The sequence below is a fragment of the Glycine max genome, chromosome 6, assembly GCF_000004515.6.
Source record: "Glycine max cultivar Williams 82 chromosome 6, Glycine_max_v4.0, whole genome shotgun sequence".
Taxonomy (NCBI): Eukaryota; Viridiplantae; Streptophyta; class Magnoliopsida; order Fabales; family Fabaceae; genus Glycine; species Glycine max.
In genome coordinates, this window is record NC_038242.2 from 15999939 (window position 1) to 16060886 (window position 60948).

At 30.2% G+C, this 60948-nt stretch overlaps 5 protein-coding genes across 7 annotated transcripts; 2 read left to right on the forward strand and 3 right to left on the reverse strand.

Moving 5' to 3' along the window:
- The first annotated feature begins 5276 nt into the window (after positions 1-5276).
- On the forward strand, positions 5277-7070 carry LOC100813476 (uncharacterized). Its single transcript, XM_003526982.5, has 3 exons — positions 5277-5713; positions 6025-6149; positions 6666-7070. The coding sequence occupies exons 1-3, from the start codon at positions 5413-5415 to the stop codon at positions 6783-6785; spliced, it is 546 nt and encodes a 181-aa protein (XP_003527030.1). The 5' UTR covers positions 5277-5412; the 3' UTR covers positions 6786-7070.
- Positions 7071-24988: 17918 nt separating this feature from the next.
- Positions 24989-28538, reverse strand: LOC100500501 (LIM domain-containing protein). Its single transcript, NM_001248342.2, has 5 exons — positions 28222-28538; positions 26845-26941; positions 26726-26766; positions 26497-26586; positions 24989-25497 (listed from the first exon to the last, which is right to left on the reverse strand). The coding sequence occupies exons 1-5, from the start codon at positions 28360-28362 to the stop codon at positions 25288-25290; spliced, it is 579 nt and encodes a 192-aa protein (NP_001235271.2). The 5' UTR covers positions 28363-28538; the 3' UTR covers positions 24989-25287.
- A 2957-nt stretch (positions 28539-31495) lies between these two features.
- LOC100527401 (putative succinate dehydrogenase subunit) lies at positions 31496-34392 on the reverse strand. 3 transcript variants are annotated; one of them, NR_155865.1, is made up of 5 exons: positions 34212-34387; positions 34054-34122; positions 33449-33551; positions 32409-32631; positions 31496-31899 (listed from the first exon to the last, which is right to left on the reverse strand). NR_155865.1 is itself a non-coding variant. In NM_001362609.1 (4 exons), the coding sequence occupies exons 1-4, from the start codon at positions 34266-34268 to the stop codon at positions 31841-31843; spliced, it is 288 nt and encodes a 95-aa protein (NP_001349538.1). In that variant the 5' UTR covers positions 34269-34387; the 3' UTR covers positions 31496-31840. The 3 variants fall into 3 exon arrangements, 2 of the variants coding, with proteins under 2 accessions (NP_001349538.1, XP_040871913.1); NM_001362609.1 differs by lacking the exon at positions 32409-32631; XM_041015979.1 differs by having other exon boundaries at positions 31855-32631; positions 34212-34392.
- A 6956-nt stretch (positions 34393-41348) lies between these two features.
- LOC100814016 (uncharacterized) lies at positions 41349-44983 on the forward strand. Its single transcript, NM_001255728.2, is given in 7 exon segments — positions 41349-41691; positions 41800-41907; positions 42486-42542; positions 43020-43085; positions 43231-43291; positions 44079-44122; positions 44608-44983. Coding segments are annotated over 7 exon segments (684 nt in total). The 5' UTR covers positions 41349-41382; the 3' UTR covers positions 44647-44983.
- Positions 44984-51247: 6264 nt separating this feature from the next.
- On the reverse strand, positions 51248-52583 carry GASA10 (gibberellin-regulated protein 10). The gene is made up of 4 exons (XM_041016586.1): positions 52407-52583; positions 52200-52274; positions 51916-51958; positions 51248-51695 (listed from the first exon to the last, which is right to left on the reverse strand). The coding sequence occupies exons 1-4, from the start codon at positions 52461-52463 to the stop codon at positions 51511-51513; spliced, it is 360 nt and encodes a 119-aa protein (XP_040872520.1). The 5' UTR covers positions 52464-52583; the 3' UTR covers positions 51248-51510.
- Between the last annotated feature and the right edge of the window lie 8365 nt (positions 52584-60948).

A 60948-nucleotide genomic window follows, 5' to 3' on the forward strand; every position in this document is an offset into this window, starting at 1 on the left:
CCATCGCGTTCCCTACTACTTCCTCATCCCTTTCCTTATTCTTGTCAAATCCATCAACTGCTCTCCCCAAGTTTCCCTTTATTGTGTGACAAAGCCCATGTAATCTCTCTTATGCCATTTTGTCCCCTCTGCACCTTCCTTGTAATTATTCGCGAAATTCCTTTTAGTCCCATTTTCATTAAATGATGACAACTTTCCATCCTACTCCCCTTCCCCCAAAACCAACATCGAATTTGACACCTTTGACTCTTCGTTGACCGTCGCTGGAATAGTCTCAATGATGTGGCTGTGTCTACCCTCCTCCCCCACTTTTCTTCTTCCGAGTATCCAAAACGCTGGACTATTAATCTTTTAAGTCCTCTACCATTCTTATGTTTCTTTCAGACCCTAATTTCGTTCGGAGACTATCATTCATTGATGTTTTGATTCTCGCTAGCTGAGCTGCGTTGTTCGACACCAGTTACCGCACAAGACGAAAGATCGTTCAATATTTTGACCAAGAATGTGAAAGATACCAAAAAGGAGGGGCAAAAGGGTATTTTCATTGAGTTTCCTGGACCTTAGCTCGTGCAGGCTAGCCTCTGGCTCGCCTGGGCAAGCTAGTTACTTCAGGAGTAAGCCTCAGCTCGCCTGGGCGAGCTGCCATTGTCCCAAGTGCCTTTTTTTTTCTTTTATAAATAGGCATGAAGGGAAGGCTGAGAAGAGGTTCCAGCATTGAGGAGTGAAAGAAATAAAAGAGAAGAAGAAGAAAGAAAAGAAAAACGAATCTGAGGTGCTGCCAAATCGCAACTGTGATCAATCTCTACATCGTTCTTTGCTCGGTGTTCTTCGTGCGATCGTCGGTTAATTTTATTTTTTAAGATTTGAATGTGATCTATGCACCCTTAGGGGTCCCCCTTGTTGTTTTGTCCATATTCATCTTCTCCTTCTATCATCGGTAATCTCATCTTTTTTTTGTAAAGTTTAACCTTAACCGACCACTAGCGCCGTAAAGTTGTCTTTTAAAGACATTCAAAGTTAATAAAACCAACACATAACTGATTTTTCTCTTCATTAAAGTCACTTGAGATCGTTCAAGGTCCAACGCCTTAATGACCCTCCTTTGTTCTTATTAATTAAAAGTGAACCTTCCAAAAGCATAAAAACAATTTGACACACAAACTTTCTCACTTTAAAGAACTACGTAGGTCTGAATTTCTTATCGCACCTAAGGATATGTAGGAGCAAGGGTAGTCCCCTTGTCGATCCCAAAAAGCAAAAATATATAAAAAGAGAAAATAAATAATTTTGAAGTCACGTTGTGCACACTCGATTAAAGGCTGTTGTCCCTTGTGACAAGCGTGTGGGGTGCTAATACCTTCCCTATGCGTAAACAACTCCCGAACACTTATTTTGAAAATCCGCAGACCTCTTTTTGGTTTTTCTAACGTTTTTCCTCGAATAAACGTTGGTGGCGACTTTGCTCATTTTCTCCCTTGGAGACGAACGCTTTTGACTTATTTATTTTGCCTTCGTCGTCTCGTCGTGAGGTAGGTTGCGACAGTTTCATATCCTTTTGTTGATCTTGAATTTTATGCTCAAGCATATGAACTCCATACTGGGGTTCGGACCTGAATCCTTGCAAACTCAATCTAGTAGCAGGAAGTAGTCTCTTCACCAACAACCACAAGGTTACCAAAGGAAAGTAATAGCTACTCAAAACATTCCTTCCTCCACACATCGAGTGGCACCCCGTAGATCCTTAGCCATGTGATTCTGTGACCCGAAGACACCTTCAAATCCCATTTTACCACAAACTCAAAAAGCTTTGGCCCCCATTCTTAGTTTTTGCTCATACTTTGTATGTCAACCTCTCTGTCAGCAGTTGGCAGTACAAGATTATCCCCATATATATCTCATTTTCATCGATTGGTCACTTTCTACCTTGAATAGCTCTTGGACGTCTCTTATTCATGCTACAAAGCTCTTATTGAGCCATTCCATGTTACATATTTCAACATTCATAGATGCCCTAGACCACCCTCCGGGGTTTTTCTTCCCGCTTTGATATGGTTTCCGTTGCCACTTCCCTCCATCTCTTATCCTCTTGTCCCTCAACTTTGGCTATATAAGGGCTTTTATTTGACCATTTCCCACTTGTGGCTGCTATGCTTAATCACTCCTTCATTGTTCGCCACTGCCTTTCCCTTATGTGCATAAGGGATATGGTGACTATGTTCATCCTTTGTTGATTGTCTCCATAGGTAATTGTACATTCATCTTTCAAGGAATTGAGTTGATTGTTTACACTTATGGAATAAGAAGTGAACAATTTTAAAAATTACATTCGATACTTTTTTTCGTGAAATCTCTTGTTCTCTTTGCAATAATAGTTGTTTAGTGTTAGTTTTCACTTAAAATACCCGGTGATTAAATCCTAAAAGGGTTTTCATAAAGAGTAATGCTGTTTGGAACGAAAATATCTTTACGAAAGTGAGTACGAAGCGGTAGAAATTCATAACCATACATCGTGGGTCCCTATGGAAATTGATTTTTATGTAGCTACATATCCAGTTTAACATTTTGAGACAATCATATTATTTCGTTAAACTTCCATGAATTTGGATACGTACAATACAACATTTTCCATATGATAAACTAATATAATTTTGTTTGGTGTAATCTCTTCTTTTTTTTTTCTCATTTTTTATTTTTTGTGTCAATTAATTTAAGAAAGAATATTATTTGAAAAACAAAGATTTTCTAAAAAGGTTCTTTGCTTAATCAGATCTCGAAAAGATGATATATCATATCTTCCTAACCTTTAAAAACCTCCCTCTTTCTTCTCTTGTCTTTCAATACTTTACCAGAGTTTTTGATTTGTTTGAAAAGTTTTCAACTATATATAACTCCACTTTTGTTCTTAAATTTTTGCGCTTGTCTTTTAAAAAAGATTTCATGCACATTATATGATTGATTTGTCTTTGAATCATGAACCATGAATCTTAATATTTGAAATGAAATTAGTTTCATATATAGTAAGATTTGAATACAAAATCAAATTCAAATTTTTGGTTTGAGACCACATGCATGTATCTTTTATTTAAGAGACAATCTTAACGAACTAGGTAGGTAAGATAACTATAAGTCGTACAATTTTCTTTCTAAATAAAAATTCATATAATTTTTTTTATCTAACTTAGTTTTATATTACGCCATGTAACATTTTCTTTATATTATTTCAAGTGCTGAATATGTTATGGATTCAGATTTAAGCATGATCATGAAAGAACATGACAATAGTCTCTAAAGTCTAAACAGGAGTGATGAAATTCTCATGCAATCCAAGATTTGGCGATAATCATTGGCATTGGTGGTTGTGGTTGTCAAACATGGGATGCAACTCACTGTTGATTATAGCTATTTGACCACTAATGCACCATTCTTGTTCCCGACTAAACGAGACCAAAAGCACTAAGCAATTGATAATGTCCCATATTTTATGTATCTTGTTGGAATCCGTCGAAAGACTAAAATATGTATAAAAAAATAAACTTGTCTTTCAAAAAACCGACTCAAATCAAAGCCACCCCTCATGTGTATTCCCTCACCCATCTTTCAAATTACGTGCAACAACAACCGGTGTTTGATGTGCCAATTAAAGGAATTATTATGTATTATGAAAGTACTATATTAGATCTAGCAAACATTATAACATGCTGACAACATAATTATGTAGAATATTATATAAAATGAATTAATATATTGTTAATCGAAGCAGTATTGATCTTAGTTTCGTGAAATAAAATTTTGAATTTAAATCTTTTAAAAATATTTCATAAAAAATGATATGTCAAATTTTTTGAACCGAGATTAATTATGAAGAAAATAAGTATCAATAACATAATAATAAAATGAGGTTATTATTACTCCAATTAAAGAGGTTATGTTAAAAGGGTGCAGTGGCATGCACTGAGGGAAAACATGATAATCTGGTAAAGGCAATGTAACCGACAAGAGACAGGGCTTAGGTAATTGGGTGGTCACATGCATGGCAATTACTTTGTGAATAGAAACATGTCATTTACCCAAACACGGTAGACCCAAGGGAATGTAACGTTTGAGAGGTGCACATCACATCAACCTCAGCTTCCTGGGTCCCACAGTGTTTCCTCACGACCTCATGCATCCAATCAATGCTTGCCACGTGTGTTAGGGTTGGATGCCCTTGTCAATTTTTCGTCTGTCTTTGGTCCAAATTGGCACGCTCTGTTTTTAGTTACATTCCATTTGTTTGAACAATCACGTCTTTCAACGAGTGCCATCATATACGTATGAATAAGTTTTTTTAAATTAAAGATTAAGGGTGTCTTTTATGACTAATTCTATACACATATAAATATACTAAGACCTTATATTACATGAATATGTGTTGTATAAATAGGTTATTTAATGGGACTTGCGATTATTATTTAAAAATTTGATAACCTGTAAATTTTATACCTGAAAAAGTTATATAAAAAAATACTAGCAACACACCAGTTTATTTTAAAACGCATTAGGCCATCTATTCATTTGGACCATTTTAATTAGCTACGTCTCTCGATAATTCTCAAAACCAATTGGGTCACATTAAGTCACACTGGTTGTATAATACTATTTTTTTTATTTAACAATTAATTCAAACCGATTATATCCCTAATTTTCGGTCAAACCAATTCAACGAGTCCATCCAAGTTGATTTGTATGACAATGCTTTCCACTTTCCAGAATTTCATTGTATAAAATAATTTTGGTTGGTGTTTTATTCTTCTGAATAGCCAAATTCGATTTCTATGAAACATACTTTTCAGAGAAATAACAAATATCACGTGATTTATTTCAAAAAAACAAATATCATGCGATGAAAAATTTGTGATGAAATTCTAAATTAAAGATTAGTTTCATAATTTATCTAGAAGATTATAACTTTTATAAGAATCTTTTAAAATCTAACTGAAAAGTCAAAAACTTAATTATGATGATTAAAAACTCTTAAATAATTACTTATCAATATACATTTGATGAAAAAATATTAAAGACTATTTAAATGATATTGTTTAAAAATAAATAGTAACTGTTAATTTTTTTATTAAAAATATAATATTTAACTTTAATAATAATTTTTGCTATATATTTTTTTTTATTTTTTGACAGAATAATACATTTTTTTAATAACTTTTTAAACCGGCTCTTACACTGAATAGAACGATCCACATATTCAAGTATATTTAACCGTCCATTCTCCATAGCATAGAGATTAAGTTGTGGGACTGAGTGGCTGCTATTATATATTTATAAAGACTTGTGTAAGTCTCCAACATTCCCATACCCACCTTGCTCTCATTTTTTGGTGTTCCATTAATTTTCCTTTGGAAGAAGAAGCTATAGGCGATGGGAAATTGCCAAGCCATCGATGCAGCAACATTAGTGATTCAGCACCCGAATGGGAAAGTAGACAAGTTCTATGCACCTTTGAGTGCCACACATGTCATGAAAACCAACCCTGGTCACTATGTTGCTCTTCTCATCTCCACCACATTGTGTCCAACCAAGGACATTCAAAATTGCCCCAACAAGAGTGACATCAAAAACAAAAACGCCAACAACCCAGTTCGCATAACTCGAATCAAGCTTCTCAAGCCCACTGACACGCTTGTTCTTGGCCAAGTTTATAGACTCATCAAAACTCAAGGTTACTTAGTTCCAACTTGCAACTACACTCTCTTTTTGTTTTTTTGACACCAACGCTCTATTTGTTGTTAAAAAAGTTTTATGTTTTTATTTGCTTATTTCAAATTAGAGTCTTCAGAGGACGAGTCCTGATACAACAGTAAAGTTGTACCTTGATTGCTAGTTTGGTCATGGTTTGAATCTAAAATGCAGTCTCTTTGCATATATAAGAATAAGGTTACATACATACAACGAGGAGCCTTTGTACACTAGGATGCCCGTGTTATTACAAATTTGAGCCTTTAATTTAAAGAGCTTCTTTTTTGGGTTCAGAGGTCATGAAGGGTCTGAAGGAAAAGCAAAAGGCAAAGATGAGGCAAAACGTGCCAGAGTCAGCTCACAAGCCAGATTTGGAGAAGGAGAAAGTAGCAAGGAGGTCTGAAATGGAGGACAATAAGGTAAATTTCAACCAAAAACATTATTCTTTTTTCATTTTTAATTTTACTATTTCCATTTCCAACTAGTACATCATTTCAGCTATAGATTTGTTAAATCTTATAGAACGGGAGCTGATAATTGAGTGGAGCTTGATATGTAGTGTCTCTGCTTATGCCAATCAATTTTTCATCACCAAACATCATTTTTTATAAACAGTAAATTTCATTTCTGGAGTATCTTATAGGAGTTTGTAAATCTATTCACATTTATTTTTGCTAATCAAGGTTTGAATAGTTGACTTTACCCATTTCCCCATTCATAAAATTTAAATGAACAAAACTAGTATTGGATTTCAAAATGCTAGGAATTAGCCACCATAATCGGTCTAGTAGTCAAGATTTAGATAATTTACCTAAGATTTTCGGTTCAAACTTCATCATATTATAAGTATTGGATTTTGATAGAGATCCATTGTATGCTAATTCATAATTGCTGATGCCAACCCATATAATCGTTACTCGAATTTGATTTTTCAGGTAATTACCAAACCCGAAAGAGCTCGACCAAGGATTACAGCACCAACTAATAATGGTGCCACAGCTAAGACAAGATTTTGGCAACCCTCTTTACAAAGTATCTCAGAGGCTGCCAGCTGATCTTTGTTTTCAATGTTACCCACATGTGGTGTGAGGGACAGAGAAGCAACTGAGGAAAAAAAAATAAACAGCAAAAACAAAAAGAAAAAAAAACCATGATTGCTTGGTCATGTGAAAATTAAATATAGTACACTGAGGTTCAGGGGAGGCCAGAAACAACAGAGATGATAAAATTCTCCTCTGAGTTGAGGCATAATTGTGTATAGTAAAGTTGACATGTCCTATTTCTTTTAGTGTAATTAGATATTACTCTCTAATGAAATCAATCTTCATCATCATGACAAATTTCATGTTATTCTTACTGTGATTTTCCCCCATTTTTAATGTCTTCGAATGTTGACTCACATTGAATAAAAAGATTACCAAATATTTAAAGTTATATAAACTTACATAATGTTTTATCCATTCAAATATATTGGCAAAAAGTATATGCATTTATAATATTATTTACATGACATTATATATTGGCATAAAATTAGTCACACCGAAAAATATCGAGTGGGGTCTCTTTATTTTTTCCCTAAAGACTAGTTTTAAATAAAGGGCATTTTTTAAGTGTGGAGATCTTGTGCAGTTGTGCAAAATATATATGTCGACGATGATCGCCTAATTTTTATGATCATTGTATCATTTTTCATTTTTCTTCTTTTATAAAATGCGTCCAGAAGAATCATATCCCCAAAAATATTTAAATATTTAATTTAATTACCAACATAATATTCTTTATATATATATATATATATATATATATATATATATATATATATATACGAGTTAATTTTAAAATTTAATTATGAAACTCTTAGCAAGCTATTGATGTTTACAAACTACACATAAATTTATAGATGAATAAAAGTGTTTAACAGTTCAATAACGAAGGTGATGCTATCAATTTTTTCCATCTATTCAAACTAAGAACATGTTTGACCGCCAAAGTTTATAAAAGATGTAATTATAAATATGTATTTTGTGCATCATATATGTGTATTTTTTATATTAGGTGAAATGTAAAATATATATTGACGAAAAACCATATTAAAAGAAAAATATTTTAAAAAGTTACAATTATAAAATATTAGTTGAATATTTAATTGAATAATTTAAAAATATTAATTTGATAGACATGTTTGGTAAAATATAGAAATTAGGTGACAGGCTATATAAGACGAAAAATATATTAAAAAAATGTGTTATTTTTATAATATAAAAATATATTTAATGAAATATTTCTCACTTTTTGTTGCATCGTGATAAAAAATAATAATTAAAAAGATATGAAAGAATATTCTGACGTAACAAGGTCTACTTTTTTAAAACACTCGCAATCACAGTGGCTTGTGTACTACCAACATGTTATGAAATGATAGGTAGATAATCATGTTTTTTTTTTAAAGTATGTGAATAGAGATTTAACTTCTAAATTTGTATGAATAGAAAAATATTTATTAAAATAAGTGGATTCTTCAAATAAATTTTAATATTTTGAAAGATTATTCTACGATTGAGATGTTTAGGTTCGCCCAAAAAGTGGCTTGTGTCAATTTTTTATTTATCAAGATAATCGTTAGACAATGTATTTAATTAGGATTTCAATTACTTAAAAAAATTAAAATTTTAAAGGATTTTAAGAAAACAAATTTTAAAAGAAGTTTTTTAGGTATTCAATCAAAATTTTTAAATAATAAAAATAAGTATTATGATATTCAATAAGATTATTAAGATTTTTTAAGGAGTTGAATAAAATTTGTTGGTATTCAATTAAGATTTTATATAACTTAAAAAAAAAAAGCTTCTAATATTTAAAAATATACAAGTTTTAATGAATTCTTTTTTAGGATGAATTTTAATGGATTTTGTAGACTTTTTAGTAAAAAATACACATTAAATAATTTCACTCAAATTATTGGGATTTCATAAGACTTTTTTTTCTTTTCCTACTGATATTTTTTTCTTTTCTCATTACACATAATTCTTTGTCTTTTTATTGAAAGTGATAGACATTTATAAATTTTTTACACTTTCAACCAACGGACAAACATGTCTTGGAATGTGTGATATGAGAAATATTTCTAATTTTTTGAATTTGAAACATCTTGATTATATACTTATATATATAAATGAACATGAATATATATGAACATGAGAAATATACAGTTTTAATGAAGGTAAGAAATTAACTTGTATACAAATGGATAAATATATAAATTGGGTTTGAAACAATTGTTGGACATATTTTTTATTTGTTGGGATCATTTTTGTAAGAATGACCATAAGTATTCATGCTACTAGACACTGTGGTATGTAATTTTATACAATTAACACGATTGATGATTGAAGGAGAGTGAACCTATTGTACTTGTAAATATGCTAGGAAAAATTGATTTGTTATATAACATGTTTAGGGTTCTTTTTATTAGACAAATTTTAAGTGTTAGGTGAAAAAACTTCATGATTTTTTATCAATAATTTTGAATGTTTTTTTAAAAAATTTAGAGTCATTGAAAATCTTAAAAATCCATATTGTTCTTTCAAATTTTATGAATTCATATTTTATAAACCCATTAAAATCTAAACTATAAAATCCTAATCATAAAAGTCTTTAAAAAAATATTAAAAATCATTACATTCTTATCAAGTCTTTTAAAATGTACAAATATTTTTTATACTAAAATAATCTTTTAAAATTATGATTCATCAATATATATTACGTAACTTTTAATAACAAGGTTTTATATATATACAGTCAAAGATTGAACATCGATTAACATATTTAAAGAACCAAACTTTGTTTGATAAAATATGTCTATATCTTGTGTGGAGTATTTATCACTTTAAACATTTATACACGCAAGGGATATCTTTTAATTTGTTGCACTAGAAGTGGATCAAGATTTCTATATGTGCCCAAAAATAAAAAGTTAAAAGACTTCTTCTCTCTGTCCATTGCATAATTTCTTCCTCGACTATTTTTCTTTTTTTCTTCCTGTCTATAGCTAGTAAAGCAAAGAATCCCCTTTATTCTGCCTTTTCTGCTTTTTATTTCTGACTTGATGATAGATATTGTTCCAAGTCGTATAAACAAAGTTGTTTCTGTTTAAAAAAGTAAACATTCACGGAAGGGAAGACGAGGGCAACTTCACTACATGCCACAAGCTGAAAGAGGGATCCTTATGTATTACTTATCTATTATAATTATTGACCATTAAAATCAAAATTAATCCTTTCAAGCCAGAAAGCAAATAAACCTTTTTTAATCACATAAATAGAAGAATGTAAATTACAGTTTATTTTTCTAAATAATCTTTTTAATTTTTGCTTCACTTAAACTTTTTAAGCTTAAATTGACTCAAATTTATCATTTAAGCTAATTACATTGGTTAAAAAAACATAATCAAACTTATACATGACTCGTTTAGTTCATTCATACTTTGAAATTTCTTATTAAAGTTTCATTGAATAAACTTTTGTTTATTAATTTTATTCAACAATTAAACTTTTGTTTAGATTAAATAATGAAGTAAAATATTAATAAAATATAATTTTATATTCATAAAACTGACCTAGGTTGCTGATTAAATTTTTAATGATCAAAATAGTGGATGTTCATAAAAAAATATTATTTATAGCTATTTAAAATACGACTCTTAAAAAATTAAAATTACATAAATGATAGTATATACAGTGAATAAAATTATAATTCTTACATAAATATAATAAATACAATTTTACTGACTATATTAAATTTTAAATTACTTTTTTTAACCATGATATCGGTATAAAATAATTTTCATCAAAATCGATAATACAATGTCATCCATACTTCCCTGCTTCCAATAGATTTATTTCATATCAAGCAATATTAAATCCACAACAACTCATTTTAATAATTGTATTTAATTTTAAACTTAGCATATTTATTTGACCAAATAAACAAGTACGTTTCTGGATAAGTCGTGAATGATAATATATGCAGCTAATTTACACCCTAGTTATAGGATAAGACAATTGCAACCAACTCACTCCACTCGTGCACTTGCTACGCATGAAAGTTTGTTTCACTGCACGAGGAGACCCCAGATTGTATCAAACTATGCATAAAATTCCCTTCATATTTGCCCCACCAAACCTTTCGCTTTTTAACTTTTATTTCTTTCTCCCTCAGTGCTTTGTCCTTGTTTAAAAATTCAGCAACATCACGCAATTCGTCTTTTTCTTCCATCTCTTTTGTTTGTCCATATCCTTTCTTTTTCCTTAAATATGATGAGCAATCATGCAAGATGCGAATAGTTAATTCACCCAAACTTACTTTTTCTCTTTTCATATCATGCATATGGAGAATTAATGCAAGCTAGCACTGTCTCCATTTAACATTAGAGATTTCTTTTTCCTTTCTGAATAAATAAATAAATAAATACATTTTTAACATGATTAATCTAATAAAAACAACTTTTTCTTTATTTGGATCAATGCAAGTTATAATAAACCGTACATGCCTTATATATATTTTCTCATAACTATTTTAATGAATCATATAACAAGTGAGGTTCGAATATTCCAGCATATACTTGGGTTATATGTTTTTTATTGCATACTTTATCTTTAGTGTATATTGTAAGAATGAGAGTGTAATAAATGAAAAAGAGTCTCTCTTTTTGCCTTTCTCCTTGGTTCCAAAGAGGTTTCGTTGAACGCAAATTCAGCAAACCATAGACTGAAAAAAGTATGGAAGCGCGCGGTGAATGAGACCAATCATTACAAGATAGCACATTTCATATTTCACAAAAATGTCGAACCCAATTGCCTCAAAAGTTGACGGAGAATCTTTAATTTCTTTTGCCAAGTATCACCAGGCAAAGTATTTGGTAACAAAGTCAAGTTGCATGCCATACATTATGAAATTCTTTCTCCTGGTTGCATCAACTAATCAAGTAAATTTAAAAGGTACCTATAACCCTATGTCTTATAGGCTTGATATCCACAAGCAAGTGAAAAGAGATATTGTGGACTAATTATCTCAAAAACTGCATGTACAGCATGCTTGGAAATTCGTTGAAATGTAAGGAGTTATGTTTGGGATATAGAAACTATAATTATTTGCTTCCTAAAATCACATATGAGATATGGAATTAAACATGCATTTAAAATTCAGTGGGTGTTTGAATTGTTGAAAAATCTAGTGAACGCGCGTTGATGACATGCAACCATACATGCACCCACAACAAGAATTAAATCAATTTAGTGTGTGTTTAAAAACAATTGCAAATGATGCCGAAATGTGTCACAAGAGAAGCAGCTACAGATAGTAATTTCTATGTTATTTCCTTTGTTTGGAGTTATTTTATCGTTCAATGTACGTAATATACGTATCCAAACAAATAATTACTGGTGAGTCTATCTATCTTTTCTTTAGCTTAAGGCCATCTCAAATGACGTTGTTGCTTCAAGTTGAGGAATATTGCTTCACAAAATTTATCATTGGAGCACCATTATTGCATGCATAAGTACGTTGGTCTCAAGAAGGAGATGTTGTTATTATTGTTGCGATCGTTTCTAAAGTTAATATTGTGACCAATATGAACAAATGAGTGGTAGACTCTGGTTCTAAGAGGCATATTTGTGTAAACAAAGATGTTTTTACCTCTTACACTTTTGTGGGACTTTTGTCGGGATGAAGAAGAACTTATGTATCTTGGATATTCTCAAACTGCTTCAGTTTTGGGACTATGAAAGGTTTTTCTAAAGCTCGCATCTAGAAATACCTTGGCATTGAATAATGTACTACATGTTTCCAACATTAGGGCCAATTTGATTTCACGATCTATATTGAAAAAAGTTGAGATTAAAGTGTCATTCGAATCTAACATCATTACAATGACAAAAAAATAATGATTGTGAGAAAAAACAATTGTAATTAATGACTTTTTGTTCTAAATATTTTTTAGACTATATATTGATAGTCTTAGAAATATTACTACCAAAAAAGTACTAGATCACAATTGTCCTTTCCCACAAAAATATTATTTTGTTGTCATTACAATCATATTCAAATGACATTTTAACCCCAACTCTTCTAAATAAAGATACAAAAATCAAATTGGCCCTAAGGTTGGGCACATAATCTACATTATTCAATGTTGAGGTCTTCCCAAATGTGAGCTATAATTAGAAGAACTCTCCTTTTTCCAAAACTGAAGCAGGTCAAGAATCTCCAAGATACACAATTTCTTCTTCATCTCCACAAAAGTATAGGAGATAAAAACATCTTTGTTTGCACAAATATGTCTGGTAGCATCAAGAGTCTACCACCCATTTGTTCACATTGATCACAATATTAACTTTAAAAACGAATGCAGCAATAACACCATGTCCTTTTGCAAAATTTGTCTTTGGCTTAGGACTATTGTTGTTTTTCACTCTATGTCTACATTGAGTTGCATGATGACCTAAATTTCGACAAACAAAACAACTTTCTTTTTTTCCTTTCCTTTTAAATTTTGTGACTTATTTTGAACCATATTTGCTCGAGAAGCCATAACCTTTGCTTTTGAATTTTGTGCCTCCTATCGGTTGATGTCTTCAATAATGATTTGAGTGTGATCATATCTGCAAGTGAAAGTTGTTAGTGCTTGTGCTTGAGTTGTTATTTGTAATCTTTCCATGACTCAAAGAGCTTCTCTATGAGCAAACCATCTCCCACCTATAATAATTAATATGAATAACCCATTTTATCCGGATATTTTTTTTTTATAAATAATGAGAATTTTAAACTAAAATAAAAAGAAAATAAAACAAAAGATAAAAAAGGATAAGTCAGTCGCCAACAAGAGATAAGCAACGGCCACTTTTAGTTGTAAAGTAGCGGTGCATGAAAATAGGAGATAATGGGTTGATTCAATCAAAGGAGTGGGTTAGCAAGTAAAAGATATTGGTGAATTTCTTTGTGCACCCGAACAATTGCAGGTACACCCAGAAAAATAGTGAAATTCCATTTTTGCCCTTTCATAAAGTTGATATGGATTGGTGAATCCGTATGAGACCCAAACGATGTCAATTCGTATGAGGCTTATGGATTGGACAATTCATATTAGACTTATGGATTGGACAATTCGTATGAGGCCTATATGATTTTTTTTAAATTTTTTTTTCAAATGTATGGTTTATGAATTAATTTAAAATTAATGACCCATGCATGAATCAAACTTATGACTTTTGTATTATTAGTACGACACTGTAAATAAATGAACTAATAGGTCAATTATAGTATAAAATAATTAATGTCGATATATATAACAATAAAATTTTTAATGTATATTTAATGCACATGTAAATTTAGATAATGTGACTATTAATTTTGATTTAATAATTAATTTTTTTACATAGATAATTTTTTATGAAACCTATGATTTTTATTTATACTTTATATATGTAAACAAATTAATTATTAGTTCAAAATTAATTGTCATAAAATTTATTATCTAAATTTACATGTACATTAAATATACATTAGAAATTTTATTGTTGTATATAACGAAATTAATTATTTTATAAAATAATTAACTTATTAACTCAGTTGATTAGAATATCGTGCTAATAATGTAAAGAACAAAATTAGAATTTCAATGTTTTGTTGAATATACCAGTAATTATGCTGGGTGCACAAAGCAATGCCCAAAATATTGATGGAACTGTTGGCTACAAAGGAGACCCACAAGTCCACAAAGGGAGTAGGAAGGTCACACACACAAAAAAAAAGTAGTTTCTCTCACATAGAGATCTCCTGCACACTTGAGACCGTTCCAATTTACAATTGATCAATGTTTAAAAGTAATTCAAGAGGCTCCTTTTCAACAATTGATTCAAAGGTTTCTTTTCTTTCTTGTACTTACGTGTGTTTTGAAAGCATATATACTGTCAGTTATATAATTTGCCCGTTAGGTGGGTGTGGTCGGGTATTTACTTTTTCCTTGTTAATAGAAAGTGAGATCGATGTATATATCCTCCACGTAAATGATTTTTTGGGTTGTCATCAACTTCTTCATGTTTTATTTATTTATTTATTATTGTTTCGTAAATTAGTTTGTATATGTGTCGATGGTACCTTGGAATATATCTCTCTATATAGAAAGGAAATTTTGTGCTGGATTAGAATGATTTTTTTTAAAAAATAAATTAGTGTGGATCAACTGAATATCAAGAGCATCCCAACTATGATTAGACCCTCATGCTAGCTAACCAAAGACACATAAATAACATTAATTAGAAAGGGATGACAAAAAAACATATGAGGGACTAGGCCAATATCCATAAATAGAGTCAAGAGAACTTATAAGAAGGGAGAACAACATAGTTACAAGTGGATTCACCCCTAACAAATTGTGGGGTGTGATCCCTCCAACAAAAAGTTGTCCTAGAGGACACTCCATGATTGGCAAGGAGGTTAGCATTAGTGTTCCTTTCTCTAAAAATGTGTGAAAACAAAAAAACTATATCTTTACAAGTATATAGACAATTTTTCCATCTCCTACAAAGGCACCAAGGTACCAAGTCAGGGTTAGCAAAAGCATTAACAACTAATGTAGAGTCACATTCAATCCAAACTTGGTTTCAATGCTTATCCAAAGCAAGCTCCATGGCAAGAGTGGCAGCAAAACATTCAGCATAAAGGGAATTCTGAATACCAATATATGTTTAGAAGCATCCCAAAACGACCACATGTTGATTGCAATGACCCGTGAAGCTGCCAAATCACTTTTTTAAGTTTCCTAATTTGTAGGCAATAAAGAGTCAAATAATTTGCTAGAATTAGAATATTTGATTCTCTTTTTTTTAGGCATCTATTTTGTCAATCAATAACAAATTTTATGGGATTTTGATTTTCTTATTACTGTATAAATGCACGTTATGCTATTCAATAAAAATAAAACCTTCTACAGTTCAATATCTTTCTTTTGTTCTTATGAATTTTTCTAAATAACCAACAAATTGGTATCAGAGTAAACTTCTCATGGGACCTGTGCCATGGATACTAAGGCAAGCTTTTCACAGGTTGTTCTTCCTGTATTTAATGGAGAAAACTACAACCTTTGGGTGGTGAGAATGAAAAATTGCTGAGGTTCTAGATGTCTAGGAGGCTATAGAAGAGGATTATGGTGTTCTTCAACTACCAGACAATCCTACAGTCGCCCAGATGAAAAATCACAAGGAGAGAAAAAACAGAAAAGCCAAGGCAAAGGCTTGTCTGTTTGCTGGAGTCTCAAAAAGAATTTTCATAAGAATCATGAAACTAAAAACTGCAAGTGCCATCTGGAATTATTTGAAGGAGAAGTATGAAGAAGATGGTCGGATATGAAACATGCAAGTTCTGAATTTAGTTCGAGAATTTAAATTACAAAGGATGAAAGAGTTTGAGACAATCAAAGACTTCTCAGGCAGACTGTTTGACATTGCTAACAAGGTGAGGCTGTTAGGCACAGAATTTGCAAATTCAAGAATTGTACAAAAAAAATACTTGTAACAATTCTCGAAAAATATGATGCCTCTATAACAACTTTGGAGAATAGAACTATCCTAGATCACTTTGTCAGAAGTTTTGCATGCTTTAAAGGCATAAGAACAGAGAAGGCTTATGAGGTAGGAAGGATCTATAGAGGATGCATTTCAAGTCAAGTTGCAAACCAACAATAATGGCAAAAGCCTTAGCAACAGACCTGAAGTTTTTGCAAACAATAAAAATCAAAACAACAATACTCAGGTACATCCACCTTGCCCTTATTGTAAAAAAACTAATCACCCACAAAAAAGGTGGTTGTGGAGTCCAGATGTAAGGTGTCATAGGTGTGGTCAGTTAAGGCATGTTGAAAGAATATGCAAATTTCAACAACAACAAGAAGAAGTCAAGGTTCCTGAGGACCAATCACAAGAGAGCAGTGGTTGTACAAACCACATGACCTATGATCGTGAGCTCTTTACAGAACTTGATGAAGCTATTTTTTCTAAAGTCAAGATCGAAAATGGAGCATATATTGAAGTAAAAGGCAAAGGAATTGTGGCAATTGAAGGCCACACGGGTTTGAAACTAATTTCCGATGTGTTATATGTCCCGGAAATTAGTCAAAACCTTTTGAGTGTTCCTCAGTTGCTCGAAAAAGGTTATAAGGTGTTGTTTGAAGACAAAAATTGCATGATTAAAGACTCATAAGGTAGAGAGGTGTTCAATGTTCAAATGAAAGGAAATTTTTTTTCCTTGGATTTCATGAACAAAGAGCAGGCTGCAATGCACAAAGAGGTTAGTAGCACAATACTTTAGCACAAGAGATTGGGGCATTTCCATCATAGTGCTCTAATGTTTATGAAGAAGAACAATCTTGCAAAAAGCTCACTTAAATTAGAAGAAGAACTTCTTACATGTGCTATCTTCCAATATGGAAAGCAAACAAGACTCCCTTTTCTACAAACTATGACTTGAAGGGCTACAGAAAGGCTGAAATTGATACACACAGAAAGGCTGAAATATGGATTTGCTTTATGAAGTTTAAATCTGAAGTTGTTGACATCTTTTGGAAGTTCAAAGCTTGGATGGAAACTCAAAGCAAGTGCAAACTACAGGTAATTAGATTTGACAATGGAACTGAATATACCTGTGACAAATTTAATAAGTTTTGTGAAGATGCGGGCAAAGAACACCAGTTGACAACACCTTATTCTCCTCAACAAAATGGTACCGCAGAAAGGAAGAATAAGACGATTATAGAGATGGCTAGGTGCTTGCTTCATGAAAAAGAATTGCCAAAGAAATTATGGGCGAAAGCCGCAAATACTGCAATTTTCTTGCTTAATAGACTACTAACAAAAGCTTTGAAAAAGAAGACACTATTTGAAGCATGGTATGACTATAAATCTGAGTTGCTCAATCTAAAGATATTTGGTTGTTTGTGCTTTTCTTACATTCCTCAGGTTAAGAGGGAAAAACTAGACAAGAAAGTAGAACCTGGAATCTTTGTAGGCTATAGCTTAATTTCAAAGGCTTACAGGATCTATTTGCCACATCATGACAAAGTAATTGTTAGCAGGAATGTGGGATTCTTGGAGCTGGATAATTGGAACTGGGAAGATGACAAGAAGATTTTATTTCAGAAGGAGAATGGGAACGTAGACGAAGAACATGTTAGAGGAACAATATCACTTTTTGATATCTATCAAAGGTGTAATGTTTCTATCGTGGAACTTGCTGAATATAAGGAGGCTGCAACCAATAAAGAATGGATCATTGCAATGGAGGAGGAACTTAAGATGATTGAAAAAAATTAGACATGGGAATTGGTGGACAAGCCTAATCATAAGAAAGTTATTGGAGTCAAGTGGGTTTACGATAAGGTTGTTGTTCGTGCTTGCTGCACAAAATGGTTGGGCTATACATCAGATGGATGTCAAGTCCACCTTTTTGAATGGGTACTTGGAGGAAGAAATCTTTGTTGAACAACCAGAAGGTTTGTTGTCCAAGGATAGGAGAAGAAGGTGTATAGATTGAATAAGGCCTAATATGGGCTAAAACAAGCACCAAGATCATGGTATAGTAGAATTGATGCACACTTGGTGAACTTAGGCTTTGTAAAAAGTCCAAGTGAATTTACCCTTTATGTCAAAAAGGTTGATAATGACATACTTGTGGTATCTCTTTATGTTGATGATCTGTATGTTACATGAAGTCATAATTTCAAAAAAAGAATGAAATATGCCTTTGAAATGACAGACCTTGGAAATATGACATTAGGAACTATGACAGACCTTTGTGTGTCAACAAAAATATGCGAAAAAAGTCCTTAGGAAGTTCAACATGGAAGAATGCAAACCAACTAGAACTCCAATGAATCAAGAGGAAAAGTTTTGCAAAATAGATGAAGCTAAAAGGGTTGATGAAAGGTTGTACAAAAGCTTAATAGGGTGCTTGATGTATTTGATAACAACTAGGCCAGATATTATGTATGTTGTGAGTTTACTATCAAGGTATATGCACTGTGCCAGTGAAATTAACTTTCAAGCAACAAAAAAAATCCTTAGATATGTTAAAGGCACAATTAATTATGGAATAAGGTTCAGTCAAGTTAGAAGTTTCAATCTTCTTGGTTATTCTGATAGTGATTGGACAAGATGTGTTGATGATATGAGGAACACTTCAAGTTATTGTTTTACTTTAGGTTCTGGTATGTTTTCATGGTGTTCTAAAAAAACAAGAAGTTATAGCTTAATCAATAGTAGAAGCAGAGTATATAGCTATTGTTGATGCGGTAAACCAAGCTCTTTAGATCAGAAAGCTCATGATAGACTTGCACACAAAACCAACAGAAAGCACACAGATATTTGTTGACAACCAAGCTACAATTTCAATTATAAATGATCCAGTGTTCCATGGCAGAACAAAACACTTCAAGATCAAGTTTTTATTTCTAAGAGAAGTTCAGAAGGATGGAAAAGTGAAGCTTGTTCATTGTAGAAAAGAATATCAGAATGTTGACATTCTAACAAAGGCGCTTCCTAAAAACAAATTTGAGTTCTTGAGGAAAAGACTTGGAATATGCAGCTTCAGTGTCAAGTAGGAGTGTTGATTGCAATGACTCGTGAAGCTGCCAAATCACCTTTTTAAGTTTCCTAATTTGTAGGCAGTAAAAAGTCAAATAATTTGCTAGAATTAGAATATTTGATTCTCTTTTTTCTAGGCATATGTTTTTTCAATCAACAACAAATTTTATAGGATTCTGATTTTCTTATTGCTATATAAATGAATGTTATTCTATTCAATAAAAATACTGCCTTCTATAGTTCAATATCTTTCTCTTGTTCTTGCTACAACCCTATACATCTTTCTAAATAACCAACACCACACGATGATCCCAAAAAATGTCACTGCTACCAGCATGCCGCATGAAGCCTTTTGCCGCACCATTAGTACTACATTTGATTGTACCTGGCAGAGGGGGGAGGGTACCGGAGAACCTCTTTGATACTCTGAGGCTTAGGGGGTGAATGACCATAGAAAACGCTTTAAGAAGAGCAAAGAGTGCATCATATGGCCATTGGAAGAGCATCCTGTCAGATAAGATGTGTAGGAGATAGCCTAAATCGCATCATTAAAAGAATATGAGGCATTGCCAAAGCAAAGCTTATTTCTGGTAGTCCAAATCTCCCAAAAAGAATTAACAACTAAAGATAGCACCACCTCCCGAGCTTGGGAACTCCTGTTGCAGTGCAAGATGCTGATCACAGAAAGGCAATCACTGAGCTGAATAAGGATATTGATTCTTTTGAGAAATTTGGTTCTTGCTTTTAATTGGGTAAACAAAATGATGATAAAAAGGATTGGAATGTATATTTGTCCCTTTGTGTGTGCATCATATTCTTTTGCATGCAAGGCTAGTGTGGAAGATATGAAAAAGTTGATAGTATGTTTGGCTGGGGGATTTAAATCGGGTGAAGTATTTCAACCGTGCTATTAAAATGCCTTGTTATAATGTAATCCATTTGGATATGATATTTTAAAAGTAATTGAAATATTAGCATGTTTATGAAGCATTTTAATATACTAACTTAGGGGAATTTTAAATTCTTAGAAAAAAACAAAGGAATTAAAAAAACTCTTTAATCGCGAAACACAACACACGCTCTGCGCTTTCGAAAGTGATCTCACTCGCTTTGCAATCGCGATCTCTATTGACTAGTAGATTTTTCTCTCTGTTCATCACAACCCTTTCTTCCACTCATTGATAGGTTCTTATTTCTCACTCTATCATCTCTGTGCATTTCTTCTCTCAAATTTGTGTTTCATTGATTTTGATTTTGTAATGCTCTTCATTAAAATAACAACCCATACTAAAAAGAATATAAAATCTCATAATTATATTAGTATGAAAATACCTCATGTATAATAAATAAAGTCAAATAAATAAGTCTTTATATAAGTAAAAATATTATTATCACATATGAGCATATAAAAATAACGGACACTAAAAATATAACAAAATCAGTCACAATCAGCATATATTATTTTGAGTACTAACAAAGTTAAAAATGTATCTGGAAGTAACTAAGTCTCCTCAATTCTAACAACATCTCCATCGTACTTTGAAAACAACACTTTTAATGAGATGATAATCCCAGTGAAAAAATAAACCTAGAGTGTTTCTAAATAATATTATTCTCAGCTGGCGTGGTAATCCAAAAAATCAATCATGGTATCCGCAATGAATTTAAAATAAGATTATATGTGTGTGTATACACCAATAAAAATCATATTAAAGCAATCACAATTCATGACATTTTGAATAAATAAAATATTTAAATAAATGGCAACACCTCAATGCATCCAATTAAATATAATAGACACAACTTAGTGATTTTCAAAATCACAAGACTCAATTCTTTGGTCCTGAAACCAATGTAGATCTTAAATTCTTCAAAAGGTCTATGAGTTCATAATCCATGCAATGACGTCTCACTGTCTTCCCCATCATAGTTGGAGGTATCCAGAATCTTTTTCTCATCGCAGATGAATGCATGTATTATATAATTCAAAATTATCTATTTATCACACACACACACACACATACATACATACATACATATATATATATATATATATATATATATATATATATATATATATATATATATATCTGTGTGTGTGTGTGTGTGTGTGTACCATTCATATCCCAAATTTTCCTTTACCATTGTTATTCAAAGATTAAATATAATATAGTCTAGCATAAGTCAAGATCAGTAGACTTATATTTATATTCTACGACACAAATATTTGAATAGAAAAAGAACTCTCGCACATCCTTGTATAACAAATTAAAATATCATTGAAGTTTGTTATCTTCAGATGAAATATTAGCGCAACACACTACAATGCAAATCAATTAGTTAAAGAAATTATACCTATTCTAAAACACCATTAATTCCTGAATTCTTTATATTAAGAACATCGTAGAAGAAATCGTTCATAAAAGAATTGTACCATGAAAGTTTAGAAGAAGATTGTTTTACTCATTTCTTGAAGCAAATAATTCGAGTTCTTTGTTATCTTTGCCTCAACAGAATTTCTCCCATTTCTTTCTTTTTCTCAATCCTTGAGCAACCCACTAATGCCAAGAGAGACTGTTTATTTGTATGATTTTAGGAAAAGGTGGCAGAAAAAAAATGAGGAAACAAGAAGTTATTTTACATTGAATTTGGAGATGGAACGTGTGTTGGATGAAGTACTAAGAGATCAAAGAAATTTGGACAATAAGAGTGACAAAGCTTGGAAAAGGGTAGCATACAATACCGCAGTTGCAAAGTTATCTGCTAATTTCAAAGTCCAAGTCACTTGGAAGAATGTTAAAAACCGGATCAAACTTTGGAGATCATGGTATGGAGTCAATCCTTAGTCATAGTGGATTTGATTGGGATGACACCAAATACATAATTACTATTGATGATGAAAATGCATGGACTGAGTATGTTAGTGTAAGTAGTATTATATATAATATTTAATTGGTTCTATTATTGACTTTTTTTTTTATTTTCAAGTCACATAAAAGGGCTAAAAATTTCCGATTCAAGGAAATTCCAAATTGGGATTATATAATGGACTTGTGTGCTAAAGATAGAGTCATTAGTCGTGGAGCTAAAAATATTATGGATGTTGATGAAGTCATGAGCACGGGAGTAAACGAAGTGGAATTTATGGGTTTAGAGGATGTCAATACTTCTATAGATTTAGAGGAATTGGGATTTGGTTTGAAAAGAATGGGACAATCTTCAAGTTCAACTAGTGTACAACCCCAAAGGAGGAAGACTAGAGAAAAAAATGGAATAACTGCTTTGATAAAACAAGTGGTTGAATCTTTTGATTGATTGACACAAGCATATGATGAAAAGGTTGATGAAAATGATATTCGAGAAGTGTTAGATGAGGTGGATTTGATATCAAGCCTTAATAAACAACAATGGGTTAAATTTGTTAAATGGTTAGTTGACCTTCCAAAATAGTTTAGCTATCGTGAAAGCACTTCCAATTGAGCAGAAGTAGGATTATGTTTTAACGCGTATTTTTAAAACTTGAAACTTGATGAGTAACTTGTATTTTTCTGTTCTATTTTACTATCTTGTTTTGTTTTCCTCGTCATCTTGGATTGATTAGGTTCTGCACCTTACATGCTTCTGCATTTCACTCCAAGCTTTGATTTGCTTTTGCGTTTTATACTGCCTAGAAATATTGCTTGTAAGACACCCAATTATTATTTTATAATAGTTTGTGTGAGATAGCTATGTTCTGGTATATGTATTTGCGGTTGTGGTAGCAAAATCTTGATTCTAAATTTCATGTGATGTACTGATGACTAATGGATTGATGGTTGTCGTTACAACTAATAACTATGTTCTGGTATATGTATTTTTTTATGTGTTGGGTGTCTTGATGCTTATAATTAATTTAATAGTTGGTAGTTGGTCAGGTGCCTTGTATGATTTTGCTTCTCATGCTAGTTAATAAACCACACTTTGTGGTTTAACTAGCATTGTTTCCAAATATATATGTCACTCTCACTTATTTTATTGTGTGTAATTGTGCATATTAATCCAAATGACTTTTCAGTATTTTCAAGGATGCTCTAGTATATATATGACACTTGAGTGCTTGGGTCTATGATTAAATTTGTCTTTCAAAACTTTGTAGTGTGAAACTAATGTTCATTTTGTTTTAATTTGTATTTCACGTATGTCATGCTCATTTTTACAATATGAATCTTATTCACATTGGTGAATGATATTTGATGTGTTATGAAAATTTCAATTTGTTATTAATATACAATTATATCAAAATCCTTGTCAATAATGACATATTTTTTTATGAAGTGTGGATTTGAGTTAAAATCTACTATGATGGACATGTTTGGTTGTGATTTGTAAAAATAATATATGATTTTCATTTTGATTGATGAATATAATAAAAAGTAAGTCTTTTTTGTCACAATTCAAGAAAATAAATTTTTATTTAATCTTCCTACTCTTGGAAAAATTAAGTGTTTTTGTCAAAGATTTAATAAAAGTAAATTAAATAATATTCAATAATTTTTAAATATTATCTAATCTTATTTAATAAAAGTAAATTAAATAATATTAAAATTTTAATATTTAAATATGAATTTAAAAATAAAATTTTGCATGTGGAAGAATTGAATTGCTCCATCCAAATTAAGAATTTAAAATTTTAGGAATTTTGAATTGATTTCAAACAAATCATTTACAAACTAAATTTTTTTAAAACAAAAGTATTTTAAATCTTTAGCATTTCAAATTCTGAAATTTTGAAATCCCCCCTTCAAAGGTTTTCCGTAATGTTTAGATTACAAGCATCAGGGAAGTGAATATATGTTTCCCTGGTATCTTCTCTCCTGGTTCTTCAATTTGATAACAAGGATAATAAAAATTGAGGTTTTTTGTTTTCTAAAAAATATAGCTATTTGTAAATAAAAAAAGAAGGAGATTTTAGTTTTTTTAATAGTGTAGTTTCAAATAAATAATAATAATTTTAAGTCGTGTAAGGATGACAATAACTGAATAATAATTCTACCTTTAATGTTACACAAATCATAAAAGTTTATAAAATAGTCATTTGTTATTTAAAACTTTTTGTACATAATTATTTTCTTTTGATAAAATATTTAGAAACTTTATTTTCATGACATTTTAAAAAAATCTCCAAGGGAAATTTTGCACACTTCTCTTGCTAAAGTGATTAAAAAAATAGTCTTAACCACTAAACCTTATAAACTTCCAAAAATAAAAAGCTTTTGAAATATCATACATTGTTACTTTATATCAGGATATAAGGCTCCAACGGAAATTTTGCACATTTCTCCCATTAAATAAATTATTTTTATGAATTCAGTGAGACCTTATATCACTATATCAATCCTTTGATTTAACTTTCACTCACTTTAATTTAGTGTAGAGTGCTTAAATTTATGTGACAATATAAAACTCATAAAATCAAGATAAATAACTCATTTAAATAGCCGTACATGAATGCTCTTAGTTAATACTTCAACTATTCCTTGGTAATTTCCAAGAACAGAGATGTTCTTTATTTTTTCCTCGTTGTCAATTAAACTAAAAAATTTATGAAGAAATTCATTGTACCGATACAAAGTGTCTGAAATATTTTTGATGCGAATAACCAAAAGCAACAGTAAATACACAGAGAAAACCAGATTTTATCACAATAATGAAAAATACAAACTTCATTAAGCTTCAAAGAAAAATGCAGACTGGTCAGCCGTATAATTAAGCCAAACTATCTACTAATTATTCTCAATTATCAACCCCAAAATTTGTCTCACAAAACTTTTCACATACACAGTAAACAGAATTTAATGTGGATTGAGACAAGGGCATTTGATGCCTTAAAATGAGTCACCAACTGAACTTGTATTGCCAAAGTAACTTGAAAGTTGCATGCATGCTATTACTCAGTTATTGTGTTCTCAGTCACCCCTTCATCATTTTCTTGCTTGTCAAGTTGGCTGAAGTTACCTTTCTGCTTGAACAACTGAGTGTGATGGTGCCTACAATAAAGACGATGTTCATGGGCAACGTAATTTGAGGGGCTAATTACACACCCCCCATGAGTGCACCTGAAACAAGCCTTATGGTAAGATGTTCCATCAACAGCTACCTGAAAAAGAACAGTGCACAGTGTGCCATTATTAATATAAGACATAATATATATGATGCAAAACACTAAAATTGTTTCTAAAGTTAACAAGAACTCTCTGTATCTTCCTCTTCCTTTTGTTGCACCAATGCACCCATATAATGATAACAAAGACATAAAACTATGTTGTTAATGTGCCTCCTTCTCCACCAACAGGAAAAGAAAGTGTTGGCAGTGCCATTTGCCAGTAAGTATACAGAAATTAAATGGACTTACTCTTTTCTGATTTTTTTCCCAAATTAAAAAAAGGTGAATAGAGAAACAAGTGTGGTTTATCAATTCATATATGTTCTTCAATGATCAGATAAAAAAAACATTAAAATGAGTATCTTGTCTTCTAATTTCTGGGCTGTAGTGGAAGAGGTTGCTTAAGCCAGTCATCTGTAGTTTACTCCAACATAGATCTTTATTTGCTTGGTTAATTCTATTTTGTTAGAGTTTAATTTTGATACATTGTTAGTGTAAAATTTTTTACACTATCAGACAATCAGAAATCATCTAGGATACGAACTTTTTCACCACTTTCACTTTGCTAATGTCTACTCTTTTGTACTAATTCAATATTTGACTTCAGAAAAACATTGAATACAGTAGGTGGCCAATGGCAAAGCTGAAGCATCGTTAGCTCAAATTTCCTATAGTTTTAAGCTATCATTTGCTAGATGGACTATCTATGTTGAGTATAAGGGTTTAGCTTTTAATTTCATTTCTGCGTGAACCGAATTTAAGTCTATGTAAGTTCTTACATTAATAATGTTGAGCAAAGAAATTAGGTGTCTTGTGTCTTCAGTCTCCACATGGATAAGGGTCTAAATTTGATGAAAGTATACAGAGAAATTGAATTAAGAGATTATGAGACTTCTTAGTTTACTCTATAATAATTTAGAAGTAAGACTTCGATGATAAATATCGACCACTTTGGCTTGATATGAAGAAAATTTTGATAAAATAGTCATATACCTTTTCAATTGGGTAAACTGTTTTCTTGCAAGCAACACATTTTTCCTGAGTTCCAGCAAACAAATTTGAAACCTTGCTATTGGTTTGGACCTGAAGATTCCAGACAGAATTTACCATATGAGAATTAAACAGAAAGGTATAAAAAAAAAAAAAAACTCCATTTGAGAACACTAAATAAGAATTCTAAGGATGAGAAGAAATATTTTGTAGTTAATCAGATATGGAAAACCTGATCAGTAGATCTTTCAAGTCTAGCAGTTCTTGGAATACCTACAAGCAATAAATATAAAAGTTAAAGAGAAAACAACAAGAAATAAAATCAGCCACAACTAATTAACAGCAATTCACCTTCAAAACTTTTGTCCAAGCTGCCAGTCTTCTTAAAGAGTTGATCAAAATGAGGCTTACAGTATAACACACCCTCAAAGGAACAATAGTTACTCAACTGCACGGATGCATGAGGAAAAGAGGATTAAAGATGTATCTATCACTTGATCTTTGACCATTTTAAGCTTTAGGCTTCTAGGAAAACAACCATCCAAACTGACATTATGTTCTATTTAATGTGACCGGGTTACAGATTCTATTTTTAGAACATCTATAATTATTGAGTCGAATGGACACTATGGGAATGAATAATTTCAATTTAATGTGTCCCAAGATCAAATATCATATTGAATAAGACAAGACAATTAGATTAATTGCATGTTGTGCTTTGCAGGTTCAACCAAAAGGTTAACACACAATAACAAACTTTCATCAAAACAGACATTGGTTTCTATTTCATATGACTAAGTATCTAATTTAAAAATAAAATAAATAACAAATCAAATGGACACCATGGAAATAAATGGCTATAGTTTAATGTGCATCCCATTTTCAAATATCACTGAATAAGACAGCATTCAGATTAATGGTATGCTTTGAAAGACTCGAAATATATGAGAGCAGTTTCTTTTAGGTTACCACCAGAAGAAAGGACAGCAGAATACCAAAGTGTGCTTGTCGGATCATGCCAAAAGGAGTAAAAATGCATGATCATACAAGAAAAAGAAATTTTATGGTCTAAAGAAAATTTTGGAATCACATGACATATGGAGAAGTGTGTGAGTGTCTGAAGTCTGAAGAAAAGAAGAAAAGGAGTGAATAGCAGCTATAACCTGAACTTCAATTAATAAAAATATCAAGCCTTGATCTATTCCTTTAGATTAATCACACGAGCTTTTAACTACTCAGGGCCACAATATTCTCTATAATGCTTTTCAAAACCATGTATTTACTTCTTCACCCATGTCAATCTTGGTCTTCCTCTCTAATATATCATCTCTCCCATCCTCAATTTTATGACTAAACTGCTCATTTTCTCTAACAATTCTTTTCAAATTAAGCACGAAACACTGTTATATCATTGCTAGAAACAGAACACATTTTCTACTAGGTAACCACATCAAGTTTCCTTATGAAACACCCACCATGCACTCAAGCATATATATGCAAATCATAATTAATCCAAGAAAGAACCAAATGAATCAGACGAACTAGCTACACCCTAAACTAACAAACAAAAATGTGGGTTTTATTTATAAATTATAAATAAAAGCATATGGTGATCAAAGTCAAATGCAAAATCATACATATACATAGAAAACTCAAGTTCAGATCATGCACTTGAGTTTGCTCTTGGTGTATTCTGAAGTAAGACGAAAAAAAAAAGCGCGATCTAACCTTAAGGGTACCCTTGCAGTGGTAGCATCTGAAACATGATTTGTGATAGATCTTGTTGTCAGCAGTGAGCTGATCCACCAAATACACAGTCTTCTCACATGCTTTGCACTTCTGAGTAGTCCCTGCAAATGATGCCATCATCTCAAGTTAAAGAATTCAGAACCTCACTCACTGAATTAGGAGAACACTTCACTGTTCTTGCTTTCCTACAACTACCACTCTAAGTTTTTCTTCTTTTTTTTAGTTGTGTTGGGAGAATCAACAGCTCAGACTCAGACAAATTCAGAGGAGCAGTTACAAATGCTGATCATGCATATGATGTAGTACCTAATTTTCAAACTTACTATAGACAAAAAATAATATAAAATAATTAAAAAGGTGTACTAATGAATCATAATCATAATAATGACTTTGGTGAGTTATAGTTTGGTGGTGAAGGCTTTGGGCTTAGTAAATGACCATAGTACCATTGATGACATTGACCGCAGGTATCTCACATTCAGTGGGCATATAGTAACACATTACTTTCTCTTTTCTACACAGATTCGAACATATCGCGATGTTCACGAATGTTGTCGTGTTTTCAGTGGCTTTTCACTTTTCATGAGTGGGTGTCTCGCAGCACATATTCGTTATTATTTCATTCTCTCAAAATTAAGAGGTCGCAGCACATCTTTATTTTCAACAATCATTTTCTTTTTGTCCTATGCAATTAAATACAGAGGGTATATTAGGAAATAATTTAATTTTTATTGAGACAATTAACATTAAATAATGTTAATTAATGTTTTAAAGGGAGAGAATTAGTTTTTTTCTTTTTATATTTGTGGAAGTATCCTTAAAAATGATTACTGGTTTTTTTCTTTCGCATTTAACCAGGTATTTCCAGTTGTATATGTTTCTCTGAAAGCAGATATTAGATCAAAGTATCAAACCCTTTTCAAAATAATGACCAACCACTATTAAACAAATTATCCGAATTTAAGCGTTAAATCATTGCTTTTTTCAGTTAAATCAATTGAAAACTAATTTTAGTTCAATCAAGAATAGACTCGTTATCATCAGACTCTACGAATGACTTATCTTAATTATTATTTTTTTGTTAAGTTAATTATTCTAAATTCTCTTTAGGCTCAAGCAATGTAAACTGTAAATAATTTTTCACACATCTTAAGTGAGTCTGGCCGTGTATATATATATATATATATATATATATATATATATATATTAACTTCAATAATGTTTCTCTCCAGCTCAACAATGTAAAGAGAGTTCTTTCAAGAATAACTCTTTGTGAAGTTGCTTACTTCAATAACTCTCTCAATAATTTTAAATTTTATAAACTTAATTACTCAATGAAACCTTTTAATTCAACTTGGATTAATAAAATTTAATATTTAATATGTAGACACACACTCTTACGTAACTCTCTTAAGATAGTGTACACACAATTCAGATTCTTTTTTATAAATGATTTACGATATTTTTATTATATTTTCTGCTTTCAAATTTGTATATAGAAAAGGCAATGAAAATATTTTTTCATTATTTCAGATATAGTTCTTTTCAAAGAAACAATTTATATAAAAAAAAATTCTAACAATTTATATAAACAGAAAAATAAGTAGGAAAAACGATTTTGCAAACCAAACAATCATTAATATTAAAACAATGAAGTAGTTCCGTTAGAACAAATTATAAAAGCATGCAACGGAAAAGTATATAAGTTCGAAACCCGCAAAACATTTAGGGTGTGTTTGGTTTCTATTTTCATTTTCTATTTTTATTTCCTGTTTTCATTTTCTGATAACTGTTTTCATTTTCAAAATATTAGAATTATGAAAATATGTTTGGTTTGACTTCTTGTTTCTTATTTTTAGAAAATAAAAACACTGAAAATTTATGATATATTGATTTATGTTCTTTTTTGTATTTTTAAATTTGCTTAAAATTACATTCATTTTCCTCTCATCTTCATTTTAACTAAAATGAGGTCCTTGTTTTGATTTGAAAACAAAATTTTATTGTTTTCATTTTTTGGTTGTTTTTTCATTTTCATTGTCATCTCATTTTCATTTTAACTAAAATGAGGTTCTTGTTTTCATCTTAAAACAAAATTTTATTGTTTTCATTTTCTGGTTGTTTTCTATTTTCATTTTCACTGAAAATGTTTTCAAAAATCCAATCAAATACATTTTTATCACCATTTTCTGTTTTCATTAAAAATGAAAAAGGCAAATCAAACACCCCCTTAATTTCTCTGTTTTCTCTACCCGCAACGGATTACTATTACCTAAGATAGACGATACTCGTTGTAAGCAATTGCGTTCATTAATTAGCTTTATTTGTATTCATTTAATTCAAAAATAAATTGTTTTATTAACATGGGTTGAGTAATGACTCTATTAAATTTTGGCTTAAAAAAAGTTTAATTGCACTTTTTACCCATCTACTAATGTATTAAAAAACGTAAATTAAAGAGCGAACACGAAGAAAAGAATATTAGACCAATATATGTAGGTAAACGGCTTTTATTTTTTGGTCCAAATGTAGGTAGCGACCTAAACGACGTCTCAAGAAAGAAAGCCAACCTAATCACCAGCAAGCGGTCCAAACTCCAAACCCTTATTTTTAGACCCTCAGAAAAAAATGAGTAGTTCTATGTTAATTGTTTTATTTATATAACTTTAGGCTATATTATTTTTTTTATCCCACTATTTATTTAATTCAATTTTGTCTCACTATTAATTTAGAGTTCAATTCAATTACATAATTTTTAAAACCGAGTCAATAGTTCCCTTTATTACTTCAATTAAGTCCCATAATTTTCAAAACCTCGTTACTTTAATTGAATGAAAAGATTAATATGGACTAAGTTTTAAAAACTGACACCTAATTGAACTCTAAAAATAGTGGAACAAAATTGAATGAAATAATGAGGCAAAAAACAATTAAGCCTAACTTTTATTATTAACTAATTGCTTCTGTGTGAAAAGAATTCCCTACTAGAGAAAAAAAAACTTTTTTTTTATAAAACATCAAATTTTTCTATTACTCTTTCTCACTTAAAATTAATTAGTCGTTAATTTCAAATAAAATATTATTAACTTTAGAAAGACATCTCAAAATTTACTTTAAACCTAAAATTTTGTTGGAAGAGCCCTAAGCCTAATCAGCCTCACGGAAATCCAACATCCCAGCAATGATGGGCTAAAGATAGTAGCAAAATATCTTGGCCAGCACCAGTTTACAATTCCCATTAATATGATTATCAGATTCATTAACATTTCAGGCAAAGCTTGATTATGGAAGCATTAAAAATGTCACAGATCATCACAACCACTCCCTCAAATAACTAGCCCGCAAACTTTGTTGAACGAATTCTATCTATTTCTCACACCTGAAGCCACAGATTTGTGATCAGCCAATCAGCATTATCATCAGACAGTATACATTTGGAATGGTGAAAAAACTAATGCACAAGCAAGCAATTTTTTGTTCAAATGCTTTTCTGCTTATTCTGACATGGCTAATCATAACGTCCAAATTGTTGCCACAAAAATACAACAAAACAGAAAACTAACTCCCAATATTTGCTTCATCCAGAACTTTCAGGACATTACAGTTTCTGAGCTTCCTCTCTTGTAAAAGCTCTGACATATACTTCGTAACAGCATCCTGAAACATAATAAAATAGCAAACAAGAACATTGAAAAAGATGGAACAGGAAGAGAAACTAGTATGATTGTTTCAAGAGAAGTGACATTACAAACTAGTGTATATTCAAATATACATAAATAGGTATCACAAAATTTTCAGTGTGTGCAAAATTGTCAATTAATGAGGGTTGTCTTGATATTATTCACATCTGTTTCTGGTTGTGGACTATGCCAAACACAGCCAAAGGGGTCCATGGAAAGAAAGAACTGAGAAATCAAGATTTCAACAAGCTAAAAAAATTAAACAAAAATTTGAAACTTCTTAACATCTAGCAAATGCTAGAATATTTTTTTCACTGCTGAAAGTGATTATATAAATAGACCTTCAAAGCCAAGCAGACACTAAAAATCAAACAATAATGCAAGTAACATATTGCTCAGAGTTGCTATTTGCTAATACTTGAGGAAATGAAAAGTGTAGAAGGAAACATATTTTATACACATAATATACTCAGCAAGAAAAATTACCTATTGACTCTATCACAAACAGGCCCTGTAACAAAGCAATATCCAAAAACCAAAATGCTCCACTGCCAAAGGATTAAAGGACCACGTCCTCTTTTCAATGTTGTTATTTCATGACGTACATTTCATAATCTATCATACTCAGCAACCAAAATTTATTTGTGAATATGTTTCAGTAATCAAACTGCAGAGGCATACTGGATTTCCAAATCACCAAGGGCTTTACCTAAGTCAAACATCAAATCTGGCTCAGACCATTTCCAATTAAGCTGTTCATAAGTTTGACCACGGAGAAACCAATTTCAAACACAGATTAGAACAATTTATTTTTCCTTTGAAGCTTACCAACACCAGAATCCCTTACGTGCATTTAACTGGTTTGTTTAGTTTGGCAAACACCACCCCATCCCTCACCGCCCTCCTCGAATAACCAGGTAAGATTAAATTATAAAAGACTTTTTCAAAAAACTTTAGATCAAATTCTTAAATTAAGCAATTACATGGATTTTTTCTGAAATTCTGCAACTTAGTGTCAATGGAAGGCTGGAAGCTATTGATGTTGGAAACAAAAACATCCACAATGTCATTACCTGCTTTGAGAACTTGATGGCAAGAATATAAAAACATTGATCTAAGTTTTGTTCAAAACTATTATGGTTATTGTAGTTTATTAAGACTACAATGATATGAGAATGAGAGTAAGGCCAACAAATTTGAAATGAAACAAAACAACATTCACAGAAAAAATCATGATGCTCACTAATGTTCTGGCAACTACCAGACTACAAACTTTAGACTGCTTCATCAGCAGTCTGAAATCTTTCAGCTTGTTAACAACAAACATAAACTGTAAGAACAAAGTCCGCTCAAACAAACATAAACCTTTCAGCTCATTAACAAGCAATTTCAATCCTTGATAGAATAAAGCACCCCTCACAATTCCATTTTTTCACATCAAAAGTCTTTCAACTTCCATTCACAAATCACAAACCCCAAACAAACCCTCACTCATTTCATCAAAATCAGAGTTAAAAGACTGCTACCTGCAACAACAACAACTGTCAGAGCATTCCCAATTTTTCTGAGCTGTTTGACACTCTTCTTATATGATTTGAACGGTTTCAGCGTTGCATCTTCTGCCAAGAGCTGCCACAAAATCCAGGCATTAAATTATGCACGGGCAAACAAAAGAAATCACGAAACTTATGCTTGCTAAGAACCACAAATGTGCCAAGACTGATTGCGCATGCTAAGTGAAGTACTGCAACGAATTCGAAAAAAGTATAAAAAAAATATAAAAAATACAAATATTTCAAAAGAAAAGTATTTCTTTCAACGATTCATTGAATAATAAATTGTCTACCTATTCATTGCAATACTGAAGCCAAATGAAAAATTCGCGGAGACTGGATCAGAATTAATCCTGAATCCCAATATTTGTTTACAAAATGAATCAATCAAAAGAAAACCCTTCAATATTTAATGACTAACTTCGCGGATGAGGTTTTCTTAATCCCTAAATTTCCCCTGGCCAATTTAAAAATCAAAGTAATTACAAGTCGAAATAAGTGATCTAGATGCACCAAATTACTTAAATCGTGAAAAAAAAACATAACAAATCTAAAAAACAAAAAAAGTTAAGTCTTACAGCTTTTTCACGAGCCCCGGGTTCGACGTGGAATCGACGGCGCGGAAAAGAAGCCAAACCCTCAGTCTTCTGTTTACTCAAAAGGGATTTTCGGTATAAGAAAACAGAAATCACAACTAAAATGATTATTATTCGCTGTTAAAAAAAATTAGGAATACCTGAGAGTGAGATCGAAAATGGGAAGCGATACTAGTTTTGTTCCACAAGAACGCCATTTTTTTAGTTGAAGCGTTTTGATGTGAAAATGGCGTCGGTCAAGTTCAGAGCTCCGGGAAGCAAGAAAAGACTCGAGCTAGGTGAAAGGAGAGTTCCGGAAATGAATAAAAACCACCCTATGGAAAGTTTGGTTTACAATAATATATATTTGGATTAATTAAATTTTTATTCTCTCAATTTTTTTTAATCTCAATTTTTAATTATTTAAAGGTTTTTTTAACGAATTTTAACCCGTAATTATTTTTATTATTTAAGATTAATTTTTATTTTATTCATTTTTAATTTCTCATTTTTATATATTTTAAACTAATTTTAAGCCATAAAAGTAAATAAAGAATTAAAACTAAAAAAAGAATTCACATACTAAAAATTAGAATATGAAAAAGTTAAGGAAGTGGAACCTTGATTAACCCTATATATTTGTTAATACATTTGATTAAAATTTATTATAAAAATTTGTAACACTTTATATTTAATAAACTTTGAATACGTAATTTAAATAAATTTTAAGTGTTAATAAAGAATGTATAAAAAGAAAGATATTATTTCCTTTGTTCCAAAATAATTATTATCATAAATTATTTTACACATATAAAAAATAATAAATAAATAAAACAGAATAATAATTTTATAAAATTAATCTTATATTATTATTAATTTATTTCTAATTTTTATAATTAATCATTAATATATAAAGGACATAAGTTGAAAAAAGTAATTAATATTATAATAAAAAATTAAAATGATAATTATATTCAGACAAATTTTTTTTTACTATTATAATGGAACCAAAAAAATAATTATATATATATATATATATATATATATATATATATATATATATATATATATATGAAAAGCAATTTTGCATAATATTTAATTATAAGCCAGTATTAATATCATTTTTAATATAATTTTTTTTAAGGAAACAAACGCATCTCATTTCATTAAGGATAAGTTGTAATACAAATGTTACAACTGAATTCATGAGAACTAACAAAGATTGTTGATGCTCTTGCTAACTTGTAAGCAACAACATTGTCTTGTCTCTCTGAATAAACTCACATTCGAGTTTGAAAATAAAGGAATAGATGCTGTACATCTAGCAAAGTAAAAGGTGGAAATCACTTGAACCTTTGGAACTCGAGTTGATGTTATCATTGACCATTTTGCAATCCGTTTCAAAAATTATATTCTACCATTGATATTGGTGAGCAGCCCACTGGAGAGCTTTGTGCAGAGCGAAGGCTTCTGCTTCCTCGGGTCTTGGAATTCCTTGGTGAAATTCTGAGTAAGCTTTGACGAAGGTTCCGTCAGCACCCCGAAGGCATAAGCCAATACCAAAAGTGTTTTCCTCCTTGAATATGGCAACGTCAAAATTGCATTTAAAGAAACCAGCTGCAGGGGGAATCCAAGAGGTGATTTGATGAGAAGAATGATGAATTTGTTGATGTTGGTTAGCACGAACCGAGAGCCATTCGACGGAGAATTGAAGTCCCTGCGAGACAGATATGTTGGCATTGGGTTCTGCATTGTTCCAGATCTTGTTGTTTCTATTTCTCCAAATAATCCAAAGGATGACTGCAAGTTGATGTTGTTCGTGAGATTGCAGCTGATTAAAGCCTTCTGTTGTGTCGAGTCTCGGCTGAATATGATGCCAAAAGTTTGTTGCCTTCCATATTTCCTTTGCCTTATCACAATCTATAAAAACATGCCACTCGTTTTCTAAGGATTGTGGACAGAAACAACAGTGCATGGGACATTGAACACCCTTCGAGATCAATCTTTACCGAGTTGGCAAGCATCTTCTAAGGGATCTCCACAAGAAATTTTTTATTTTGGGAGGGATACTTTGAGACCAAACCAGCCTCCAATCTGCCTGCATTTTGATATGTTCATTTGACAAAATGTTCTCCATTAGATGGTGGTATGCTGTACTAACAGAATGGGATCCAGTACTTGTAAACTTCCATACCATTTTGTCTTCATCATTAGGATTAAGAATTGGGATTGACAGCATTTCATAGCATCATCAATGTTAAAAAAAGGAAATTTGGTGTACCTTCCGTTTGTGATATTGTTGGTCTATGAGATCACCCACCAATAAATTCCGAAATTGTGCAATATGGGAGAGGTAACAAAAGGATTTTCCTTTGCCTTGAGCCATGGTTAGAGACCAAACATTGATAGATTTTTCATTGCTAATTTTCCAACTCATCCCTTCACTTACTATTACCCGTGAAGCATGGATACTATGTCATATAAAACTAGGGTTATGACCTACGTTGGACCCTAGAAAATTCCCTCATGGATGATATTTTGATTTGAATACTTTCAAAACTGCAGTATCTTGGTTGGTCATAAGTCTTCAACCTTGCTTCCCTAGCATAGCAAGATTAAAAGCATGGAGTTGTCGAAAGCCCATATCTCCCAATTCCTTATTCATAGCAAGTTTGTCCCATTGTAGCCAACTAATTCCTTTGCTAGAATTTGAGTTGGAACCCCAATAAAGGAGTTCATCATTTTCTGAAGCTTATCTTTAAGAGTGGATGGTAGCAGGAAAACACTCATTTAAAGCCTCCTTACTAGCTCTTGATAAGTTCTAAAAGGACCAATTATTTATTCTCGTTCAGTCTTTCCCTCATAAAAGCAAACACTTCATTTTTTTTCTTTTGCCAACCATGAAAGGGAGGCCAAGGTATTTGCCTCTACCAATTGTTTCAATCACTCCAAGTAAGCTTGAGATATTGGTCTTGGTGGTTGTTGTAGTGTTGGAACAGGAAATTTTTTTTTGATTTTTGGTAGTTTATGAGTTGACCAGATGCTCTACCATAAGTATCCAGAATATCTTTTAAACATTGTGACTCATTAATATTAGTCTTGCAAAATAAAAAATAATCATCAACAAATAAAAAGTGTGAGGATAAGGGATCCTCTACACATTTTCACTCCATAGATTTCACCTTTTCTCTCATGATTTCTTACAAGTGAAGAGAGTCCCTCAATACATAAGATAAAAAGGTAAGGTGACTTTTTAATCTCAAGGACTGGAACTTTGCACTTCTTTTCCGTATCCTGTGAGACTTTTATTGTAAGAAAGATTCTCTATAGGTTCAGTGGGTTCACCATTACTATTTCAGAGGGAGCGATGTGTGAAATTACAATACTTCTTCATCAGATTCAGTTTTGATAAAGAAAATCATTCAAATAAGGGACTTTATTATCTCCAAAGAGTTAAGTACGGAAGAGGCTTAAAAGAGGATTCAATCTTGGAGCACCAATGAACAATTACTTGTTGACAAAGTCTATGAATATATTAAAGGTGTCAAGCCTACTGTTAGTTGGTGTTCTGTTATATGAAACCCAGCAATCCTCCCTAAGATGTCTTTCATTCTGTGACTTGCTAAAAGGAGCCGGCTGCTTACTCTTGATAAAGTTGTTTTTTTGAACAAGAGTTCCATTTGCCCTTTATGTTCAAATGAGGCTGAGTCAAATGCTCATTTGTTCTTTTCTTGCAGGAAATCTCTCCAAGTTTGGGCTTACATTCGTGATTTGGCTCCTTTCTGCAGGCGTTTCACTTCTTTACAGCGCATTACTGATTCTTTAATTAGGGGCAGATCCACATCAGGTGTTCAAGGAAAATTACGTTGTGTGCCTATAGCAATTAGAGTCTACTGCATCTGGCTGTCTAGGAACAAGCTTATTTTTTAAGATTATCAATTTTCTGTAATAGAGGTTATTAGCAAGATTAAGTTTCTTATGTATAGACAAGCGCACCTGTTACATTTGTTTTAACATCTTGATATAGATCTTCTTGTATTAGAGAGACTTTTAAGCGGGGTATGCTCCGTTTATTGTTATATCATTTTGGGTTTAATATAATTTACATTTTTCCCCAAAAAAAAAGGTAAGGTCACAGTGGGTTATCCTGTCCAAGACTTTTTCCTGAAATAATGTTTCATTAACTCACCATTGATCATAATAGAATATTAAACAGTTTTTAGACAGAGTATCATCCACCCAATCCATTTTTTATGGAAGCCCATTTTTTCCATAAGACGCAAAAGATAACTCCAATCAACTATGTCAAAAGCTCTACTGATGTCCACTTTTAGAGCCATCTCTCCAATGTTGCCTTTTTTTCTTACATTTCATGTGGTGAATCGCTTCTAATGCCAACATAACATTATCAAGGATGGAACGATCTTCAACAAAAGCTTATCGTTCAAAAGAGATGCATTTAGGGAAAAGAGTTTTCAAACGATTTGCAAGGACTTTGGAAATGATCTTATAAAGGACATTGCATAAAGATATAGGCCAAAAATCACTCATAGTTTGAGGATTAGGTTGTTTTGGGATAAGGACAATGGTGGTGGTGTTAACTTGAGGTGGAAGTGTGCCAAAGTCTTAGCCAAATAGTAGTTGCATGAAAAATTTCAGGACCACATAAGTCCCAGAATCTCTTGAAAAAAGTTGGGTTAAGGTCATCAAGTCTTGAGAACTTGTTAGATTTCATGTCAAAGAGAGCAAATTTAAATTCTTCAATAGAGAAAAGGGTTAGAAGTGACTCATTGTCATAGGCAGAAACACACAAAGGGATTTTTTGATAACTAGCATAAAATCATTACATAATGTATCCCCCAAAAACAGATTTTTAAAGTAAGAAATTGCTACATCACTTTTACCATTATGATCGTGAACAATAGAGCCATCTTCACGAGCCAGGGAGGAGATTCATCTTTCTTATTGAGGAGGCCGAAGAATGCAAATATTTAGAGTTCACATCACCATCCTTCAACCATAAATTTTTTTATCTTTGACACCATTAAGATTCTTCTTGGGAGATGAGGGTGGCCAATTTGGATTTCAGTTCCAAGAAAATACCAGCATTTGAGCATCATTGGATAGACATGAGGCCTCTAAATCTTTTCTGCAAGCTTCAATTTTATCATGAAAATCTCTTCTAATGGACCTTCCCCAATCATTCATCTCCTTTGAACAAGAAGATATTTTATCAAGAAAATTGTCATTTGGAGAAGAAAACCAATCTCTTTCCACCATTTCATTTAAATCTGGATCATGAAGCCAAGCATTTTAAAAAATGGAAACCTTTCATGGGGAGGTCATGAAGATTGCATTCTATAAGGGTTTCACAAAAACCTCTAAAAAGCCAAGAGGGGTGGTTGACCAAACCAATCTTCTCATTATTAGAAAGAAGGTCATTAAAGTCACCAAATATCAACCACAGGAGAGATGAGTTTGCAGCTAGATTACGAATCAGGTTCCAAGAGTCTTTTTGTTTGTCCCATTCTGGAAAACCATAAAATCCAGTTAATCTCCAAATTTGTTGTTTGGGTTGTTGAACTTGGACATTAATGAAATTTTGAGAATAATTGATAAGATGGCAAGTGAATGGGTTTCTCTAGAAAAGGGGGGCCAGACCTCCACTACGACCGATGGAGTTTACAACAAAACAGAAATCAAGACCAAGTTGTACTCTAATAATGTCTTCAACACCAGAATCGCTAACCAAAGTTTCACAAAGAAATAAAACATCAACGTGATACGATCGGACTAGAACACAGAGTGATGGAACTGCGCTCAGGTTGCCCAGACTTCGACAGTTCTAGCTGAGGAGAGTCATTATCCTTGGCGGGCTGGTTGCCAAGGCCTGCCAATAAAAAATTCTGATACAAATTAGGAACAAGAGTTTTTTGTGTTGGACTTGCATGGTTGATTAAGGTTGGTCTGGTGAGGAGGCTGCTACGTGGGGTTCTTCTTCTCCTGTCAAACGTCTTTTTTTTTTTTTCAGTAATGATGATCTCATTATTACTATTACGTGGTTGGAATCATTGTGATCAAATTCCATTGAATTCGTTGATTGCACTAATTGAGAGGCATTATTGGGATTGATCAGGTGAGGATTGCGGAATAATTCCTCCATGAATGTTGTCTGCTTAGTGTCCCCCTCTTGAATGGAATTTAATGTATGTCTGAGGTATGACAATTAATGCCTCCATTGAATTTTGTCGTAACATTGTCAACATATGTCTGGTGGTGGCGGAGGATGAGATTTTCAACATTGTCTGGTGATATGTTGTCATTCTCGGGACCTACACTGCAGAGAAAGAGAGAAGAGTGAAGAGTGTTATTTTTTTGTTTGACTCTGAAAAAAAATTAAGATACAACACATGGCATGATTGGAGCCGTTTATATGATCCTACGCATGAAAATGTTTCAACTACACATCCGGTTCCCGTCAAGAATGGGAGAGGATCCGTATGCGATGAACTGAACTTGAATTGATTCATTTAATATAGTGAGAGAGAAAAAAGTTAAACCAATCAAAATGGTTGATTGCTTTAGTTTTATATTTCCTTTTTACAAATTAACCCTATTGTTAACAGATTAATTTGGTTAATGAATATTTTATTTCTTTTTTATTCTCTTTAATTTCAATCAAACAATTTTATTTTTTACTTTTTTTCTATTCTGTCTCATTTATTTTTCATTTCTCACGATCAAACAGAGGATTAGTCTAAAAAAATATTAAATAATGCTTGATTTTATTGGAACTAATTCTTAATTTCATGACCGGAATATTCACATGAATTAATTGAAAAATGTGTAAGATTGGTTAGATTGGATTAATTTACTTGACTTTCTTAATTGTCTTTTTATGAATTTGACTAACCTAATTCTTTATTTATTTTGCGAAGAAAGAAGTATTATTGTATCCGTGTGTGTATATATAAAATAAAGTCATTCAATCGGTCCTAAATTACACAAGATACATGTCAAATATGCAAATGAAGTAACTCTTTGATCTGAAAAAAAAAAAAAAAAAAAACAATCCAGTTTTCCCTTGTGAAAAAAGAGCTCCAAATAGCTTCAGGTTGAAGCAAAAATAAAAAATTGAAGAAAAGGTTGAAGCTAAACATAAACCTCAAAAACTGGTGTACGTCATTAACATGGGTGACCCCGAAGTTGCCACGTACTCCAAGCGTGTGCGGTTAACAACGTACGAGAGTATCGAATCTGCCTCTGCTTTCTTTCAATTTCAACAGAACCCATCACACACACACAGACCCCATCAACCAAAAACAAAGAACAATGATTCTGAGATTTGCAGCAGCTGCAGCTTCTGCTTCTGCTTCTGTCTCACGCATATCAAAACCCCATAACCCACCATTCCTTTCACTTCCACACCCCAACACTCTCAAATTCCATAACCAACCTTCTCATAATCCACGCAACAACGTTCTTCTGCCACTTCCCTCACGGTCTCAACGCTGCTACATTCGAGCCATAAGTGACGCAACTGTGGAACCTGAAATTTCTAAGAAAGAACAAAACGAGTCACCTAAAGATTGGAAGATTAAAATGCTCTATGACGGAGATTGCCCCCTCTGCATGCGCGAGGTTCTCCTTTATAGTTTATAACATGTGTTGTTTGTTGCGCATAATTCTTCTCTTTTGAGTTTTGAATTTTGATTGAGTGTTTAATTTGCATGTTGTTGTTGTAATCAGGTGAATATGCTAAGAGAGAGGAATAAGAGTTACGGCACAATCAAGTTCGTTGATATAGGTTCTGATGATTACTCTCCCGAGGAGAATCAAGGCCTTGACTACGAAACTGTTAGTCTTCGCTCTATATATGCCAATTATCACTTCTCATGTTTAATTTTCTTATGTTTTTATTAAGTTGCATCATTCATAAATTGTTTTTAGTTAACAAGTTTAACAATTAGTGTAAAAGTTTACATAAATTATATTTAGTTATCCGCAAACTAGTTTGTCACTACGAAGAGTCTAGCTCAGTTGGTTGCGTGAGTTGTTATAAAATAGGTGTTTGTCTTTGAATCCCAAAGAATAAATAAAAAACTGGTTTGCGACTGAAGTGTAAACTACTCTCACGGTTTATTGAGTGAAGACAAGCCTTGCTGAACTCGATATTTATATATATATATTTATTTTATATATTTTTGGGTTTTGCAGTTCAATTACTAGACTTTTGTTTCATTCACTAAATTTTTTAACAACTTCGTACTAAATTGGTTGTTTTATTTGAAGATTCTTATTATATGAAGGCTCACGGGTTATTTGCTAATTGATAGATGTTATATGGTGCATAGATATGTGAGGTTTCAATCATCTCTTGCAGGTGTGAAGCGATATAATATAATGAGTTAATGACTGTTTGTTTCTGCTTTTAGGTTATGGGAAGAATTCATGCTATTCTCTCAGATGGATCTGTGGTTACAGATGTTGAAGTATGGCTTCTTTTCTGATCTTCATTTCTAACCTAGGAGAATTCTTGCCACTTCTCTGCATCCTGGTTCAATAATAATGCTTCTGAATACTCAAATGAATTTTAAGTTCAGAAATTAGAACATTACTAACAGTTATTGTTGCTCTCACAGTTCATTCTCTATATGCATTATAGTGTACTCCTTGTAAGACTTAAATATCAATATGCAGTTTCAACATAAATAATATATCCTGCTGCTGAATTATGAAATTTGTGTACCACCAATGATTGATTACCTTCATTCAATAAGAAAAAGATGTCCCAAAATGCAGAGGACTATTAGGGGATATATGGTAGTGAAATATAAATCTATTTTTGCTGAGTGAAATTTGTTACTTGTTCCACATTTCATTATGAAAATCTATTTTTACTTTTCTTTGCAATAAAGTTTTATATATTTATATATGTATGTGTTTAACGGTGGTGGTGCATTCTGCAGGCATTTAGGAGATTATACGAACATGTTGGTCTTGGTTGGGTTTATGCCATTACAAAATATGAACCAGTAAGTCTTCCTATCATACTTTAGAAGGACTTGTTAAGTTGTTGTTCATCCAACATGCAGAAATCCTTTCTTTATTGCTCACTGAAGAGAAAGATTATTTATCTCTTTATATATTACATTAACGGAGAGAAAAAAATATTTGCAGATTGCAAAAATTGCTGATTCCATATATGGTGTTTGGGCTAAATACCGTCTTCAAATTACAGGTAAAAGCAATGCACATTAAAAAAATTGCACCAAAAATTTCCTTGTAGCTATATAGTCATTGTGATAGACTCAAGAATCAGACACACAAATGAAAGGAAAAAAACTGTCGTATTATTATTCATAGAACTCGATTCTGCCAAACCCCTAAAACAGGATTTTACTCAAAAGGGAAAAATACAACCTGAACCACGATAGAAACGCACAGAACCTCACTCCCTCACACTAAGAGCTACACCTCTCAGTTACAATTTTCTCAACAAACTCGATGTTGCCCTTCATGATCCCCATGCAGTCTCTTACAATATAAGTATATATAACCTTCCCTCCTCCATCCTATGTAGCAATTTAGAATTAGAAACCACATCTTAATTAGCATATGTCAGGGTTGGGCTTTCTTCTAGGTTTTCAAGTCCAACTTCCTCATTCTGGACTTTTGGTCCATCAGATTGTTCTATGGCTACATGTAATACCATATATAGATTTTTCCTTTAGCTGGGCTGATGCACTTGTCTAATATTTATTTAGTTGGAATAATGTAGTCAGGTTATAAGCCTGAGAAGCTTAGAATTATTGTGATAGGACATCCTCTAATCACTCTTGATGACAAAAGCAATCCATCAATGAGCAAGACTATCACTTTTAGTTGCATTTTTCATCTCTAACTATTTATGTGGTATGGTAAAAATTTCCACCGCCTGATAGCAAGACGTACCTCTATAAGCTAACCAGTATCGTTATGCTAAGATTCTGTCAACTTATATGTTAATTGTCCATTTTTGGTTCCAGGACGGCCTCCTATAGAAGAAATATTGGAAACTCGAAAGAAGAAGGTAGACATACTCAACACATAAAGTGTCATGTTAAATTCAGCAAGAATGTGTCTGCAGAATAGTCTGAATTTTGAAACAATGGAATTCCTCATCATCATGAAAATTTGAACAATTGAGATTAAATTATGATCCATTGTCTTGGTTTGTAGTCTGTATCCCTTTTATTTTAGGTATACCTGAACTTATGTTGCAAAAATTAAAGACACATAATTTTGCCTGTGCTATTTATAATGAACAAAATAGCACTTAATGCATAACTTAGTTGAGGAGAAGTATATATGATGCTTCATACCAACAAAACAAAATGCTAAAATATGGTATACATTGATCAGAATGTTAGAGAGTTCTTCAATAGTTTGTTTGACTTTTACGTATTTGTTCTGGCCCCGTGGCTTTTCTGTCCAATAGTATAACTTTAATATGCTTGATAATATCAGTTTGTAATGCTTAGTGTTTATCTGATATTTTGTTTTCTGTCTTTGTAGGGTGAAGTATGCAAAGACAGCAATGCTTGCAAGATGTAAATTTCCTTAATATCTGACTCCAAAAGGCTCGTTATGAGATTTGTTTCCATATTTGATCCCCATCCTTTGAAGCAGGTCTTTTATGGTCTCATTTACAAAAAGAATCCAACATAGATTAGTGTCACATTTTACGTCTTTGTCCGTAATAGCATATGCATTTGATTACCGTTTTCCAATTTTGCTGCAATGCATCTGGCATAAAAATGTGTGTAAATAAAATATATTTGTATTTAACCCTGTAGTCTCCATGAAGTCTTAGCTGACCCTTCAAGATTGTACAAGTTACATGACACCAGCATCTGCTGAATTACCAGCATTTATGCTTTGGTACTTATCACAACTGAGATGGCAGGGACATATTAAGAAGCTTATTTTACAAATACATATATTTAAACATACAGATTCATATTTTGTGCATTCATTTACCTAATGAGGGTGGCAGGTACTGTTGTAATGTTGGAAATTCCCTTACCTCTGCTGGTTGAATCAATTATATTTAGTTATTTACCTATACCCGTCATCAAAATCTTAATAAACTCAGCTGATATTTCTTTGAACTTCCCACCTAGACTAGCCAGCTCTTGCAGTACTTTCACTCCACTTAGAGGCATTCCTCTAGATCTCTTCAGTTTTTCCTCCATCCATAATCTCTTAGTTAGCACCAACTCACCACCAAAACCTCATCACCTGGTTCACTTTGTAACCCTTCTAGACTCCTTCACAACCCCTCCCCTTACCCCTCAATTCCTCTGGTTTGTTTAACTGTGTTAATTCCCATGCCTCCAAATGATACATGTAGTGAAGTCTGTAGCGATGTTAAGTATTTTTTCGCTTACTTCTTTCCAGAAGTTGGCTCCATGAGATGTGTCACCTGAGGTTGGTTGGTACAGGAAAGCAGATTAAAGTATGAATGAAACCATTGGCCAAACTGTAATGAGTGGCCATAGACTTTCCAAGGCCTTCAATAGATACCAACTATAGGAATTCATTTCATTGAATTGGATTGACCCGATAATCCCGACAATCCAAATCAAACTAGAACAATTAAATTGGTTCGGATTCACTCGGTTGATTGATTATTTTTTACTTCAAATATGATATATGAACTAAACTATTTTACAATCTTGACTTGGTGTGAAAAAATTAGTAAGCTCTCTAAATCATTCTCTCTCTTTTTTCACGGGAAACTGAACTAGTCACCAAATTTATCTCTTTGAACTTGTCATATTCTATATGAATCAACAAAGATATATCACTTTTAGACTATTGAATTGCTTAGCTGCAAAAATCGTTGAGGTTGGACAGAAATGTAACACTCGGATAAGACTGCAACTGTGACAAAGGAAATAATGTGTACTCGTGATCGTTATCAAACTAAAGTGACTTTGAAGAACAAACAATTTGGATCAGTTATGTTCATTCATACTGCAGCATTGAAAGGTCAAGCATTCATGGTCCCCTTGCCGCTGACATTTCCTATCATCTACACTACGGAAAGATTATAGTAAAAAAAACATGAAGATTAGAACACACCACACAACAAAGAAGAAACTTAACATATAAGCAAACGTGGTCAGCAATGGCGACAAGTTCCTCTGCCTCTGTTTGGAACCATCAATTTGCACAGGCACACTACAGTAATGAAAAATGTCGTTAGTTAGTGAATTCAAAACTTTATAAATGCAACGGTGCATAAATTCCGGTTGTTTTTAGAGAAACACATTATAGATATGCACAGGAAAACATTACTACCTCTTTCTTATACATTTTTTATTTTTTTTATTTAATTATTTAAATATCTATTTGTTAAAAATTAAATATTTAATAAATAATATTTTTTTATAAAATTATTTATTAATTTTACACGTAAAATTAAAATTGATTTTTATTTCAAATAATACAAGAAGAAAATACATTTGTTCACTGCTTATATATTTTTTTTCAAGTTTTGAAAGATTTTTTGGTCTCACAAATACAATTACATTTAAATAGGATTCACAATAAAAAAGGAAACAAACACATCAAATAAAATAATAATTAATTAAAATTCATCAAATTTTATAACAATTATATATAATATATATAAATATGTTTATAGTATAATGTTAATAATTAGATATATAAATAAATAAGACTTATAATAATACATAAAGCATAACTAGTGTAAATAATAACAATTGATGAAAAGATATAAAAATATTATTTTTATTAGATCTATTATTAATTAGTATATATATCTCTAGGATAGATTATAATTAGTAGTAATATATATTATTAAAAAGATTAATATTTTTTCAATATTAAAAAGATTATTATATGCATTAATTATCAGATTTATTAATATATTTTATTTTATAGGAAATAATATATATTATTTATGCTAGAAGTAGTATATTTATTATTAATTAGAATATATTATTAATTATAGTTATATATTAAAAAAATATTATTGCATAGATAATTAAAGCAATTTGAGGGAGGGGGGCTAAAGTCCCCATATCCCCAGATTTCATGGCTGGGGAGCCAAAATTAAGCATTCAAATTCAAAAAAAAAAAATATTTATAGAGGAGTATTTTTCAAAATGAATTGAGAATATTTAATAAACATATTTTTAAAGACCCAAAATTACAAATGATAACACATATCACCAAGAACGTTAATAAATTCATAACAAAAATATGTTTTTATGCTAACCATATATTTTTTACAAAATTTATATTAAATTATATTATAAAAATATACCAAATTTGAATAAATTATGTTGCTCACTATCTTTTAGGAAAATAGTAGTTGACAATCATTAAAGAATAGTTAACTTTCAAATAGTTGAAAAATAGAAGAAGAAGAATATTTATTGTAATCAAAATTATACAACTTTGAAAGCAAATTATGACAAATTTTTAGTGCATTTAATTTGTTTTCCTAAGATTTATATTGAGCACGAGTTTATATCTTGAGATCGAAAATATAATAAAACAAGAGAAACAAAGATAATATAAAAAGGTTAAGTTGTAATTTTGGTACTCCACTATTTTTAAATTTGTGATTTTGATCCCTCAAATTTTATTATAACATTTGATCTTCTAGTTTTTAAACTTTGTAATTTTGGTGTTTGTGTTAATTTTTATGCATTGAATGTTATATTATTGTTGTTGACTTTGACTTGGCACGTTTAAGATGAGTTTATTAAAATAAAAACATGATTTTTGTTTAAATTTTAATAAATTAAGTCAAAATTAATTTTAAGAAAAAGTTAAAGGAATTCCAATATCATTTGCGACGTGGACAAGGAGAGTGCGACATCAAGGGTGGATCTGGCCCAAGCTAGGTGGCGGATTAATCCATGGAGAAAATGAAGGTTTTGGAAGCTTCATCAGCGGAAACAACAGAAAAAAAAAAATGAAGAGGATAACAAATGGATGGATAAAGCTAAGTGAGGGAGGAAGAGTTCTCTTGATGTCGAATCTCTTCAATCCGAGAAGACCAAAACAGAAAGGGGGAAGAAGGGGCATGGAGTCTAGAAAATTTCTTTATTTTTTTATTAAATTTTTTACTTAATTTGATTAAAAATAACCAATAATCATATTTATATTTTAATAAATTCATCTTAAACATGTCAAGTCATCTAAATAGATAGTTAACATCAATAATATAACCGTCAAGACATAAAAATTAAAGAAAAACTAAAATTATAAAGTTTAAAAATTAGGAACAATAAATGTTATAAGAAAATTTTTGAAGATCAAAATTATAAAAAAAAAATTTAAAAATCAAAATTATAATTTAACCTATAAAAAATGGTTATAAAAAGATGAAATATTTGTTGATGTATTTTAAAATTTAATTAAGTTGTTAATCTTTTGTATAATGTTTGCAAGTTTAACCCATTGAGAAAGGTTAATAAATCATTTAATTACAAACTATAATTATTTATAATTTAAAAAAAATAATAATAACAACATTATAAAATAAAAATAAATAATACTCAAATATTTTATCTAAAAAAGCAAAAAAAAAATATAATTATCTATACAATAAATATTATAAAAAGAATAGAATATTTTATCAAACATTAAAAAGATAAATAACATACAAATGATATTATTTACATATTTAATTGAATTTCCTAAATAAAAATAACTATTTAATATTAATCTCTTTAACATTACCTAATAATAAAAAAGCAAATTGAAAAAGATTAAAAGGAGGCAATGCCCCCTAGACATGCCGTAGGTCTGCCACCCTGAGATTAAAAAATATTTAATAGAATTAAAATTGGTGTATTTAGACTAAAATGTTTTTTTATTTAATATATTAATCTTTGATACATTGATCACTAATACTAGTGGTATTAAATAAGAATATATTTGAGGAAAAAAATTAATTAAATTTTTAAATTCTAAAATATTATATGTTTTGAAAAAAAAAGAATAAAAAGTTAAAATATAAAAAATATATATATATGAAAAGAAGATAGTAATATATACTGATCCAATGTCTCTATTTGATAATTGGAAAAAATGAGCTTACCTTTACAGATGTCATCAAAGCCCTTATTATAGCCTTTTCATCATTATTTTGTTCACAAATGACAAATCTGCACGGAAAGAGAAAATGTAATGGCCTCCAATTCCGAGCACAGCAATTAAAAATTTGTGATCAAGATGTTTTTAAACAGTTAAACCCCATCTCTTCTCCACTATAAAAAAAATAAAAGTAAAAAAGTGAAAAAGAGACATCCACACAATGCAACTGTACCTTTTTATCCGACAGTGGCAGGTAATTTGCATGTGCAAATTCAAATATTTAATGCCTCTATAATATTTTAAAGCAACTTTTAATCCTTAAAAATTATTGGAGATTTCACGTGGACTGATGCTAAGAATAAAATAATGTATATAAATAGAAAACAATTTTTATCTTACAAGGGAATTTTAAAATTAAATTAAATTTATAATTCATATTTTAAGATTTTAAAATAATATCATAATCTATTATAGACATATCGAATTACTTATCTATAGATATCTAATCTTACAAATTGTATAGAATATACTTTAAAAAAAAGTGTAATAAATCTTGATTATTAGTAATAAAAGTTTATTATTATTTTTTTCAAATATAAGTAAACTTAGATATATTTTATTTAATGGGATTCTCTCTAAAATACTCTTCATTAATAAGATTAAGAATTTTTTTATGTTTAATATCAAAGTTTCAACAAAAAATAATTTAAAAAAAAATATTTATTTTTTAATTAAAAATAACATTATTTAATGAAATTAATTAAGTTTTTAATAAGTATGAAATATGTTTTTTTATAATCAATATCAAAGAAAGCATTATTTAAATAATTAGCCATTGAGATTATAATTAATTTTACATTTTCTTAAATACGTGTTTGATTTTTGCTTAACTATAGATTTGAATCCTAATATAAGTGTGCTAATGCTTATTTATTAGAATTTATATTTGATGGTGTTGGACTTTGCCATGATTGGCCTATTTCTTAAATCCATCCCTCTGTTTATGTTGTAAAAACATTTTCTCTTTTACTTGTTAACCAGTGTCTTAACTTAACTGGTTAGCATTAGGCAAAAAACAATAGAGAAATTAATTAGAGAGTAGCATCCTAAACACTTAAAGTTTTCTCCCTTGCCTCTTCCACTACTCGAATATATGTGTGTGCATATTTATATGTTGCTGATAAAAAGTGACCAAGCATAATAAATTATCAATTAAAACAAATGATCATCTGTTTTCCCATCAGAGAGAAGCATCTTATTAAAATAAACGTCACAATCGGTGTTGTGCTGGTGCCAATGAGTCAAGGACCACAAAACAAATTACTCAAATTAAACTAGACTTACGAAAATAAACAAAACAGGAATCTGTGGTTATCGTTGGAGTTTAGACCATGGGGGGCTCCATGACCTTCAGTAGCACTCTTTGGTTCCAATCCTGTTATCCTCCTAAGCAGATTTCAGAAAAGTATTATAAATGTTAAACTATTTATTTGGCTCTTTACAATTTTCTTTGTTTTCAATATAAGTCTTTTCATAAAAAAAATTAGAAGTTTTTAGTTCTTGAACTGTTTTTTTTTTAAAAAAATAAAATGACTTTACATTGTCAGAAAGTATTCTCTAATTGGACTTAGAAAAAAAAAATACATTTGTGGTTTTATAAAAACTACTAATATATAATTAACCTTTTATTTCCCATTTCTTATATTTCTATTTTTTAGCAACGAAACAACATAAGAAAGGGCTGCTCAGCTTTGTACGGAACTATCTTTATTTTTATCTAACCCAAAAAAGTTGAATAATTATTTATTTAAATTCATATTTGTTTATATAAAAAAAATTCATAATTGACTTAATTAAGACCAAAAATTACAAGACAAGATTCAATCAATCCTATTTATTAATAATAAGTATATCAAAATTGAATTCAAAATTAGTGGAATTAACGTTGACCTTGGTTGAATTAGTGAAATTAGTGGGACACAACGAGTCATTTAACTCCCTAATTTATGACATAAGCTCACACTTACGGCTAAATTAAGACCAGATTTGGAAGAATTAGGAACCAGAACTGAAGTGGGAAATAAAAAGGTACAGTGATGTACTACATTTTATATTAACGCAAACAAAGGCACAAAGTTTACATGACTAGCTCATCACATCAATCATACAGGCACACCCTAAATAAAAACACTAACAGTCAATTAATATAGCCATAGTAGTGCACACAAATCCATCGCTATAGTAAACAGAATTGCACCCCACATAGGAGTACACTTAAACTTTGATGCATAATGAACGAAGCACAAATTGGCCAATCTAATGAAGCTTTTTGTTTCTCTAAGGGCACTTGGTCTTGTTGCCATGGGTGGTCATATCAGTGTAGCAGGTTCCACATAGTTCCCTATTTCCAGATGTACCAGGTGGGACACACTTGCACCTCACACAGCACGTGCCACACGCCCTAGTGCACAAGTTGGGCCTCGAATGTGCACTGCACCTCGTCTTGCACAACCCACCACAATCTGAAAAAGTCATGAAATATTCAAAGCTTATTTCTTTCCCCTCATTTCATTATTGCAATGTGACCAATAAATGAATAATGAATGAAAAGTAAGTACTACAGTATAAGGTAAATGTCCCAACTCCCTGTGAAAAATTATTTGCCCTTGGCTTGACAATTTAAAGGCTATTTTAAGAACCAATAATTTTGTTATTGAGTAAAGATTATTGGCGAATTATTACCCATATCTTGCATTAGCCTTCTGTTCGCGTCTCTCACGATAAGCTGGAGAAAATTCAAACAAGAGTTACCATTAATTTATAGTCACTTTGAGATAATAACAAGTAATGTTGAATACATTTTTATTCTTAAAAGTAGACTAAAATATAGAGATTGGAAGTAAATATTTTTTTATAAAGCTTAAAATAAAAAAAGAACCATATTTTTAAGGGAAGAAACAAGAGTAAGAAATTTACAAAACATAAAATAGACTATGATGCTATAATTTATTTTTTTTAAAACATACTGGCTCGTTATCGGGAAACTGCAGTTCTTCTTCTGCTTCCAGTATTTCTTCTTCTATCTTTGGATCAGATGAAACCTGCATCATGAGAAACCACCAAAAGATGAAAACTTAGGATAAAAATAAATGTAAATAAAATGAAACAAAATTCTGTATGAACTATTTTATTAATTAATATCTGCAAGATAACACTGGTGTTAGTGTGTATACCTTAACAAGGCACAACATCAGCAACATCCCCAACACAAGAAGTACGCGTAGCGCCATAGCAGCAGTGACTCAGAATCTAAAGGCAAATTAAAATGGTTTGATTAATTTGAAGGTTTAAACTTCAAATCTCTACCAAGATAGGTCAGTGACCAAATACACTTCACAGTTCACACATTACTAGCATAGTAGCATTATATAGACGAAATAAAATGCAGCATTGGGATATTTTCAGTGAAATTACCAAAATATCTAACGTTAATGGCTGAAATTTTCTTTTTCCATATAAATTATATGACATGCGTATATAAGATTTGCAAAATATGGGGTATCATTTTGGAAGAATGGCGATAACGAAATATTTATCATAGTAAAATAATAAATACTACTAACTAATTTAAAATTTTAGTTGTTAACTTTTAAATTTTTAATAAATACCTAAATTAAAATTTTAGTTGTTAACTTCCAAATTTTAAATAATGATGTTATATAATCTTATAATCTTAAAATTTTAAAAATGTGATTTTTTATTTTGTTTTAAGAAATGGCAGAGACATCCGTGTTAGGTGATCAGTGTCAGGTATAGTGGGAGTGGGATGGGGTAACATTGTTTGCATAAAAAAAAATTAGGTTAAATTATAATTTTTGTTTTTCTTATAATTCTTAATTTATGATTTTTATTTTATTTTATTTTCGGTGTTTTATAGATTTGAATTACTCAAAAATTAGATTAGGCATTAAAAAGAAATTTAAGAAGAAAAATAATAAACCCTTAATTTTTTTATATATAACATACTTGATTTTTTTAAGTAACATTTTAAGTTTAAAATTATTGAAAAAAGTTACTAAAAATCTGTGCTGCAAATTTTTCTCACAAAGGTGTCACTTTACCTTTAAATGAAACTAGAAGGAAAATTAATTGTCAGATAAAATCTCACACAAGAAGTACATAATATTATATAGTTAGTTTGTGTCATTATAATTATGTATAAAAAAAATTTCAAAATAATTATTATTTTAATTTTTTAATATAATATTAATTATTTTTTACTTATATTTCTAATAATATGAATGATTGACAACAAAATCTATAAATGAGATAATGATATAAGATTATTTTATAAAATTATTTTTTATATATATGTATTATTTTTTTCTTAATTTGTACTACTATTTTGAAATTGAAAGAATAATATATATATATATATATATATATATATATATATATATATATATAAAAGAATGATCAAACTACACTTTATAATCTTGATCGAATATTCTATTATTATATAATTTTTAATTGAATAATATTTTTTTAAAAACTCAATATAAATTTTTCATACTAAAATATAAATTATTTAATTACTTTTTTTATTGTTATTTAATTTTTGACACAATTAATCTTTGTAATATGTTGATATAATTTAGTGGTTAGATAAATAAAAATTATATTTTATATCAAATTATAGAATAATAAAATAATTGTTTAAATTATATCAGTCTAATTTAATCCTTAGTATTTATATATATTTTACCTGGTCTTAGATATAAGAAGAAGAAATCTTATCTTTTTCTCTCAAATATAAAAAATTTAAATTTAAATTATTTTATTTAATGTTATTATTTTTAAAATATTATTTATTTAATTGATATATTATTTCAATAATTCTTTTATATTCTTAATATCAACTTTCAATTAACGATAAAATTGAATGTTAATATGACATGTTTTAAAAAAAAATTGAGACGAAGAATATATATATTATGCGTAAAATAGTTTGTAGTATTGAATGAAAAAAATGTGAAGAATTGTAAGATGTTGACGTTGATATTAAGTGGATGGCATTAATTGCGACAGCTGGAAGAAGGCTGGAGGAGTACTATTTACTCAACCCCAATCCATAATATCGCATTACACAGAAAAAGAGCAGACCCATTCTGACTCACACCATTACTATTCAAATGAAGAAACCCAGACACTAGTACCAGTACTCAACATTAGATTATTGTAGGACCACGCTCTTATCACTATTAAGCTTCTTTTACTTAATAGATTAACAATTTAAATATATCATTTTTTTTATTTAAATTGTATGCATATTCTTTTTTTCCCATACTTATACAAATTCTTTATATCATAAAATTCATCATGTGTTATATTTTTTTTAGCAAATTTTCTTTCAATATATGTAATCAAACAATCTATTAGAAATGTACCTTTTATTTTATTTTCAAGTCTATTTTTGACAATTATCATAACTAAATATAATCTCTTAATTGTGACAATTGAAAAAAATAATTAAAAAAATTCTAAACTAAACACCATATACATGTTGAATGTATGTAAAAAAATATATATGTTCTAATTTCTAACCATTAAAACAATTATCTACAAGACCATATAATAACAACAACAACAAATCATGAATTTTGAATGTAAAATAATTTCTAAACTAAAATAAAGAGATTCATTAACATGTTTTATCTTAAATTATTTTTTATCATCTTAATAGAAAATAAACAGTGGCAAGAGAATTAGGAAAAAGAAATTAATATTACCTTGTTTCCCTTCCAAACAAAAGATTTTACATATAGGTGCTCACAACATTAAATATGAGACAAATTCAACCAAAATTTAAGAATAGAAAAAGAAGAAAAATTGATAAGTACAATATGAAATCTGAAAAAAAAAAAGTCTCAAACTTTGTAGTTTGCCTAAAGAAATTGCAGCAAAGTAATGACATAACAAAGTTAGAAGTATCAGGTATTAGCGTACGTGAAGAAATTGACAAAGCAAGGGTGTCAAATTTACAAGATTATATAATATTTTTAAAATAATAATATATTTTAAAGATAATAATATTTTCTTTAAATAAATATAATATCAAATCATTTTCGTATGTCCCTTTTAAAAAAGAAATACAATATCTTTTCTATATATATATATATTATAATTATAATTAATATCAATATAATATAATTATATCATATATGTGTTAGATCATCCCCGTAAGTTCGTCCCTGTATATAATTATATATATAAATTCTGATGTAAATTTTTATAATTACGAATTTACGATGATATAGAAAAAATAATTAAAATAAAATCTAGCATTATTTATTAAACGATTTCTTATACAAGTATTTAATAATAGTATAATATCTCATGGTACCTATAAACAAGGAGGCGAATTAAAATTAAAATGAAAATTGAAAAGACAGATAATGTGGACATTGGTGTCAGTGATAACAATGAAAGCAGGTGAGTTGTGAATCATAATGATTTCATAGGGCATGGAGTACCTTCCGTACTCGGTCGCGCAATAAAACGACAAATCCATTACTGCTCCTAATTCGTAAAGCGTGTTACTATTATTCTAAAACAAATGTTAATTTTTTTAAAGACAAAACAAAGCTTAATTAGTGTGTTTAGAGAATCGATTGATTAAAAAATTTAAAAGATTTAATTTTTATTAAAATACATAAAATTAATTTATGTGTGACTTTTTTATGCTCTTTTATAATTTTTATAATAAATATTTTTTAATTAATGCCATAAGAATATGGATTAGCAAGTTTCTATGCAACGCCCAGTTGCCCATCTTTCAATTATGGTGGGTTCCACTTGCTACTAAAATGGTTTTTTGGCTTAGTTGGCGTTCTGAAGTTATCAAAGAATCAGCCTTCCAGCTGGCACTTACGTCACCTCTGCCAGTTGGTATAATTGGGATTTACAATTTGTTTTATATTTTTCATTATAAATACGGAAATTTAAGCATCTAAATAAAATAATACTTCTTTTGAGTATAAAAAAATCTCAAAATAATTACTTCCTTATGTCTTTATACAAGAAAAAAATAATTCATCAATACTAGTATAAACATATAAGTTAGTGAATTTAATTAATAATATCATAAATTTAAATCTTATTTTAAAATACTTAATATGTTTTTAAGTTATTTTTTAACCCTTTAAATTTAAAGTTATTTTTTTAATTCTTGAAATTTATAAAATATTTTTTTAATCTTCTACACATGCAAACCAAACATATAAAATATACTTATAATTTGTGATAACATTTGACCATCATAGTTTAATTTTTTTATTTTATATTTTAAAGAATGTTTCTTATAATTAAAAACTGTCATAATCAAGTTGGTAAAAAAATAAAAATCTATTAATTGTTTTAAAAGTTTTTTTTTTTTTATTGACATGATTTTGACAATTTCAAATCGCCAAACAATCATACTTAATATAAAATAGAAAATCAAATTCTCCCGATAAAAAAGATTTAAAAAATATGAATATCTTATTTTTTATTTGATTTCACATTTTGTAAAATAACTAAAAATAACATTTTGTGAATTTGAGGATTAAAAAAATAACTTCAACTTTGAAAGAAAAAAAAAACTCACATTAGAGATTAAAATTATATTTAAGTCTTTAAAAAATACTCATAAAAAATAATAAAAATATTTAATGATATTGTACATAATTCAAAGGATTACATTTTATCCACCAATAAGTATGTTTGTATTATTAATAGATAAATAAATATATTTACTCACATAGAGAGTGAATGAATATCATTTAGAATAAGTTAAGAATGTAAAAGAAGTGTTTTCATATTTCTTATAATTAGTATCAAACAATATATTCATTTGTTTCTTATTAAAATTATTAGAGAGAGTATTATTTTTAGTTTTTTAATATAATATTAATTATTTTTTTACTTATATTTATATTATTAATAAAGAAAATATCCATTTTTGGTGTCCACAAATTTTAGATAATTTTATCATTTATCAGTTTTCAAACTTATACTACTCCTAATAACTGCTAACTACTCTCATGTTTGTTAATCACTTTTTTTTTTGGTTAACTTCTAAATGTTTTATTTTTATTTTTATTTAAAATATGTAAAGAGTCACGAAGTGCATCTCTCTCCCTAATGATGGGTAAAAGAACTAAAAATAATCAATAATGATAAGGTTTTTTTATTGGTAAAAAAAATGATAAAATTATTTTTATAAAATGTTATTTTCTCTTATCCATTTATTGATTGTCTTTATCCATGTAAAACAATCTAAAATCATACTAATAATAATGAGACACAGGGAGTAATAGTATTAATTATTTTTCTATAATATATGTTAGATTTTTAAAATCTGAATAATGATATGAGAATTTGATTATTTATTTTATTTTTTCATAAACATGAATTATTGAATTATTAAGCAAGTAATAAAATATATATTTTTCTATAAATTTATTTTTTTCTATAAAAATAATTGTTATAAAATATGTGAGGAGATATACACCAACTCACATTATACTCAACTAATTGAGCTCAACTAATAAAGTAGATAAATAAGTTAAATAAAATTATAAAGTAATTTAAATTGCCTTTATTTATTTAACTAATCAATCATTACATTTTATCTATATCGATATTTCAAAATTGTTTTTAGTATATTAGCTTTTCGTTTCAAAGGTTTTATTTTTTTATTATGTTCATTATACAATGCAATAATAGTTTTAACATATGCAAAATGTTGATTTTTTTTATTATTATAAATATACCTATGTGGATAATTTAGGTAACATGAAGACCCTTCTTAGGAAGAGCTCGAGTTGGTGGAATGGATCATGTGAGTAATGTTGTTTTTTTTCTTCTTCTTCTTTTTTCATCCGTATTATTACATTTCTTTTAAACTCTTTTATAATAAAATAAATTATTATTAATTTTTCAAATTAAAATACAAAAATAATATAATAATTTAGCTTAATTAATATTTTGATCCTCTAATTTGTTTTTTAAATTCAATTTCATCATCTTATTATTAAAAGGTTTAATAGGTCCTTTAATTTTTAAAAATATTCTAATTACGTTCTTTTATTTTTTTCAAGTTTTTATTAGGTCTCTTATTTTTTAAAATGAAAACAAGAAATGAAAACAGAAAATGAAAATGCAAATCACACACACCCTTACTGATCCATGTTTTTATGGCAAGACTCAAATCACAAAATTTGTCAAAATTCCTATCGAATATATGCTTGCAAGGAATGTATCTTGCACATTAGTCATTACCAATTTCAGTAAAATTATCATAAAAAATAAGATATATTATAAGTCAAATTTTACCTAATTTTTTCAACATTTGTTTTTGTTTCTCATTCTTGAACTTGTGGTTGAAATTGCTTGCGATATGTCACACGCAGTAAACATGATAAGCATGGAGAGGTTGCCACCCAAGTGCTTCATTAGCAACGACTGACTTTATACTTGCATGACTATCAGAAATGAAACGTATACCATCTTTATCTGTGGCATGTTCACACAATACATTGTACTTAGGTAATTTGAGCAAAGGGTTGCTCTAACTGACATGTCACAACATCTTTTCAGTTGGTCACGCGCTGTCCGAAGCAGTCAACACTGTCATAGCCTGTCCAAAAGTGGTTGCGCCACTACATGTGTAGCAACCCATTGCACAAAACTTTTGGCACAACAAATCAATGTCACTTGTCAGCTCCCCGTTAAATTGCGCATCTGCCTTTGGCGCAATACAAATAAAAACAAACAGATCCCCCGTTAAATAGTTTCAAAACAGCTCTCTTTTGATAAATAGTTTCTAAAAAGACCCTAGACCGGTGCTTTTGCCGCTTAGCTAATCTGGCATCGAAACAAAAAGGATCTTTTGTAAAAATATATAAGAAAAATAAGATTTTAAGTTGGTATTTGCTTAAAATTTTTCAGGTAATAGATCATATCTTTAATTTTATCCATAAAGTTAATAATAAGTATTTTTTAAATTTATTATTTATTAAATAATTATTTATTAGAAATTAAATATTTAAATAATTATGTAAAAAAAAATTTAGCCTTCCTTTTGATACATTCCTAAATCCGTTCCTTCTTTTAATCCCTGTTGTACCATATGTCAAGCATCCTGCACCTATATTCATTTTTAATTTTTTATGCAACAAATTAGGGGTGAAAGGTTTATGCTTAAAAAATTAATCACTTCTAGTTCTACCCTTCCAAAAATGTAAACCATTATTTATCGTCCAAAATCTTCTTCACTTGTTAGATGTAATCCAAGTGGGGAGGGAGATCAAACGAGATGGGACAAAGGGCATGTAATGTAAGTAGCAAATGCTCTGCAGTTTCTGCTTCTGTCTCACTTAAAAGAGTACTCTTGGCAAATGTGAAATGTATAATGTCCCTTACCCATTATTATGTTTTGTAATTTCAGTATCATCTAGTTAGAGTTAGTTAGAGAGTTTGTTTGTTGCTACATAAGTCTTCACCCTTTGTATAGTTAACTCTTAATAATAATAATAATAATAATAATAATAATAATAATCTCAGTTTCTTTGTGTGTTACATTTTATCTGGTTTCTAAAACATAGTTACCAAAATCTTCCAAAACTTGTTCCACTTCTATTTATCCCGAAAAACAATAGCTTGGGACTTGATTTCCTCCTCAAGCAGGACAATATTATAAGATTTGACAAAATAATATTCCCATCCTTTGTCCTCTGGCTGAAGAAAGTTTAAGAGAAGTGTTTTTTTATTTGGTCTGCTTCATACGAGACAAAATTTAAATCAATAACATCTTTCTTCTAGCTATGTAAATGTAATGCAAGTTTCATCAATAACAAAGTCTACAAAACTTAAAATATGGATTAGCTGGAAGCTACCGGTCCTCTAATATTTTTTTTTGTACCATTTCCAATCATCCATCCAGAGCCTTTAAAAATAATGTTATTTGCCCCCACAATGCTTTTCTATGCATAACTAGGTTGGAAAACCTAGCTACTTTGGCCTTAAGAAGGTCTCCTCTATGGAAGAATCAAGATTTAATTTTTTTTCATGTTATTGAATCTTCATTTTTTCAGTCTCTAGTGGAAGAGTTTCGCAAATACTCTGTAGCATAATTTGCCTCTTCTCTCAAACTAGACAGTTAATGCTAGAAAGGAAGCCTTAGCTGAGTCTCTTCCAGGTCAAACGACATTTTCTACATCTTTGCACTCAGCAATAACGACCTTGGACAGCAAAAGAATTGTTAACCTGGAATGATTTTGAAAGACATACTTTATTATGATATAATGCCACCAAACACTCAATCAAAATCACTAAATTAAGAATTTGGGAAAACCTCACATATAATTCAATAAAGTGAAAGTTTACACAGGTCACAGTTGACAAGGAAATATATAATTGCATGGTGGGTGATTGTTAAGAGCATGTATGCATTAAATTAAGAGCCACTTCAAAGTAAACTTCTCAATAAATTTAAAAATAAAACGAATCAAAGAAGTAAATTTATTAAACTTGTCTAACAAATTAAAATTAATTTATTCACTTCACCTTTCTCTATATGTTCTCTCTTCTAACATTTTCACAAGTTGAGGTGTTCGAGTTGATTTTAAAACTATGAAGCAATTTAATTCATTTTATCTCTTTAGTTTTTATTTCCTTCTCACTTCAATACTTATTGAAAAATTTAACTAAACTAGCCAAAGGTTGCTTAGGTAG

Coding starts and splice junctions, on each gene's coding strand:
- LOC100500501 (NM_001248342.2), bottom strand. CDS start 28,362: ATGATGGCATCATTTGCAGGGACTACTCAGAAGTGCAAAGCATGTGAG. Junction 26,767..26,844: donor CTTGGACAAAAGTTTTGAAG/GTGAATTGCTGT, acceptor TATTGCTTGTAG/GTATTCCAAGAACTGCTAGA. Junction 26,587..26,725: donor TTGAAAGATCTACTGATCAG/GTTTTCCATATC, acceptor TGGAATCTTCAG/GTCCAAACCAATAGCAAGGT.
- LOC100527401 (NM_001362609.1), bottom strand. CDS start 34,268: ATGGCGTTCTTGTGGAACAAAACTAGTATCGCTTCCCATTTTCGATCT. Junction 34,123..34,211: donor ATTTTCGATCTCACTCTCAG/GTATTCCTAATT, acceptor TTGAGTAAACAG/AAGACTGAGGGTTTGGCTTC. Junction 31,900..33,448: donor GACAGTTGTTGTTGTTGCAG/GTAGCAGTCTTT, acceptor ATTATGTTTCAG/GATGCTGTTACGAAGTATAT.
- LOC100813476 (XM_003526982.5), top strand. CDS start 5,413: ATGGGAAATTGCCAAGCCATCGATGCAGCAACATTAGTGATTCAGCAC. Junction 5,714..6,024: donor TAGACTCATCAAAACTCAAG/GTTACTTAGTTC, acceptor TTTTGGGTTCAG/AGGTCATGAAGGGTCTGAAG. Junction 6,150..6,665: donor CTGAAATGGAGGACAATAAG/GTAAATTTCAAC, acceptor TTGATTTTTCAG/GTAATTACCAAACCCGAAAG.
- GASA10 (XM_041016586.1), bottom strand. CDS start 52,463: ATGGCGCTACGCGTACTTCTTGTGTTGGGGATGTTGCTGATGTTGTGC. Junction 52,275..52,406: donor TGATGTTGTGCCTTGTTAAG/GTATACACACTA, acceptor CTCATGATGCAG/GTTTCATCTGATCCAAAGAT. Junction 51,696..51,915: donor AAGGCTAATGCAAGATATGG/GTAATAATTCGC, acceptor TGACTTTTTCAG/ATTGTGGTGGGTTGTGCAAG.